A 72089-nucleotide genomic window follows, 5' to 3' on the forward strand; every position below is an offset into this window, starting at 1 on the left:
AGCTCCACAATCTTAGAAAAAATGGGGAGGAAGGATGAAAGCCAATCAATTCAGGGACCAGCTCTGGAAGGAACATAATTCTAATGGTACTGTCAGAACTGGAAAGATAAGCATCTCTAACTTTAAATGCAAGTACATTCAGCAGAGGCCCAAATGCAGTTTTACCATCGCACAGCTGTCATTTGAAGTTCAGTGTTCTTTGTAGCAGGGAACTTCCTACAGTTGCTAATTCTTTGGCCAAGAAATGAGGACAGGAGTTTCTCTTTGCAGTGATGTAGTTTTTTCTTTGATATTGGCTTCTGACAAGAGCCAGAATATGCTGCCTTTCAGTCTTACATCCCCGAGGTGTAAGAGCAGTCAGGGAAGCAAAACTCAAAGATTACTTAGGTTCTTCAGTGCTATTAGAGACGATTAAACTTACATTTTCAGGTTCCAAAGTGGTTAAGTGCCATATGGGAAGAAAGGAACTATAAATCTAAAGAATGATCAGGTCTACAGATAACATAACATTGGGTGGGATAGTTAATACCTTAGCAGATGTAAAATTCAAAACAATGTTGATAGGTTTGAGGAGCCGGCTGAGAATATTAGAACAAACACAGACAAATGAAAAGTTATTCACTTAAGAAACATACGGTATAGCAGATGCAGAAGATGATAAAGACCTGGCTTGGTAATAGTATGAATGAAAAGGGTCTTGTAATTGTAGATGATCAAGCATTAAACTGAATCTTCAGTAGGATGTGGCTGCAAAAAGGGCAAACACAGCTTTAGGCTGCATCATTAGAAGCATCATTTCCAAGCCACAGAATGGAGGGGTCCCACTCTATTTTACACTGGTCAGACTAAGAGCATTCAGATTTGTAAATCAAAGGGTTCTGACAGACTGGAATATGGACAAAGAAGGGCAACGAGGACTGGAAATTCAGTTTTTCTAAAAGAAACTGATGGAACTGAGAATAATTGGCCTTGAGAAATAAAAACAGAAGGTGGGGTGGGGGTAGGGGAGAGACATACAACTGTGCTTACCTGAGGGATATCGCATGAAGAAAGCTCAGACCTCTGTCCTGCCAAAGTGCAAGACGTGGAATAATTGTCTTATTCTACAGGTTGAATGTTAAGAAAAGCTTCCCAACAGTAACCTCTGCTGGAAGCTACCTAAGATAGAACTCCTGTGAGTGTTTGGAGAATAATTTGTTATCCTCTTCTTTACTAACTTTTACCTGGAGTTTACTTAACATGATTTCATGATTTATGTGATTTCATTTTGGTTTTATTATGATTGAATTTTGTTTACTCATCATTACTATTATAATTACCTATTTTGTAACTTTTGATTGGGCATTGGCTGTTTTTCAGCTAGCTAGATAATTGGTGGGTTTCCCTTCATTTGGATATATTTCGTTTGGGTTCCTGCTTTGAGTAGGGAGTCAGTTGCTTTGGAAAGAAAGATCTAAAAGAGGGAGAGCAGGGACCTTCAAAAACTAGCACCGTAACCATGCCCCACGCCTCTCTGATAAAATATGTCATTTCTATTTAAGTGCTGGCAATTTGGACACATAAAGTGTAACTTAGTCTATGCAGGCTGACACTGTTCCCTTTTTGGTCATTTGGCAGGGCAGAAAAAGGCATCCCTCTTCCAGTTCTTGCCAACCAGACAATATGCAGTAGTCCACAGCTTTTTATCATGTGTTATGAGCACAGATCAGGGATGCATGCAAAGCTGTTTACATATGCAGCTACGTGTCAGTTCCCAAAGTGATGCCTCTATTTTGAGGAGCCTGTATTTGAAGCCACAAGCCACAATTCAGAGGCATTTGCGTTATGTTCCACTGGAATACATGATGTATTGCCCAGCTGCTTTCACCAGTGCTACTTTCTTTCTATAGTGGACCCACCTGTCAAAAAGGACTTTCTGCTTGATCTTTTCTGTTAACTGTCCTTCTCTCACTAATTTCTAGTGCTCTCACAGTAGAATGCCAGGGTAAAGGGGAGGGAAAGTTGGGTGGGATGGGAGGAGTGTAGATTTTATAAAATTGTGAGAAAATAATGTCATGCTCGATTTACTGTTCACAAGAGCTCAGTGATGTGTTCCATTGGCATTCTCTGCAACATGCATCACAAATAAATCTGATCATTGCTCTGTTTGGAAGCATGAAGCCAGGTAGCATTAGCAAAATTGCTCACACTGGATCTCATAATTGCTCTCTTTGTACAGCAATGGCAAAATCTGTCCATGCAGAGCTGATGTAATTCCTATTGTTGGCGTAGCTTCTTGACTCAAAAACCAATCTTAGCAGATGGAGATGATTGCTTTCTCTGCCCACTCCTCAGCCCAGATCTTTTGTCTTTCCAATGAAGAATGAAAGATGACTTTTTATTGAACAGGGTGTTCTATATAAAGAAGCTTGCTTGACAAATTCTCTGTTAATCTTAAAACTATCCAGAAGGATCAGCTCCCTTGATGCTCAATCCAGCCTCTAGCATGGGAAGTTTTATCTATTCACTGGTTTGGAACAGAAAGACCTCTGTAAAGCAGCATCATTTTGATCAGTTACCTGTGGCTCAAGACTCTACAAATGCACTTAGAATTATTATTACTCCTCCATCTTCCAGGATAACAATTGTTAGTTTGTTGCTATCTGCTTTGGGAAGTCTGTTATCTGGAATGTTGGGATATGAATCAGTAAATTCAAGATGCAGAGTATTATTTAGAAAGAAAACAACTTCCAGCATCCTTCCCACAAAGTAATTGAGAGCTATGGGGAGGAAGACAGAGGGAGCCCAGCTGAATATTCATTAGATTTAAATCCTGCCTTTCTTTTAAGAGGGGAAAATGGCATTCAAAGCATTATTCCCCGTAATAAGATCCCTGTAAGGGAGCTTGAGTTAGGCTGAGCTGAGAAGGAATGACTGCTCCCAGCCAACCTAGTGAATCTGCTCAGGACAGACTAAAATCTCGAGTCTTTCCATCCTAGTTCTACTCTTGTCACTATTTCACACTAGCTCTCTAATATTTAAAGAACAGTGTTCTACAGAAAGCAGGCGAAGATGAACTGGTGTGCTTTTTTCTTGAACTGTTGCCAATTGGTGGTGTGTGTGTGGAGGGGTGTGTGGCTTCCCTGGGTGGCAACTGCCACCTGCAATGGATCTTTCCCATCATCTCATAATGTGCCCCATTTGGGTTTGAGGAGGGGGGAGGAATTTATATGCTCATCCATATGAAAAGTTCACCACCAAACCCTCGGTGTAAGGCCCAATTTCCGGCCTTAGATACATAGGAACTTCTGCTACCAATATGTAACAATTGTACTCTCAAAATATAGCAGTGCAGTTGGAGGTTTTGGAGGGCTCACAAAAGAGAGGCTTGGGATTACGTGTTGGCCTAGGCTTATGGTTCATGAGTGTAAAATGAATGTGTGAAGTAACTACCGGTATTTCCATGGCCCAGTTAGCCACACTTGGCTGATCTCAAAAAACTAAGTAGACTGGGATCTGATTGCTTCTTCAAGAGGAAACCACAAGGAGAGCGTATGCCTATAGGGTAGACTAGCAATAAACAAACAAACAAACAATCTCAGAAGAGAGCAATGGCACATCCATTCTGTATTGTTGCCAAAAGAATTAAAAGAATGCAACTGTATACAAAGTCACCAGGAATGAAACTCAATTTGAGGGAGACTTGACTTTGCCCCAAAACAGAAACACGGGTTTGAGAGAGGTAGGACACAGAGCGGAGCTGGGTGTTTTGGCTTCAAAAGGTACACCAGAGAGTTGGGGAACCATCAGGAATGGGTGGATTTTTAGCAAAGAGGAAGAGATTATAGTGGGAAAAAAATGGAAAAATAGAAGTGCCCTTCTACTCCTGCAGCACATTGTTAAATTTCACTACAAATCAATGATAACATACACATGGATAAAGTTCTCTGATGTGGAGATAATTTATAGGAACAAGCCTCACATTCACTGAAATGAACTCACATAGTAGGTGAGTCCATTCAGTTAAACTATTAACTAGGTTCAATAGGTTCAGTCCCAAATAAGCTGCTCATCATGAGAACAGGTTTATGTGAGGGAAAAGGTTGTGTCTGAAAGTCCTGGAGATGTATCAGTAATGAACATTATCAGAGAAGTGTGCATTGAAGCCATTTATCCCACCAAGGAAGTTTGACTCACCCTGACAACAAATCTGCATGTTTTAGATATGCTAGAGCTTGAATATGCAAATTTAAAGAATGTATTAATTATCATTAGACATTCCTTCACAAAACACTAGAACTAATTAGAGAAATAATTTGGGAAAATTGAACTACATGACAGAAAAAAAATATTCATCAAGTTTCAATTCTCTAATTCTGTCAGCCTGTCAAAAGTAGGAGTCTGTTATTAATACTGGAAAGTAGTTTCTCTCTCTCTCCCCCCTCCCCCTGTAGTATAGTTTAAATCCTCTTAAATAGTTACTTTCAAATTAACCAAACCTTGTAGGGCATTCTTTTTGTCTTCACTAGTTATAGAGGTTATTCCAAATATCAGAAATAAAACTCTCCTAAAAAGTTTCACTGGATGCCATTCCAGAATTAGTAATTAGGGATATAGACAAAGTACTTCTTTGAAACTTTGCACAGTCCTATTCATGAAGCCCATCATGGCGGCCATTTTTCCCAGAATGTCCTTAACGTGCTTTCAAAATGCCAAAGGTCCCCACTGGGTGGATTCCTGCTTTAAAGTGGGCTGCACAGGAATTTTGCATGAACAAATAATGCCTTGGACCCACAGTCACCCTTCAAGAAATGGAAAGCCGTCTCCCACCCACATACGATTTCAGATTCAGCCAACCAAGTACTTCTGGGAAGGAGGGAACAAGGGAAAAGATAGTCTTTACTTCCCTTCCTCCTGCTGCTCTTCTATATTGCCAAAAGGGTCTCTCCCTGCAGGCATAGAAGGGAGTGTGGAAGAAAAACCTTTCCATAACACTTGAATGGACTTTTGTCAAACTTTTACTTTCTGCAATCTACAGCGATTCATATTATGAATCGTTGGCTCATTAATAAGATGCTGTGTCTGCTTGCTTTTAATTATGTTTATGCTGAAAACTTCAATATAGATAAATAAAAAAGAATGTGGTGACTTAATTTCCGGTCGAAGTGATTCCTCTAACTGGAAGTCTAATGTAAATGGGGCAAAGGGGAAAATCAACCAAATTATACATTGATTTCATAAACATTCTCAGTGCTTAGAAATAGAAAATAATCAGATCGATTGAATGTACTGAACACGTAAATAAGGGGAGCTCATGTTTAAATGTGTCCCTTTCCCTTGCATGAAAAAGAATCCAACTGCAGAAAGGTAAGAGTTTGGGTTCAGATTCCCCTCCTTGCCATGCTGGTTTCGTATACGGTTGGCAGAGCAGTCTCCAGTAAGGTGGCAAAAACAAGAGAAAATACATCCCAATATTAAGTCACACATCAGGATAGTTTTGACACAAAACTGGTTTGCAAAAATTATGCAAATGCATTCCAATTCATGAGACGTAAACTAAACTCAAACTCTGAAAGGAAAAACAGCCTGTTGTTCAATAAGTGAAATGTATCCATTCTTCTTCCAGAACAGCGTAACATCTTAAGCAGATACCCATTCATATTAATGCTCGATCTGAGAAACTTCATTGTGATACATATGGATGAATATATGGAACTGCAAATGCACAGAAACAACACATGGAATTAAGCAGACAACCCCATCAATACCTCCTTGCTGTAGTTCTGTCACAGGACTGAAACTCATTCTTAGTTTTTGAAGCCTTCCTTTTCCTGTTTCTTAATTTTTAATTTCCTTAATGATTTGAGACTGAGATATCAGATGTCAAGATCACAGAATCTCCATTTGGGTTCCATCATTTCCATTCAACTCGGCAATCACCATACTGCCAAGCATGATAGTTGGCCAGTAGTGTTTAGTTTGATGAAAACATTAACCATGATATCGTGGGAGTATTTCTGACATGAAAAAAAAAAATCTTAATGGCAAGAGGTGTTCAAAAATGGAAAAGATGGCTCAGAAGGTGATGGTCTCTTCTTCGCTGGAGGTGTTTAAACAGGGACTGGTGGGAACCTGTCAGGGATACTGTAGTAATGGACTCCTGTCCTAGGCAGGGGCTAATCTCCAGGATCCCTTCCATCCTATGATTCTCTGAACACTGCTTTTATTTTTCAAGGGATTTATCAAACATCATAGACAGCTGGAATTTCCATGCTGGAACACTAGTAATATTGCAGTTCTTTCTTGCACTGGATGCAAGCTTGTGATAGCATGTGTTACCCTGTTTTCAGCATGAGAAAGGCAGGTATGTTGTGTTTAGACAATATGATTTATGAAGCTTGTGAGAGATTATAAGTTTAGATCTTAGTTCTTTTCCAATACCATAAAAGTGCCATTGAGGTCACAGAACAGAAGAGAAATGGGTTGCTGCCTGCATGGGAAGGTTGCAGAAGAATGGTGAAGCAGAGAAAGGGAATGAAAATGGCCTCCTCTCCAAAAGAGGAATCCTCTGCTGAATCAAAATGGTTCATTACTATTTGCAGAGGGGACATTTAGAACGTCCAAGCATTTTGTTCAGAAGTGAGAGATTTTAAAATGGGAAGGCAGCCAATGCAGGTATCCACCCATTTCTCTTCTGTCCTATGAGCTCAATGGCACTTTTCTGGTATCGGAAAAGAACTAAGATCCAAACTTATAATCACTCACAAGCTTCATAAATCTTTTTTTTTTTAAAGCAAGGCAGAACCTATTTAAACTATCCCTCCCCCCCCCTTTTTTTTTTTGGTCCTACATATTTTTATACTAGTTTAAGTTTCCAAGTTGCCTTCAGGGAATGACCTGCAGAGCACATAAAAGACATCCATTTGAAGAATCAACAAGGCATGAATGACACGTAGTGAAGTCCCAATTCCTTACCAGGCTGGTTGGGACTGTCTCGGTTTCTCCCAGCTGACTTCCCACCAGCCAGGAAGAGCAGAGGTCCGGGCAACAGGTTGTGGCCCAGACTTTTCCAAGGATCTTGTCTGTATCTCAGGAGAAATCACTTGAAGTTCACTCAAATAACAAGTAGTTTGGATTATTTTCTATTCAATTCATTGCTTTTTAAAGCATTTTCTTGCCACTTATCACAATGAAATTAGTGCCACCAGATTTATATGAAATTGTTAACAAGCTGTTTTTTGTTCCTGAAATAAATTAAAAAACACTGCACAAACAGGAAAGTAAATTATTATTAAACCTCTCCTGAAAAGGTTTAATCTAACTTGAAGCAGCATGGTTATTACAACCCCCAAAAGGCTCTGCCCATGTTACCTCTATTAGGGGAGGATGAACTGTAGCAAAATCAATATCCCAAAGACATCAATGTGCACATTTTTCTTTTTAAGTAACAACTTTATTGTAACTTGATGTCCTGAAATGCAAAAATATTTTCAGCAACAAGGTACAAAAAGTATTACACTGAAGTATTTCACTGTTAACATCAGGCAGATATAAAAGGCTGGATGGTTTGATGCAAGTGTTTTAACATGATAGGTAATGTGGATAATTAAGCACAGGCTTGAATTCTTCCAATCTTTAGATTCTAAAACAAGACTCAAAAATATACCTTAATTGGGACATAACAAAATCCAGGATTAACTAGACTACAGAGTATGATAAACGCAAACCACAGCAAACACTGACAAAAATAATGTGCATCCACTTCAGAAATAGTCCATTTGCTGCAAGCAAAAAAGCAAGAAAATCAATGCAACTGTATTATGCACTGAAACTAATGAGAGTCCATAGGAAGGATTCCAATCAATTCAGTCAATAAAAATTAAATTTGGGCTAAACATCAATTGTTTTAAGAAATCATTTATAACCTTAAAACAAAGCATCCCAAAATGGTTATTCTAGTATTTTTCTGTAGGAATTTGACAAGCAAAATTTCCTAGCTTTGAGCTTGAAGGAACCCCTTCATAATGGAGCCATCATGCCGTCAATGCCTTGTTAATTACTTTCGAATGACCATTACTCATTGCATTACCATACTTAAATCAAGGAATTACAAAACAAAAGGAGCAAAGCATACCTTAAATATGTCTCATCTTAATAATCCTTTTTCTACGATATCCAGGGCGGTTTTCAACCTGCAATTGGCTATGAGAGACAAATGCGCCTTTGAAAAATATTTGGCATCTTTAGTTTTTGAGATGAACAAATTTGATGAGCTGACCAGATTTAATGTTCATGACTTCTTTATCAGTCTTTCTGTCTAGATTCTCCCACAACTTTCCAATTTTTTTCACTTCATCATGCATTTTAAAAAGGCACCAGGCATTATATGTCAGCATGCAGTAAATGGACTGCCAAAATCTGGATGGGTTACTGAGGCTTCCTTCATTGAAAAACATCATCAACATAAGTAATTTAAATGGTAACTATCATTTTTAGCAGAAAACAGTCCCATTTTTCAGAAAACAAATCTTACTAAAAAAAACAAAACCCCACACATCGTTAGCACAACACATGCAGGGTGCTCTCTTTGGGGTCAGGGAAAGAGGTCTGATGCTGAGGGAAGATGGAGAGGAGCAGAGTCGGCAAGCCAAACATAGCATTTTGATATTTGAGCTGAAAATCTGGGGAAGTGGGCTTCCCTATCGTCACCAACTTTCAAGATTTCAGCCAGTAGGTACAGAAACATGGGAAATACAAACAGGTTGTTCTTGCCAGCTATTTTGGAAGAATAAGAACACTGAACGTGGTTCCTTAAGAAAAGAAAGATGGATTCACGTATCCATAGAAAACAACATTAATTTTACTCTTTACTGACTACTTTGCTATAGCCAACAAATAAAATATTAGATCAATTCTCATGACTGGCTATTAAGGTCATCTATGGCAACATCTTGTACATTTTGATAAGATGCCTTAGACAAGTAGTTTATTCTTACCACACAGTGCTTGATATTTTTGGTACCAAGTGTGCTATTAAGATTTGAAAAATCTTTAAATAAAATGTTTAAGATGTTCCACTTGACTGCTGTGTCAAGGACTATCAGAAGAAGCTGAAATGGACAATCACTCTAGTAAACATTCAAGTCACTTTTATATTATAGCTGCAACATTTGAAATGCAAAGTTGCTTATAAGAATATGTTGTTACTGTGCAGCAAAATTTTCTTGTATCACTGCAGGACATTACATTCTTTTACTTTCACTGGTAAGAACACCTACATGGTCTTAATTTAGATAAACGAACTTCCTAGAAATATTAAAAACTATAATGTATCTCTGGATAGAACACTGCCGTACCACTTTGGTTCACTGAATAATGTTTAGGACCATTGAAACTACCAGAAGTGCATCTAAAATTGTCCTTTTAACTGTGCCTCAAGGATGCATGTTCAAATTCTGCACTGACCTTTCCTGGTAAAGAAAGACTTGAGCCAGAATGTGGATTTGTTTCAAGTTTTAGCACTGGCTTGGAAGCACTCTTTCTGCTCCCAACTGTTCTTTACATGTATTCCAAATAATAATCTTTCAGAATAAATGTACCTTAGATCTTTGAATTAATGCTTCCCTGCTGAAAACAGAGAATATATCTTTTGAAAAGCTAAAGAAACCTTCATGAACTGAGCATGTGAGTCAAATGGGCCACCTAAAACCTTTTATGTAAAAGTACAAGAAATTCCCTTTACTTATGGTTCAATGCAACTTCCCCCTCACAACAGGTATATCACATCACCATTATTAAGGTAAATTCAACATAACAAAACATTTCTAATGTGCATTGTTGCAGATAAATCCCTCCAATTGTAAACAATGCTAACACACACACTGAAAGTGTTGGCATTAAAGCTAAAGTTTGAATGATAATAGTAACAATAATTATAGTAATAAAAAAAAACCCTTCTCCATTACAAGCAGTTTACAAGGTTGTTTATAAGATCTTTTTCACATTATGCAGAATTTCAATACCATCAGCAAGGCTAATACAATAATGAAGGCTAAAAATAGCAAGTCAGTGCTTATAAATACTGACATTTCACACTTCTATTCTTCCTGCTAAGTGTGTGTCTGTGCAACTTCCACTAGTGAGAATAGGCTTGTGCGTACACACACTAAGGGAACAGAGTTAAGTCTACCCAAAGTGTGAAAACAGAATGGGTTCTAACATGAACACATGAGATATTAACTTAAAATCAACATCTCTAAGACATGCGCTCCTTGTTTGCAGTAACAAAACTAAATCCCATGTGGCTGTGGGCATCTTAATGTATTTCAAAAGTTAGGCCACAAGTACTGTACCATATTTATCAAAACCAAAATATATATGTACCACACAACATACAAAAGTTACACATTAAAAGTGCATACTGAGATTCCATTTTGGCCCATTTCTGAAATTTACATTTGGTCACTCTTAAGCATCCTTGACCTTCCGTGTATTCTATTTGAGAAATAACCATTTCTTCCTCAGCAAATATCCCTTATTTCCTCTCCGTACCAACTCTCACTCTGGTTCAGCACAAGGTAAAAGAACAATGGATCATAAAGCAACATGGGCCAAAAAAATTACTGTATTTTTTTTCCATTGATGGGCACACTCACATAGTAAGCATTTATAAATACTAGTAAAATACATTTCTGGGCCAAGACATTGCATATTTCCCTCAGTCACCTGGACCAATGAAAAATAAATTATATTCAGAGTAGTATATTGCCACCGCATGCCTGACAGCACTCTCTGAAGATAGGCAGATGCATCCTAAATACAATATTTGGACTGGAGTGCTTGTTTGCCCCCAGTTCAAGTGCTTTTAACAGGAGGCTAGTTGAAATCCAGTTACCATAAGACCAACCAATAATCTTCATTGGGGGATTAAAAAAAAAAGGAAAGGAGAAAAGGAAGATCCTTTTGAAAACGGTCTTCATTTATCAGCATTACTGCCTTATGGAGCTAGTGCAATCCTACAAAGCCGAGTCAAAAATGACGAGGCACCATTTAAAAAACAAAAACAAGGAAAATCACAAATGAACTAGAATCGTTGACGTTAAGGCCTTTCAGTGAACTGGAGAGTTATCAGTCTGATTTAAAGCTGATTATTAAAACATATATTATCCATTCTTAAAAGTTTTCTGGTTCTGTTCTGCAGAGAAGGGTAGCATATTCTGGCAGATGGTTTGCAAAACCCCTTCTGGGTATGGACTAGGAGTTATAAGTTCCCTAGAGTTCATGGAAGATTTCATGACTGTTTTAGTCGTTTGCGTGGAATGCCAAACTGCGGACACTGTGCAGAGGCGAGGGCTCGAAAGGCCTCAGCGACTAAGTGGGGGTGGGAGTGGATCATCGATTTCCACCCTGCTGTTTCCGTTATGTCTGTTGCTTGGCTGTAAAGAAAAGAGATGTACAAAAATTGGGTTGAGAAGATTTGCAAGGTACTATATGCATATCTCACAGCCAATTTGGTGTAGGGGTTAAGGCATCAGGCTAGAAACCAGGAGACCGTGAGTTCTAGTGCTGCCTTAGGCATGAAGCAAGCTGGGTGACCTTGGGCCAGTCACTCTCTCTTAGCCCTAGGAAGGAGGGCTAAGGAGGCAAGGGCAAACCACTTCTAAAAAACCTTGCCAAGCAAACTTCAGGGACTTGTCCAGGCAGTCTCCAAGAATCAGACATGATTGAATGGATTAAAAAAAAAAGCATGTCTACTCAAAAGTCAAGCTGTATTAAGCTGACTAGGACCTACTTCCAAGTGGAGATTCAAGTAATTGATTAGGAAGATATGGGACCAAAACTGACTGATAGCATATCTTCTGGTTTTAGTCAGTGATTATCAAAGCCAACCTGTGTAATCATGGCTTGCAGAAAGCTACCTTTCAGTAGCTGGAGGACTGGGAAACTTGCTTGACATTTCAGCAAATCCCTCCAATTGTTCTGAGTGGGTATTGTATTTCATTTAATACTGTGTTTTATATGTGAGCTATGGTGGATATCCCATTAATTTCAAGGTCATATTATCAGTTTATCTTTAGTTGGCTTCCTTATCAAGTTTACAAAATAAATACACAAATATGAAATAGATACATAATCCACCTGGCAAAAGACTAAAATACAATAAACATAAAATAGAGAGAGATTTGTAATGGAAAGATGGAGGACACGTTTCAATAGTTATATGCTTGGCTTTAACATTGAGTTTCACTCTTTATTCCACTTTTTTATCTCTCAAGATCAAGACAACACACAGATAGATTACAGACAATGCTTAAGTGAGATCAATGTACATACCTGTTGTTCCAGTTTTTTCCATCTTTACAACCAAGTTGCCTAAGAACACTGCACCTGTGGCATGAGAAAATAAGCAAATATTATTTTTCTGAAGTGTTCACATTAAAGAAGAAAGATTTTTCAAGGAAACAAATTACATACCTGTTAATGAAATCTATTGCTTGTGCTTTCAACTGTTCTGCACTGTGCAAATCTGCGAGAATCAGAATGTCTGCAACATTTTCTACTGAGAGGTTACTACACAGAGCTTCTTCACACATGATCTTCAGCCGTTCAAGTGCATACTGACCAGAGGGAAAAATTATTTGCATATATTCTATGCTGTTTCACTCAGAAAAGCAGACATCTTTTGTGGGAGATAGGTGGTGATGAAATTTGAAATATAAATCTCTAATACACATAAATCCTAGTAGGAACTATGAAATCCTTGATCCCTCACGAAGAATTATCAATTACTTTGAATAATAGAGCATGTACTGCCTCACCCTCAATGACTTTGCATGAGGGACAACATCTCCTAGTGGCTACATATCTGGCAAAGAAAATCTTATAGACTTAAGTATACTGACCCATCATTAGTTAGTAAAACGATTTCATTCACCAAGTTTAAAACACCAATAAAAAATATTAATCCAAACCTATGAATTTCATTTCTCTAGTCTGCTACTGTGATAGCCTGGAAAAGGGATTTATGGCAATAAGAGGTCTGAAAAGCTTTTCCTTCTTTCTAAATAGACAACAACATGTCTGGGTGGTTATTCATCCCAGTTATCCAGAACACTGCTCACAATAATGGGTAACAGCTGTTTCACTAATAGTATAAAACATGTTTATATAATATCTGTATCTTACTTCACTCAATGTATTGGTAGTATTCATAATTATGGGAAAACATCAAAATGAGCACTTTCTACATTTTGTTCAAACAAACAGTAAAGCTCTTATATAGCTTTTCTTTACTTACTTTATCTGCTGCTGCCAACAAGCTGTCAGCCATCTTCTCAAGATTTGGAGCCTTCCCTGTATAAATGAATCTCATCATCTCTTTAAAAACGTCAGGATCTACATCATTAATTTCTACGCAATTCTGTTACATAGATCAGAAAAATCTTGTTATGATTTTGAATTAAAGCATTATAAACCACCCAACCTAACATAATACAGCTACAAAACACATCAGGCTCCCATTTTACCTGCTGCTGAAACTTTAACTAAACCTATTTTCTGTCCCTTCAATCTCAACTAAACTCTGAAGTACCATTTGGTCAATGAGATTTTTTTTACCTAACCAATTGACTGGTCTCTGTAACCCTAATCTGCTTAAAAGGTAAGGTCCTTTGAGACATTAATGCATGGCAAATGAAAGCAACACTTCACTTACCTTTTTGCTTTCCTCCATTTCATGTTCAAACATGGCATTAAAAACAGGAGAACGAGCTGTAGGAAGAAACTTGAGTGTTAATAGCACATCAAGACTGTAACAAAAACTATGAAACAATTAATACAGAAGTAAAAGATACCTGCAAGGATAGATTTATGAGCTTTGAACTCTTGCCCTCCTATATAAAAGCTGCAATCTGTGAATCTTGTGGTTTCCCAGAGATTCCCTAGATCTTCAGCTAGTCGGCATTCAGGTACCTTTAAAGTGTTTGTACTGGACAGTCCTGATATATTCACTGAGTCTTGGACCACGCTTACCTAATCAAAACAGTAAGGTAATACATTGATAATTATAATGTTAAGGCTCTCATAGGGCAATAATAAATAAATTAGGCAACTGGTATTCTTCATTTCATTCCAAACTACTGACAATTCAAGTATTTCTGATATCCCCACCTCATGATATTTAGCAAAAAAAAAAAAAAAAATAGACCAACAAACCGATTTGACTAATACAGTTCAATACATTAAGTGAAAGCAAGAGATGAGCATTCCTAATGGGTTGTTCTTTGAAATCCACTCCTAATGAAACCTAACGGCAATATGTAGTACTGTACAACTGTTGTATCTTGTACCAGGTTCAAAACCAGAGTGGAATTGCACATACTTAGACTTCAGATAGAAAAAATGTCTAGAATAGATATTTTTATAAGATACACCAGAAAGGGTTCTGCAACTGAAGAGTAGGAAATCTATAGTTGCTGAACTACATCATCCAGCAGCTCCAATCAACATAGAAGGATGCTGGGCTTGCATTCCTGTCCCAGCTAATATCTTGTTATACTATATGCAGATGAAGCAAAATATTTTAAGTTAATGCAAGACAAAAATAGAATATAGCTGGTTCAACCAAGTCAAAAGGAAATGGTTTCGATAAGAACAGAACATGAGAAGAGAGGAAATTTAAAAGCTACTTCACAGGAGCAATACCTAGACTGCATCTTATGTAGAAAACTTCTGGTGATTGTAGCTAAAATCTTGAAAATTTGGAGAATGTTACTAGCAAGATGGACAAACAGTCTAAACTAATAAGGGTGGCTACCAAATAACCCAGCATTACTGTTTAGGAATAGTTTACAGAGTGAAAACAATGGATTGAATTTCTGTTCCTATGGTGACCTTGTCATTTTTCCCAATTTCAGTGTTGAAAACAAGATATAAAGCTACCATGTTATATCTGTTATGTTTTAAAGCATGGATGGGCAACATTTTTTGCTCCCAAATGTCATGTTGGGTCAGGAGTCAGAAATACGCATGTGCATTCAGATTTCCATCAAATGCACACATATACAGACATCTGTCCACACACAAAGCCTCTCTGCTTTCAGCAATCTGCGTGCATCTGAGGCTGCTGGGGAGGAAGGGTTCATGCTCTTCTTCCAAGGTGCTTGCCATCCCCCTCCCCACAATTTGCAACAGATGCCAGATTTTCAAGAAGACCCGACAACATAGGATCATCTCAATACAGAAGATGAGAAGCTATAGCCTATCCCTACAGGTAGTCCTCACTTAATGACAGTAATTAGGACTAGCAATTCTGTCGCTAAGTGATGCAATCATAAAGTGTGAGTCACATGACTGCGCCGACTTACAACAGCAGTTGTGGCAGTTCTGGTTGCCATCGTTAAGTGAATCCTGTGGGGTTGTTAAGCGCAATGTCACATGATTGCCATTTGCAACCTCCTGCCAGCTTCCCCACTGACTTTACTTGTCAGAAGCCGGCAGTGAAGGTTCCAAATGGCAATCACATGACTGCAGGATGCTCCAATGGTCATAATTGTGAGCTGGTTGCCAAGCACCCGAATTGCAATCACGTGACCATGGTGACACTGCAACAGCCACAACTATGAGGACCGGTCATAAGTCTCCTTGTTCAGCACCGTAGTAACTTCGAACAGTTGCTGAATGAGTGGTCATTAAGCAAAGACTACCTGTATTTTAAAGCTAAATATATTCAGGTTATAAACAATAACTGAAGCTCCAAAGGGAGTTAAGAAAACAAAGGGCAAGACTGAATTTTCCTGAATCAATGCATCAAACCCACTGCAATGCAATAGACTTTATCTGTTGCACACACTCCTTGCCTTCATCCATATTAATCATTCGTTTCTAACGAGTTTAGTTTGCAGCACAAGCTGTTTGATTCAGGAATAGTTTATAATATGAGAGTCCTTTCAGACTCAGACTTGTTTCACCCACTTATCAATGCAATAATTGTATTCATAACAAATTCATCACACAGCTAATTTAGCCTGTCTATCTAACTAAAATAAGATGCAGTACATTTGCACCATTTAGTCTCAAGGGCCACATTTCAATTATTCTTCATGCACAATATAATGGCACATAATTAAGTTGTAAACTTGCCAAGAAATTTTTGCACATATTTCTTGTAAATACAAAGATCAAAGCAAACTTATTAGAGTTACAGTATCTATCATCCTCCTAAGCCACTAATCAGTCCATGGCAGCAGTGATAACCGACCAAAGTATATTTAACACTCACTGTACTGGGATCGTAACCTTCTTCACTAGATTCCATTTTGAAACATCATAAGCAGTCTTTCTGGATTTTACTAAAACAGTTTAGATTACTGACATAATTAACAGTGATTTACTTATTTAATCTAAGATCTATTTCAGCACAGAATCTATATTGATTGGTTTTTTAAATAAATCTAAATAACTTGCACTCTTCCAAGCATTTATGAACGGTTAGGGCTGTTGAGAAAAATTGCCCTAATTTTGTAATTGTTAACAGATTTAAATCTGAAGAATGTCGTAAGAATTTACTCCTAAAGATCTAATGTCATGAAGGGCATCACCAATATATGTAATATTACAATTGTTTTGAGGAAAGCAATTTTGTCCATCTGACTGCACAATCACTAATTCTAGCATGTCAAATTCGTGATTTAGAAACTTCTTTCTTCTTAAAACATATCCTATAACTGTTGCTATCTGTTTTATTTTATTTTATTAATTAATTTCTAAAGCTGCCAATCTCAACAAGTTACTCTTTTCTTATTAGGTAAGCTAATCAGGAAAGGTTCAGGATCACAATGATCATCACACAGTATTCACTATGGAAATCAACTATTAATTCTGTCTTTCAAGACTTTGCATCCAAAATTCTGGTCAGGTAAGTTAATCTCTGCTCTCTCCAAGGAGCCGAACCACTAAAAGATTTTCCAAAATGAAGAAAAGCTTACAGCATAAGGTCACTGAGTCATGCGTCTACACACCAGAAACATTTCTGTTTAGGTGAATTCCAATTTAAAAGCTAGGCTTATCTTAAATTTGTCAATAAGTGAAGATCAGGCAAAATATAGTACACAAATAACAGATCATATGCTTTGTAGCTATTGTTGTTTATTCGTTTAGTCACTTCCGACTCTTCGTTACCTCACGGACCAGCCCACGTCAGAGCTTCCTGTCGGTCATCAACACCCCCAGCTCCCCCAGGGACGAGTCCGTCACCTCTAGAATATCATCCATCCACCTTGCCCTTGGTTGGCCCCTCTTCCTTTTGCCCTCCACCCTCCCTAGCATCAGCATCTTCTCCAGGGTGTCCTGTCTTCTCATTATGTGGCCAAAGTATTTCCGTTTTGCCTTTAATATCATTCCCTCAAGTGAGCAGTCTGGCTTTATTTCCTGGAGGATGGACTGGTTTGATCTTCTTGCAGTCCAAGGCACTCTCAGAATTTTCCTCCAACACCACAGTTCAAAAGCATCTATCTTCCTTCTCTCAGCCTTCCTTATGGTCCAGCTCTTGCAGCCATATGTTACTACGGGGAACACCATTGCTTTAACTATGCGGACCATTGTTGTCAGTGTGATGTCTCTGCTCTTAATTATTTTATCGAGATTTGTCATTGCTCTTCTCCCAAGGATTAAGTGTCTTCTGATTTCCTGACTGCAGTCAGCATCTGCAGTAATCTTTGCATCTAGGAATACAAAGTCTTTCACTGCTTCTACATTTTCTCCCTCTATTTGCCAGTTATCCATCAAGCTGGTTGCCATAATCTTGGTTTTTTTGAGGTTTAGCTGCAAGCCAGCTTTTGCACTTTCTTCTTTCACCTTCATCATAAGGCTCCTCAGTTCCTCTTCGCTTTCAGCCATCAAAGTGGTATCATCTGCATATCTGAGATTGTTAATGTTTCTTCCAGAGATTTTAACTCCAGCCTTGGATTCCTCAAGCCCAGCATGTCGCATGATGTGTTCTGCGTACAAGTTGAATAGGTAGGGTGAGAGTATACAGCCCTGCCATACTCCTTGCCCAATCTTAAACCAGTCCGTTGTTCCGTGGTCTGTTCTTACTGTTGCTACTTGGTTGTTATACAGATTCTTCAGGAGGCAGACAAGATGACTTGGTATCCCCATACCACTAAGAACTTGCCACAATTTGTTATGATCCACACAGTCAAAGGCTTTAGAATAGTTAATAAAACAGAAATAGATGTTTTTCTGAAACTCCCTGGCTTTTTCCATTATCCAGCAGATATTGGCAATTTGGTCCCTAGTTCCTCTGCCTTTTCTAAACCCAGCTTGTACATCTGGCAATTCTTGCTCCATGAATTGCTGAAGTCTACCTTGCAGGATATTGAGCATTACCTTCCTGGCATGTGAAATGAGTGCCACTGTTCGATAGTTTGAACATTCTTTAGTGTTTCCCTTTTTTGGTATGGGGATATAAGTTGATTTTTTCCAGTCTGATGGCCATTCTTGTGTTTTCCAAATTTGCTGGCATATAGCATGCATTACCTTGACAGCATCATCTTGCAAGATTTTGAACAGTTTAGCTGGGTTGCCGTCATCTCCTGCTGCCTTGTTATTAGCAATGCTTCTTAAGGCCCATTCAACCTCACTCTTCAGGATGTCTGGCTCTAGCTCACTGACCACACCGTCAAAGCTATCCCTGATATTGTTATCCTTCCTATACAGGTCTTCCGTATATTCTTGCCACCTTTTCTTGATCTCTTCTGCTTCTGTTAGGTCCTTGCCATCTTTGTTTTTGATCATACTCATTTTTGCCTGGAATTTACCTCTGATGTTTCTAATTTTCTGGAAGAGGTCTCTTGTCCTTCCTATTCTATTGTCTTCTTCCACTTCCACGCATTGCTTGTTTAAAAATGATTCCTTATCTCTTCTGGCTAACCTCTGGAATTTTGCATTTAATTGGGCATATCTCCCCCTATCACTGTTGCCTTTTGCTTTTCTTCTTTCTTGGGCTACTTCTAGTGTCTCAGCAGACAGCCATTTTGCCTTCTTGGGTTTCTCTCTCTTTGGGATGTATTTTGTTGCCGCCTCTTGGACAATGTTGCGGACTTCTGTCCATAGTTCTTCTGGGACCCTATCTACTAAGTCCAGTCCCTTAAATCGATTTTTCACCTCCACTGCATATTCCTTAGGAATATTAGTGAGCTCATATCTAGCTGATGTGTGGGTCTTCCCTAATCTCTTTAGTCTGATCCTAAATTGTGCAAGAAGAAGTTCGTGATCTGAACTACAGTCAGCTCCAGGTCTTGTTTTTACCGACTGTATAGATGTCCGCCATCTTTGGCTGCAAAGGATGTAGTCAATCTGATTTCGGTGTTGTCCATCTGGGGAAGTCCATGTATAAAGCCATCTCTTAGGTTGTTGGAAGGGAGTGTTTGTTATGCAGAGTGAGTTGTCTTGGCAAAATTCTATCAGCCTATGTCCTGCTTCATTTTGTTCACCCAGGCCATGCTTACCTGTAATTCCAGGTGTCATTTGACTGCCCACCTTAGCATTCCAGTCTCCCGTGATGAAAATAACATCTCTTTTAGGTGCGTTGTCCAGTAGGTGCTGCAGATCCTCATAGAACTGCTCTACTTCAGCTTCTTCAGCATCTGTGGTTGGGGCGTATATTTGGATCACTGTGATGTTAGATGGCTTGCCCTGAATTCGAATTGAGATCATTCTATCGTTTTTTGGATTGTATCCAAGCACTGCTTTAGCCACTTTACTATTAATTATGAAGGCTACTCCATTTCTTCTGGGGTCCTCTTGTCCACAGTAGTAGATCTGGTGGTCGTTTGATGTGAAGTGGCCCATTCCAGTCCATTTCAGTTCACTGACGCCCAGAATGTCTACCTTTAATCTTGACATCTCACCAATAACCACATCCAATTTGCCCTGGCTCATAGATCTTACATTCCAGGTTCCAACGGTGTGTTGATCCATAGAACATCGGATTCGCCGTTCACCACCAGCACTGTCGGCCGCTAGCCGTCCTTTCGGCTTTGAGCTAGCTGCGTCATCACGTCTGGGGCTAGTTGAGCTCATCCTCTGTTCCTCCCCAGTAGCATTTTGACCATCTTCTGACCTGGGGGTCTCATCTTCCGATGGTATACCGACATATCTCTGGTTGCACTGATCCATTTAGTTTTCACGGCAAGAATACTGGGGTGGGTTGCCATTTGTAGCTATTAAGATACACAAATCTTTGTACAGCTTTTGCCAGCCAATGTAAAGAGTACTGGCCTAATTCAAGAAAAAGTTGTCTGACTGGACTTCATTTAAAAACATATTTTTGTTGAACCAGTTGGATCCTGTGGTAGATCCCAATGCAATGTAGAATAAAGTGAAGCATTAGAACCATGCAAATACTCTTTAACTATCTGTAACCAATAAATATATTCAAGTAAGTTCCAAGGCAATGGAATTTTTCACAACCTTAGAAACCTTCAAAGAGAAGGGTATTTTCTTCCAACTCCTGCTCCATCCATCCATCCATCCATATCACAGGAGTATTCCTCAGGCTTTTTTTTCATTTTGTGCTAAATAGCAATGAGTGTAATGGCTAACTTATTTATAGAAAATGGATCTTGCATCAAATATGTGAGAATACCATTAAGTTCAAACCTTTGATCAGGGTGTTTCTTTAACACAAAAGGGATAAACTTAACATTTACAGCATTCCTCATTTCTGATTCATAGCCATGGAAACCAATATTCTGTTTTAAAAAGCACAGATTGATTACCTACCTCACAAAATAGTGTAAGCTTATCATCTGGTAAAAGACCATTAGTTTCCTCAAGTAAAAAGTCTCTTCGAATGAATTTTTTAAAACCCCAGTCCTTGCCTTGAACAAATCGATACGCTCTTTGGCTTTCTAGTAGTAAATAAATAAAACAGGAGTATGTTCAATTAAAACAGACATTTTAAAATAATTACAGATGAGAAATGAAATCCAAGATTCCTACTGAATTTAAGTCATTATATTATTAATAGCAATTTATGTATCTATGAATACTGTTTTGGCTATTTGAAAAACTGCCCAGTTGCTGTGCATTGAACATAGTTTAATATAAATTACTAGTCATTTCATACGGTTACCAACAACACAGAAGCAAATTATAGGAGTCACTGAGGTAAAATGTTTTTGGTTATAGAGAGCCAGGGGTGGCTTTTAAAAATAATTTTAAATTATTTGGTAATTTAGCTACAGTAGCAGTAAAGTTATTTATCATCCACCAATAATCAAGCACAGTAGAGACATAAATAAAAAGATCAACTAACACTATCACATATTATAAAGTATATAAAGTAAGAACCCTCTAGACTCAAATGCCATGGTATACAATAAAATCAACATCTGATAGCAACAACTAATATGTGTGTGTGTGTGTGTGTGTGTGTGTGTATAAGTTAATGGCTTCACAGAGGTCTGAGAAAAAGAAACTCTTTAGTGCTTTTTTTAACTTTTAAAAGATCTGACTCCAGACATACTTCTGGTGGGAGCCAATTCTGAAGAAGTGAAGCCCAGTGATAAAAAGGCTCTCAACTGTGAAATGGCTACTTTAATACATAGGAGAATTAACTGAACCCAGCCCAGTAACTGGATCCAACTCATGAGCCACCAGCAGATCTTTCAAATAGCTGAGTATGTCCATCACAGGGCACAATGTGTTGACACCACTGATTTGTACTGGTATCTTTAAGAGGGTAACAGAAAGGTCCATAATAGTACAAATAACAGCATTCTGCATACAAATCAAAGGACAGAATGAGTCTCAGGTAACTCAGACAGTAGGCTGCTACAATAATCCAAGCCAGACACATCTAGCAGCCAACTGCTTAGCTGTCTCAGTAGTGAGGAACTGACAGATCCTACAAATATTCATTAAATGGAAATTACAGATTTTAGCAACTTTTTCTATGAAAAATTTTACAGATGGTATCATCATCATACTTTCCCAATCATATTTGCAAAGTGAATATTTTAAAAAATGGAACACAGAATTTAAATAAATTCCCTGTACTTTCATCTAGACAAACATCAGCTTAAAAACTAGAAGCAGCTATTGCAACATAGATGATATAATGCAAAAAGAAAAAAAGAGAAAGAGAGAGAAAGAGAGAAAGAACAAATACATGCAATACTAAGTGTAAAAATTCTATAAAAACCTAGACTGTACAACCTTTTCTGAAAAGTTTAATTTGCCATAAATACGAAGCATTTCTAAGGGAATAAAAGAGTGATGAAGCTTAGTGAAGATTCTAATTCATCCCTTTGACAGGTTTTGGAAGGGCCCAAATGAAAGTCTCTGAAAGTCAACATCAGAGTAATTTTAAAAATGTACTTACCCATTGCCTTTGTTTCTTCTCTTTTTGCATTTAACAGAGAAAATTTAAATTTTGCTCTCACTTCACTTTTTGGACAACTAACTAAAAGTAAATACAATGAAAGATAATCTTTGCTTTCATCATCTAAACCTTTTGGGTTTACCCTCAGGCACCTGAAAAAAAAATATGAGAGGCAAATCTCAGAAGTATGGATTACATATCAACGTTCAATAAAACTGTGATTTGTTAGAAATATTTATGTCAGGATTTATAGGCTAATGTGTTTTTAATCTGATAGAATAAGGTCTCTTACAAGGAATCCTAAACATCTCACTCTTTTAGATTGTTAATTTGCAGAAATGTTTTTGAATAATATGGCCTCAAGCCAAAGTTTCAAACTTCCAATACTCCACTATTGTGGATTACTGTTACACACCATCTGCTATCCACTTACCTTCAAGTCTAATCTTGCTCTCCTCCCTCAATGGCAAGATTTCAGTATTTTATAAAGTAGAATAGCTCCTCTAGAAAAAAAATACAGTATATCTGTCCCTAAACTATCAAATTTTGTTGTTATTGTAAACTTCCCATCTCCCTCAAAAGAGGGACTCTGGGTAGTTTACAAAAATTATACTCTAAGGTGATTTCTATAATCTATTCAATGCAGCCTGCCTGTCAAGTATGTTCAAAACAAATGAATAATAATGATGATGATGATGATGATGATGATGATGATGATGATGATGATGATGATGTGGCTTTTATCCAGCTCTGGATCTTTTTGTAATAAAAATCAGAGATAAGCACATTTTTCTCTTTAAACAGTAATGATCTGCTCTATTTGCATCCCATGTCGAGAAACTCAGTAGAGTAATCCCAAGCTTTCAGAAAGCATGCTTCTATCATACACACAGGCACAAAAGGAGTGGATTATAATCAAAATATAAAGTATAACATTACACAAACACCAAAACATTCTTGCATCATACTAATTCAAACCCTTAAAATGGAACATATATGAATTCCTGGTTTGCACATAAAGTTAAGCAAGCCACAGACAGCTACAGTAAGTTAACATGGTTTCTCTGGTTCAGACTTACTGTATAAGCGTGAATAACAGCCTATTTTTGTTCATTCAGCAATTTGTGTTTAAACAAATCATAGTTTAGCATGATATATGAGCCCTATCAGAGTTTCGGTAGTCAAACAATGAGAAGCTAGTTTTGTATAAATCTATAAACTACACCAGTGGTTCCCATGCTGCAAACACAAAAGATGTACTGTATATTTATCGGTCAAACGCGCACCAATTACCACAGTTTACAAGCCTTTTGGATGAAATATCAAAATGTTGACAATTTGGTGATCTCAAAGGTTTTAGCCATCAAGGACATTACAGTTTTTTTTTAAATTAATCGTTTAATTTTGGGTTGGGGGAAGGGTGTCACACATAGTATGATAGGGAAAGGTGTACATTTCCAACCCATAATTTGGTGGTCTCCAAATGTTTTCAGTGATGACACAATGTTCCTTATAAGAGAAAAAGCTGGAAACCACCACAATATATTTCAATGTTTCTCTATTATATGAAAAATTATATTTCAGCCTTTAGCTGTGCTGACTATAACTGTCACTAGTAGTAGTTGGCAGTTTTTTCTGTCAACTGTTCTAACATTTGAAGAAAGATATTGTACCCTAACTTGACTCATTACATGTTCATAGAATCTCATATATTTAAGGAAAAAAAGAAGTTAATACATGTATCTTACCATTTCATTTTATCATTTGGCCCTGAAGAAAAAGTTGAACTCTTTAAAACTTCACCCATTTCTTCTCGGCAGAAACTGAAGTTATTAATGGTCCACATATAAGAAAACTTTACAACTTTAACCTGCATAAGAAAAGCAGACAGTTTTATGAATTTACAAAGTTCACCTTCTTCAAACTTAATTTAAAAATAAAAATTACCGAAGAAGTCAACTGCTCAACTTAAACCACTTAAAGGTTTAACAATATCTTATAGAATTAAGGAATAACTCAGCATGTATTTTAAAAACTGTGTCAACACATTTTAGAATTATTTTCCATTAATTCAACCTTGCTTAATCATATTTTGGACTAAGTTTCCCTACCCCAACTCCTGTCCATGTTGTGGAGGAATTTATGGGTACTGGAGTCCAACAAATCTATAGCCTCTCAGACTTGGAAAAGCTGTTTTTGTGATTAGTCAGCTTTCTAACATTTGACTAACTCAATTGCTAACAATCCTAATTCTATGCGTTACGGATTGCTCAGGGAATAGTGTCTCATTGATGACCATGTCAGGCAATAGAACTACTACTGCATAAAACCTGAGCAATGATAAACTTCTTCTCATTTTGAGATCATTAATCTTGTTCTTCCTAGTTTTACAGAAAAAGATTACAGTATTTTATCCCTTCTTTCTCCCAAATGGAAACAGTAATATGCTTCTCATTTAAAGAACATATAGCATAAGAAACTTAGTAGCTGTGGTTCTCAGGGTTCAAAAACCTTAAGAAGGGTACACGTTTTTTAAATTTTAGATACTTGTTCATGGGATATTTCAGAACATCCCTTCTGCATTTTTACATTGATATTAGGATTGTATGTACTTTGAAAATGATTCAAAAGAGGTATGTCAGAATGCCTTAAGAACAGCATCCCTTTAAAGCAGCCATGACATTTTTGAGACTAGCATGGAAGCCTGAAACAAGACATGGTTGCTTTAAAGAGCTGCTGTGATCCTCTACATTCTGAAGTACTACTTTCTTGAATCATTTTTGAAGCATGCACAGCCCTACTGTTCACTTTTACTAGAACTTTCTGGGCTTCTGGGTTAAGCATTAGGCCTGGTTAGTTTTTTGATGTGATACTACCAGAGGATACCAGAGTTGTAGACTAGACCGGTAACTAAAAATAAATAAATAAATCTAGAGATAGACAATTGCATACACCTTCCATATTGCTGCTAGGAAAGCTACATGGACATGTCATCAGAAGGAGCTGAAGCTGAATCAAAGGGATGAAAAAAAAAAAAAGGACTGTCACTGCATTTCACCAAACACAGAGATACAATTGAACTGTGCAATACTAACTGTTAAGATCTGGTTCATTATTGAAAGGCTAAGTGACCAATTACCACCGGCTACTCTTTGTCACTGTCAGGTGCAGGTTGAACACTTCAAAGACTTTAGGCTGTTCATCTATTTTTTTGACAACTCGCCAAAATCTGGTATTTAATCTTCTGCCTATTGTAAAACTGTCACTGCTTTTTGCTCTTTGTTTTTTTATACTGGATTTATGTTTACATAATGTTGTTATTATCCAACTTTTACTTTACTTTACCTTTTTTATTTTATTTATCAAATTTGTCACCACCCATCTCCTCCCACCAGAGGGACTCTGGGCAGTTTTTGTCTCCCCGTTCTTTTTTCTGAAAACCACAATCATAAAGATTTCTTTGAATGGCTTCTCAGGGCATAGCCATTATCATTACTTTTGGGGAATATAATATGTCTCTTTCTCAAGGCTATTTATTTTTACTTAGGTTTATATCCTACCTTTCTTCCCAGACTTTGAGGCAGTTTACTTGGGATCTCCAATATATGCCCACCATGACAACCCCATGCGATAGGGCTGAGCTGAGAGAGTAAGTTGCCCAAAGGATAGACTTGAACCTGGCTAATGTATGATAATTATGCTAACAACATATTCTGAACCCAAACAAGACATTACCTGCGTGTAACACCAGCTTTCAGCCACAGGCCCACTGGACATCTCTCCAGATGGTGAAGGAGTGGGGACCCTTGACATCCCCACTTTATGGCACTCTTTTTCAGTATAAAGGCAGCAATTTAGCTGTCAGTATCCTTCCTTTAAACATCAGGACAGAAGCAAAGAATTACCACTATTTCACAGTATTATTAATCTACATTTTCTATCTAAAACCCAAAGAAGATGATAAAGAAGTGAACAAAATACTGAGATAAAGAACTATATTTTTCTTCTCCTTTCCCCAAGGATTTTTATTTTTATAAAAAACTGAAAAAGGGGGAAGGCGGAGTATGAAATTTATCCTAAAAGTCTTTTAATGATACATAAAAGTATTAAAAGGTGAAGGAAACTGGTCTACATTTAGAAATATATTGCATAAAAAAATAGATTAACATGCTAAAGGGCAGAAAAGCTTGACTCAATACAGGGAAAATAGCAGTTTTTATAAGCCCATAAACTTGGTAAAAGATTAAAAAATAAAAACTAAGAAGGAGTAAAAACTACTGACAATAATAGTGCTTCACATTAAGAAAATAAGAACATATAGACAATGGTTCATGCAGTAAAATGTATTCTGAGTCTTATTTTTTCCACTAAGATTTAGAGAATGCTTTTGATAGGTTTCATACAGTAAGATCAAATTCTAGAAGACATAATTTCCTTTGTTTTACATATTTACTATATGTTGATGTTTTTTGTTTTTTCATTACTTGTTGGTTTCTCCTAAGCAAAAAAGAGGTGCTATATTATTATATTTTGAATCCTGATAATTTAATTTAGTGTCACCTTTTATGTACCTATATTTTAAAAAAATTCCTCTTTAAAATAAACTTTAAATAAGTCAGTGAAAAATGCCAATAGCAACTATTGGAAAAGCTTTTTTTCCCCAAGTCAGATATCAAACAGCAATTGCTGCTGCTTACCTATGTACTTAATTGATAGTGGATACCTTACCTTTATTTATTTCATTTATTCATATGCCTCCCAAACTTCCAGGTGGTTTACAAACATAAAATTCATTAGAATGCCATAAAATCCCATGAAACACAGACATTATCAGACCTGAGTCAACAGGATAAAATCTTAAACAAAAACAGAACCCAGCTTTGCTACTACAATTCAAAATGGTGCCTAACAGGCTGGTTTCAACCACCTTGCAGAAGGCTGAAAGCAAAGGGGCCTGATGCATCCCAGGGGGGTTCCAACTTGGTAGACAGAACACTATCAAGAGAGATTTGCTAAATCAGTAGACCTGTACTACACTAGAGGACATCCTGAATTCATTCTTCTCAAAGGGAAGGACTTAAATACTTAAGACCTATAGGGATCAAAGATAATGAAGGACTGTCTTATGATTCTTACTAACCAAAACCAAACACACAGTCGTTGCATTTAGTAAGGAGGAAAAGGGCTGTGTCATGATCAAAAGAGGAAACTTTCCATTTCTCCCAACCCAGGCAGACAAGTGCAATTAATTTCAAGCCTGTAAATGAGGGGGGCAGCTGTGCAAAGAAATTTCTCAATGCATTAAAGCAGCCATATCCTTTGCAAGGCTCATTTAGCTAGTCTGAAAGCTTGGGGGCAGATTTCTGGTGGGATCACCAGCAAAGAGGTTGTACGCGCACACACCGCTGGAGACAGTTGGGCACTTTTGTGCATTTTTTTTTGATGCAGTTTTAACACTTCACACTTCACACAGGGGTGCTTCATCTGGCTTAACATGCTTTGTGAAGCACCCTTCTGAATGCTTTGAACAGCCCTAATATTAATTTGCATATTCGTATTTAGCCTTGTGAGAGAAGAAAGGTTCATTCAAAGTCTACTAAAGACTTCTGATAGAGGCCAAAGATGTTTGTCCCCCACAGTCCCCCACACTCTTTCAGGAAACACAGTGAGTCTCAAGAGCAAATCTTCAGAGACCGCACAGGATAGGGAAGCTGGAAAAAGTCACCTTCTTCCTTTCCACATGGGAAATGTTTTTCCTAGCAAGAGGAAACCCTTGATCCAAACAGGGATTTGGCTACACACAGCTTTGTCTAGAAAGTTCCAGTGATTCCATTCAAAAACACTGAGACATCCATAAAAAGCAGACAAAAACAATGTTGTTGCTTGCCTTTTGAAACGTTTGGCATGACATTTTTCCAAAGATGTTTACCCTGGCTTAATAACAACTAGATAATTAGAACAATGCTAAGTTACTGTCTGTCATAAATCACGTTAGAAAGGATAATACAACTATGTCCAACATTACGGATTACATAAAAAAAAAACCTTGACAAATGCACGTATACTAACATTGACTGCTTTACAGCAGAAAAGCAGGTATTCAGTTAATATTAGACATGATAAACAAATATTTTCCTCCAACATGGCTTTCTAGATTAAAATTCCACGTCTGTGGAAACTCTAAACTCTAAAAAGTCATTTAAATACTAGACAGCTTTAAAGGAAAAGTTATTGAAGCATTAAAACTACAAACTTTTTTCCCTAGGAGAATCCATCAGAATTAATCATTTTTGCCTTAAAATGTCTGATAGCTGTATTAAGCTCTAAAATATGACTATAATGTGTTTTACCTTAGCAGGTATCAGAAAATTGAGACAGACTAAAATTGGAGCTGTTTCTCTTAAGATAAGGATAAGCAAGAAGTTTAAGTATGGCAGTAAGTAAATAGGTTAATACAGATTGTGAATATGTGATCCCAGTATCCTGCAGGACAAAATACTGATAAAAGAGAGGGTGGGGCTGATTTGAAAATAAAGATTTTAAGGAACAGTAATTATAAAATAAATTTGATTATTAAATATTAAAAGAAAATCAAGCAGCTGCACATACGAACAACATTCAAGGGGTTTTATCACTATATCATATATGTTAAAATTAAAACAATCAGCGAAAGGTAAAGAGAAGCTACTGCTCCTTCAAGGTTCATGTAAAGCCAGAAGCAAAAAACCTTCATTATTTGTTAACAACAAATGGAGAGAGAATTGCAGCGTATCTCTCCACCAATGGCTAAATCTCTTGTACATTGTTCTTTTCCTCTTTCTTTTAGAATTTACCTAAAAACATTCATTAAACGTTCATGAAAATATTCATTAAAAATATCTGTGAAAATTTTTCATAGAAGTTCCTTGCAAACATGGAGCTGCTGCATACCTAAGTCTACTAACAGAATGAAAATAGTGGCACAATCCCTGGAGTAGATTTACAATGAAAAGTTCAATTTTAGATGAATCAGTACAGCTCATAACTAAAAGACAGAAATGGTAGGAATAGTCTAAGAAAAACTTGAGTATCAAATGTTAGAAGTATTTGTAGTTAATACCAAGCCTGTTTCCTACGGCCTATAGTAGTTGTCAGCCAAGTCCATTCATCTTTCAAGGAGAAGGGAAAAGAGTCAAGGACATCTGATTCCTGCTCAAATAAATCACAAGGACAGGTGTGTCCTAATTTAAGATTAGAAGACAATGACCACTTACTAGTCATAGTGCAAGGATAACCCTGATGGAAGCGCTGTTCAATATTTCAACTCTGCTATACCAATTGAGTAAGAGCTAGACTGAGATAACATTCTTTTCTGGATTGTTGAACAGATAAAGACTACTGATGGTTAAGTTGCTCTAATAATGGTTACTTATAATTCTGTCCTAAGACAGCTGTAAAGGATAAAATGTAAAGCTGTCAACTGGCAAACATTTAGTTATGATGAAAATATGTTCCTTGAAATGTCTATGAAATACAGATATTTATCAGACAAAACACTGTTTGTAGTCTGAGATACTTGTACAACCATAGCATAATAACATATTGCTGCTTTAATCTGTTTTAAAATAATTGCTGCTTTAAAAATCTGGGCAATAAAATCGTTTGAATTTGGAAGGAGGCAGAGCAAAGAGAGAATGAAAGATAAAAGAATTAGTGATTATAAGCGTTATCAATTAATTAAGTATACTTACATCAACACCTGTTAGATTCATTATTCTGCTACAGTTAGATTTAAGTTAAACTTGCATTTCCTAACATCCCTATCCCTGGGGCTGATTTTGAAGTTCAGGAGGGTGGTAAGAGCTAAGGGGGAATGGGGGGCATTGAAAAGCATATAATCGTATTTGGTAGTAAGGTTAAACAAGTAATCTTTCCTAATTTACAGTCTCTCATTTCACAGCTGTAAATAGGGATGCATTTGATTTATACATCAGAACTTATAAAGAATTTGATTAAGATTGTGAACATTGTAAAAACATGGTAAGATTTACTAAAATACCAAACCATTTTAACCATAAAATGAGAAAACTCGGATAACGGTATATTTACCCTCTACTTGTCTCCAAGTAAGTTTTTGTAATCAGATTTTCTATTTTTTTATGGTACAGGTAGTCCTCAGGTTACAACAGCAATTGGGACCGGGATTGCCATCACTAAGCAATGTGGTCATAAAGCAAGACATCACATCGCTTAGCAATGGCAATCCCAGCACGCCTAGTTGCTGTTATAACCACAGGATGGTATGGGCTGTCAAGCAGGAAGAGGCAGGAGTCCCAGGTAAGGAGTGCAGGGGATGGGGGGGGGGGGGTGCTGTGGGCGGGCACTGGGGAGTGCAGGCAGACTGGCAAGGGGAGCAGGTGGGCAACAAGTAGGCAAGGGGGCAGGCGGGCAGTAAGCAGGCCTTGGGAAGTGCAGGCCTGCAGAAGTCTGCAAGCAGACCAGCAAGAGCAGCGGGCAGACTGGGAAGGACAGTGAGTGGGCCCTGGGAACTGCAGGCAGTCTGGCAAAGGCAGCATGTGGGCCAGCAAAGGTAATGTGTAGGCGCTGGGAAATGTGGGCCAGCAGGGGGTGCTATGGAGTACAAGATCCCTGGGATCTCATACTCCGTAATGGGTCTCCTCAGAAGACAAAGTGGCAGGAGCGACTTATGGGAGCAACTTGAGACCTTCCCTGCTGGCTTCCCCATTGACTTTGCTTTGGAAGGTCACAAGTGGTGATCATGTGACTGTGGGGATGCTGTGACGGCTGCAACTTGGTAGACCATTTGCAAGTCCCCCTCATTTAGTGCCATTGTAATTTTGAATGGTCACTGAATGAGTGGTCATAAGTTGAGGCCTACCTTACTTACCTTGATAACAACAACAACAACAATAAACTTCATTAGTAACAGTCTAGTGATATCACTAGTGCATGGGGATTTGAACCCCGATCTTCACAGTCTTATTCCACTGTTCCAATTACCAGAGCATAAAGTCGGACACTCCTGTTAAAAGAAATAGCTACTGGGGAGAATTAAGAGTCATATGTCCTGTATGTGCATAATATTTCATCATCATTTGTAAGATCTACTTCATATATTGTAATGCAGTTGAGAAACGTACGAAGTTATTAGCACAGCCCCACAGAATTGGAACTGATAAGGACTAATGTATCAGAGATGTTCAAATTTAACTTGGCAAGCAAATCCTCAGGAATTAAGTATGTAGGTAATACCTAACTGTCTCCATCTGCCAGCTTCTCAGTCTGCTCTGGAGGAAGCAGATAGAAGGAGCGGAAAGAGAAGACAAAGGGACGTTCCCTTTCTGTTACATTAGACATCTGATCTCTAACATTGTTATTAAATTAAATCTTTTTTTAAAAAAGCAGCTCACATGCAATTATGGTGAACTTTAAACAGAAAAAGAAATTTGAAAGTGAATCTAAATAGTATATGTTTCATGACAGGAATTATGTTCTATTCAAAACAATTTTATAATCCCCAGACTATTAGCAACTTAAGAAGTTTCTTCTGAAGACATGCCAACTATATATGGAAGAAATGTGCCCATTTTTCTTACATAAAGAAAACAGACCAACAATATCAGAAAGACCTTAATTTCTAGAGTTTATAAAGTCCATTACAATGATAATAATAAATAGTGTGGAGAATTTGTAGGATTGAAACAGATGGAACAAAAGAGCAATTGACTGATTATGTGCCCTCAAGTCATCGTCAACTCTTAAGTGACCACATAGACTTTCTCCAGGACAATGTGTCCCCAATCTGGCCACGTGGATCTCTAACAGTGCATCCAGCACCACTGCAGTCAAGCCCATCCACCTTGCTGCTGGTCATCCTCAACTTCTGTTTCCTTCCAGCTTTCCCAGGATTATAGACCGATCAAGGGAGCTAGGTGTCCAAAATATGACAATTCAAACGTGAAATAAGAACTCTCAATTGAATTGTTCTATGATCCATTTGCTTATTTTTTGGCTATCCATGGTATTCTTAAGAACCTTTCTTAAAGTCCAATTTTCACTTCCACAGAGTGTCACAGAGAAAACCACTTCCTGCATGATTCTGATCTTTGTAGATATAGATAAGTCATGGCACCAAAATTTCTTTTCTAAGGTCTCTATTGTTACCTCACCACGTGTAGTGGCAACACAGAAGATCATTGTATTTTGAGGAGTTTAAGTGACATATTTTGATTTTTCTCCTTCATACGAAGAAGCTTAGGGTTTATTTTGAGTTACACTAATGTTTAGCTGGCTTGTTGTTTATTTCTGTTTGAAATGTGGGGGAGAAGAGAAAACCCCAAGATTGCTTTTGTTAAGCACTAGCTCATCTGTATAGTTTCCCAGGCTCTTGGATTAAGCAGGTGCCCCAGACCCTGGGAACTATCCAGTCAAGGTCAGATCCTGCAGCCTCTGTACCATGGAAACAGGGTCACAGGGTTTTAGGGCCAGACTTCGATAAAAACCTGATGATTGCCTCTTCAGTTGGGAAGCTTCTGCACAGAGCTGAGTGCTGGGTGCCATTGAAATTGAGCCGCCCTGGGGTATCTCCGCTGTCTTTATTAAGCGGCTCCTGACAGCCTATGGGAGATTGGGTATCAACTTGCTTGGTATGTTATGATTTTTCTTTCTTTATGCTGTACTTTTTATGCTTCTGTTTAATCTGACTAAACTGTGTTTCTGTTTAAATTTGTTTGCTTAAATTTATAATAAAGCTTAAAATCTCTTTATTCACTGGTATGCTTATTGTCTCTGGATCTAAAAGAACCAATTGTCTGGACACCTGATCACTGCTTGGACATTTGGGAGAACACCATGTGGTAATATGTAGTGTATTTCTTGACTGCTGGTTCCTTTACTGTTGATAGTCACCAAAAAAGACAGAAGTTACCTATCACTTCAGTATCTTCATTGTCAATTCTAAAGCTGGTTGCTGCTGATTCCTCTTTTGTTGCTTGCCATATTTCTGTAGATATTTCATTAATTCCTGTAGCCTTCAGACTTGGTGAAAGCCTGGGTGCTGATCTAACCTTTTATTAGAAATTTATATTAGATTTATATTAGAGGTTCTTTTAAGTATTTTTAATTTTAAGCATCTTCTAAGGTATCTTGGATGTTGACAACTCTACCATATAGAGTTTCAGTATATTCCTTCCATTTTTCTTTGATCTTTGAATCAGTTACTATCTGTCCTTTAGTATCCTTTAGCATATCAGTCTAAGGTTGGAACCTCCTTTTGAGTTCAGAGATTTTTTTTAACACAGTCTTTGTTTTTCCATTTCTATTTCCATCTTCAATGTCTTTACAGATTGGAACAGATGGAACAAAAGGGCAATTACCCATCAGTTTGAGACATGCTATATGGTTCCACAGTAAAAAACACTTTACAATTTTAATGAACCCTTCTTTTCAAGTAATTTATCCAATACAAACCAATTACACCAGATATAAAACTAAATTTATATGTGTTTCCATCCAGTTTATATAACTGTAACATCAATAACAAAGTAATTCCCAGTAACCGTATCTTCTTCAGAAAACCAACAGTTAAGATGGTACCACAATGTCCTACAATTATTTTGTGATAGAAATGATACCTAGGCAATTTCAGCTCCTCCAGGCGATACACCTAAAAAGGCACTGATTAGAAACATTTCCTTATTTCTACAGTGATCCTAAATCTGATTCCTTCAAGAAGTATTGGACTGAAGCTCCCTTCATTTCTAGATAGGATGATTATAAGGTCCCTGAACACCCTCTTGGAGATATTCCAATTTATCTACTGTCTTTATATGAATTGAGAAATAGTAATTTAACATTTTGATTTCAGCCAAAACGTTTACTTACATACTTTTCCCACCTCTTCCTATTTCCCTAGAATACAGACTGGCAATTTTGTTAACTTGACATTTGTCTCTGTATATTTGCCTCTGTAAGATAAATAGTTTTATTTATTTTAATTGTGGTTTCTATACCAGGATCCCTGGACAACAAATCACAATCTGAAACCAGCCAGCTTTCAAATGTTTGCATTTCTCATTATTTCCAGATCTGCAATTCTGGTTTAGTAATACTTCTGGAAGTCTACTCCAATTTTTCATTCAGCTACCAAACTCCAAAGTAACGACAAGTGAAACAAAACTGTACACGGCTTGGCAAGTCTAACTGGTGCTTTTTTCAGATCTTCCTTTCCTGTGCACTTCCTTGTTAACCAGCCCTCCTCAATCTGCAGCAGATATGCAAGGAAAGCAAATTTAAAGGAACTACTTGATATTTTGCAAATATCTTGTAATTCATGTTTAAAACAAAACTCATTTTTACATTTTCATGGAAAACCACTCTAAGGTAGCATATCACACTGCCCTCTGCTCTTCTATATTTAAACATTTTTTTTTTCACATTTATTTATTCATTTGTTAGAATTATATCCCATTTTTCATTCAGGAGCTCAAGGTGATACATACAGTGCTCCCTCCCATTCCCCACACAGTCCTATGAGCAGATTGGGCTAAGCGAGTGACTGGTCTAACATCACCCAGTGAAATTCCATGGCTTGAGGGTAGACTTAAACTTAGGTTCTCTGATGCAAGTCGAACACCACAACCACTACACCAGACTCTTTAATTTCTCCTATTAGGAAAGCCATACTTGGGATAATGATGATGGACCCTAAGAATATTAACACCATGTGACACTGAATTATCATATTTATTTGAGTAATTTGTACACTCTTACAGTCTTAGACTCCAGGCTTCCTACGATTTTAAAACAATTAAAATGACATAACAGATATAAGTTATTTCTGCTGCTGTCCCCTCATTAAAAATCTTTTTCTCCAAGTGTTTTATGGAAGAAAACTGTTTTTACCACTTTCTTAAAGGACAGGAGAGTGGGGGCTAACCTGACTTCAGGGGGCAAACTGTAACACAGCAAGGAGATTGTCACTGAGAAAGCCTACCTTCCATCCCCATCCACTTTGATCTTTCAAGGAGTAGGTGCCTGTAAAATCTTCTCCTGGCTACACTGCACAAATTGTAGGGTGAACAAACTGTCCCCCAAGAAGACAGTCCTGAAAGTAGCAAGGGCCCAAGCTAGAAAGGGATTTATAGGTAATCACCGGCACCTTGAATTGGCCCAGAAGCCTATTGGTAACCAGTGCACCTGTCCAAAATAAGGGATAGTCTGCTGAACCAGCTAGCACTGGTCAGCAAACAGAAAACTGCATTCTGTACAAACTGCAGCTTCTAAGTCCCACATAAATGAACTACAGTAGTCTGAGAGAATGACAAGGCCACGGGTCACTGTCTTTTGAACCTCCTGGTCTATGAAAGAGCACAACTGGTGGATCAGGCTAAGCTGGCCAAAGGCTTTCTGGCCATGGTTTCCACCTGTTGCTTTAGCAGAAGCCAGGAAAACCCACAGACTGTACACCTGCTGTTCCAGGGAAGTGCAACCCCATGTAGAGCAACAGATGGAATATCCATGGAAACAGAAGGTTTCTGTACCAACAGTAACTCTCTGTTGCTCATATCCAATGAGTCTGTTTCACCCTATCCAGGACTCAGAGCCTTGAAGCACTGGATAAGGACTTCTACCACATCTCCTGCTCACTCTAGGATAGAGATATAAAGTTGGTTATCATCAGTATATTGATAGTATCTAATCCCAATAGATGAATGACCTCCCCAGTAGTGTCATGTAGATATTGAATAATATGGGATAGGGGGCTGAACCTTGGGGAACTGTGAGAACTTTCATTCTCTGGCATGTTAAATTCTGAGAACACTATTCTAAATTCACCGTTATTTGAATATATATTTTTAACTAAAGAAATTGTTAGTAGATATTTTAAGTTACTTTCTAGAAATTATTTGTAGCTTGAATGTTGGTGTTTCAGGAGAATATATAGAGTTTTTACTATTTTTTGTTCTAGCAAATGGGATTCAAATTATGCATTTTCAAATTAAAAAGAAAAGCAAGAATATGAAAGAGAAGAGATTCTCTTGAATTCTTACTATACTCTGTAAGCATGGAGATATACTTAAATAGAATAAATAATAACAAAATAATTGCATTATTTTGAAATTTTGTTGTATACTGGTCAGCCCATAATTACCATTCATTACCTGAAGCTGAAATTTATCATGCAATTTTTTCCTTCTATTGTTCTTCCTTCTAGTTCCATTTTACAGGTAGTCCTCGTTTAGCTACCATAACTGGGACCAGCAGCTCTGTTGTTAAGCAAAGTGGTCACTAAGTGGGAAATCACATGGTTGTGACTCTACTTTCCTTTTCCCCACTCCCCCACCCTTTGGAATGCTCACCCAGTGCTGGGACAATTAACAAAAAGGAAATTAATGTTTGTATTTTCAGTCATTGGAGAGGAAGGGATTACAAAAGAGTAAGTAGGCACACAATATGGAATACACTGGCTGTTTGCGTAGCACGCTCGTGGCTTTCCAGCCCTGAGTGTGCTTGGGGCTGCCACCACTACTATATTCTTTTCAAGTTGTATTCCCTATTGTGTGCCTGCTTACTCTCTTGTAATCCCTTCCTCTCCAATCTCTCTGCTCTGCAAGGGGGAGAAAAAAGAAAAACAAAAGGTCAGGCACAGGACAACGCATACTGTCTGTAATGGTGATCATGTGACTGAGGGATGCTGCAAAAGTAATAAATGCAGGCATTGGTCATTATTTTTCCAGCACTGTTGTAACTTCAAATGGTCGCTGAACAAGGCAGTTGCTAAGAAAGGTCTACCTGTACTTTGTCACTATCCCACTTCGTAAAATAATAGGATAAGGGATAATGAAATGCTTATGATTATCTGAAGTGAAATGTGACAGTTATTGCCCATATTAAAACAGGTAGGTTTGCATGTGATGAAACTGAAATAATTAATGGTAATTTGACTAAATATAACTCATATTTGAGAAATTATCAAACTGATTCTTCATTTTTACAGAAATCCTCTTTTAACCTAATGTATTTGGTAAAGCATACTGATTCAATTTAAGGTTAACTATATGGTTATTATGTAAGGATACTATTTTTATAGATATGCACAAATTCCAACAGAGAAATGTATATTAACATTTTTAAGCAAAGCCTTCAAACTGCTGTTTAAAAAAAACTGATGAGTGAAATCTTATACCATGTCACTGCTCTTCCACTGGAGGATAATAATAATAATTTATTGAACTTGTATGCTGCCCAATTCTCAATGACTCTGGGTGGCTCACAACAATCAAAAAAATAAATTACAACAAAATCAATAAAATATAAAAGAGCTCCGTCTCCTGCACCATCTGTCCCCACCCAAATGGAGGGAAGGAAGGGAAGGGAAAAGAAGTTTCTCCTTTTTCTACTGAAAGGAGCCATTCTATGGGTGAGACAGGTTAACTGGATAGCTTACCTTACTAGCACTCCCTTAAAACATATCTTTGTGGCTTGGCAGCTTTTCCAAACACTGCGAAGAATGTATTTGTCACATTTTGCATTTCATGTTAAGCCCTAATGCTAGCCAAGACCATCTTAAAGCAACTGAAGTTAAAGTGATTCAAATGGGTTTTAATATACGGAGCTAGTATTCTGCCCAGATGCCCACAATTCTGGAATACATAAATTTAACATTTTGGAAATGAAGACAGGTATGTTGTTGTTTATTCATTTAGTCACTTCTGACTCTTCGTGACTTCATGGACCAGCCCACGCCAGAGCTTCCTGTCAGTCGTCAACACCCCCAGCTCCCCCAGGGACAAGTCTGTCACCTCTAGAATATCATCCATCCACCTTGCCCTTGGTGGGCCCCTCTTCCTTTTGCCCTCCACTCTCCCTAGCATCAGCATCTTCTCCAGGGTGTCCTGTCTTCTCATTATGTGGCCAAAGTATTTCAGTTTTGCCTTTAATATCATTCCCTCAAGTGAGCAGTCTGGCTTTATTTCCTGGAGGATGGACTGGTCTGATCTTCTTGCAGTCCAAGGCACTCTCAGAATCTTTCTCCAACACCACAGTTCAAAAGCATCTATCTTCCTTCTCTCAGCCTTCCTTATGGTCCAGCTCTTGCAGCCATATGTTACTATGGGGAACACCATTGCTTTAACTATGCAGACCTTTGTTGTCAGTGTGATGTCTCTGCTCTTCACTATTTTATTGAGATTTGTCATTGCTCTTCTCCCAAGGATTAAGCGTCTTCTGATTTCCTGACTGCAGTCAGCATCTGCAGTAATCTTCGCACCTAGAAATACAAAGTCTTTCACTGCTTCTACATTTTCTCCCTCTATTTGCCAGTTATCAATCAAGCTGGTTGCCATAATCTTGGTTTTTTTGAGGTTTAGCTGCAAGCCAGCTTTTGCACTTTCTTCTTTCACCTTCATCATAAGGCTCCTCGGTTCCTCTTCGCTTTCAGCCATCAAAGTGGTATCATCTGCATATCTGAGATTGTTAATGTTTCTTCCAGCGATTTTAACTCCAGCCTTGGATTCTTCAAGCCCAGCATGTTGCATGATGTGTTCTGTGTACAAGTTGAATAGGTAGGGTGAGAGTATACAGCCCTGCCTTACTCCTTGCCCAATCTTAAACCAGTCCGTTGTTCCGTGGTCTGTTCTTACTGTTGCTACTTGGTCGTTATACAGATTCTACAGGAGGCAGACAAGATGACTTGGTATCCCCATACCACTAAGAACTTGCCACAATTTGTTCTGGTCCACACAGTTAAAGGCTTTAGAATAGTCAATAAAAGAGAAATAGATGTTTTTCTGAAACTCCCTGGGTTTTTCCATTGTCCAGCGGATATTGGCAATTTGGTCCCTAGTTCCTCTGCCTTTTCTAAACCCAGCTTGTACATCTGGCAATTCTCACTCCATGAATTGCTGAAGTCTACCTTGCAGGATATTGAGCATTACCTTACTGTCATGTGAGATGAGTGCCACCGTTCGATAGTTTGAACATTCTTTAGTGTTTCCTTTTTTTGGTATGGGGATATAAGGTGATTTTTTCCAATCTGATGGCCATTCTTGTGTTTTCCAAATTTGCTGGCATATAGCATGCATTACCTTGACAGCATCATCTTGCAAGATTTTGAACAGTTCAGCTGGGATGCCATCGTCTCCTGCTGCCTTGTTATTAGCAATGCTTCTTAAGGCCCATTCAACCTCACTCTTCAGGATGTCTGGCTCTAGCTCACTGACCACATCGTCAAAGCTATCCCCGATATTGTTATCCTTCCTATACAGGTCTTCTGTATATTCTTGCCACCTTTTCTTGATCTCTTCTTCTTTTGTTAGGTCCTTGCCATCTTTGTTTTTGATCATACCCATTTTTGCCAGGAATTTACCTCCGATGTTTCTAATTTTCTGGAAGAGGTCTCTTGTCCTTCCTATTCTATTGTCTTCTTCCACTTCCGCACATTGCTTGTTTAAAAATAATTCCTTATCTCTTCTGGCTAACCTCTGGAATTTTGCATTTAATTGGGCATATCTCCCCCTATCACTGTTGCCTTTTGCTTTTCTTCTTTCTTGGGCTACTTCTAGTGTCTCAGCAGACAGCCATTTTTCCTTCTTGGTTTTCTCTTTCTTTGGGATGTATTTTGTTGCTGCCTCCTGAACAATGTTGTGAACTTCTGTCCATAGTTCTTCTGGGACCCTATCTACTAAGTCCAGTCCCTTAAATCGATTCTTCACCTCCAGTGCATATTCCTTAGGAATATTAGTGAGCTCATATCTAGCTGATCTGTGGGTCTTCCCTAATTTCTTTAGTCTCATCCTAAATTGTGCAATAAGAAGTTCGTGATCTGAACTACAGTCAGCTCCAGGTCTTGTTTTTACCGACTGTATAGATGTCCGCCACCTTTGGCTGCAAAGGATGTAGTCAATCTGATTTCGGTGTTGTCCATCTGGGGAAGTCCATGTATAAAGCCATCTCTTAGGTTGTTGGAAGAGAGTGTTTGTTATGCAGAGTGAGTTGTCTTGGCAAAATTCTATCAGCCTATGTCCTGCTTCGTTTTGTTCTCCCAGGCCATGCTTACCTGTAATTCCAGGTGTCATTTGACTGCCCACCTTAGCATTCCAGTCTCCTGTGATGAAAATAACGTCTCTTTTAGGCGTATTGTCCAGTAGGTGCCACAGATCCTCATAGAACTGCTGTACTTCAGCTTCTTTAGCATCTGTGGTTGGGGCGTATATTTGGATCACTGTGATGTTAGATGGCTTGCCCTGAATTCAAATTGAGATCATTCTATCGTTTTTTGGATTGTATCCAAGCACTGCTTTAGCCACTTTACTATTAATTATGAAGGCTACTCCATTTCTTCTGTGGTCCTCTTGTCCACAGTGGTAGATCTGGTGGTCATTTGATGTGAACTGCCTCATTCCAGTCCATTTCAGTTCACTGACACCCAAAATGTCTATCTTTAATCTTGACATCTCACCAATAACCACATCCAATTTGCCCAGGCTCATAGATCTTACATTCCAGGTTCCAATGGTGTGCTGATCCTTAGAACATCGGATTCGCCGTTCACCACCAGCACCATCGGCTGCTAGCCATCCTTTCGGCTTTGAGGTAGCTGCGCCATCACATCTGGGGCTAGTTGAACTCATCCTCTGTTCCTCCCTAGTAGCATTCTGACCATCTTCCGACCTGGGGGTCTCATCTTCCGATGGTATACCGACATATCTCTGGTTGTACTGATCCATTTAGTTTTCACGGCAAGAATACTGGGGTGGGTTGCCATTACCTTCTCCAGGGATCGCATTTAGTCTGACCTCTCTGTCATGACCTTCCCGTCTTGGGTGGCCCTTCACGGTTTAGCTCATGGCATCATTGAGGTGCTCAAGTTCCAGCACCACGACAAGGTAACGATCCTTTACTGTAGACAGGTATACATTTCTCTTATTATCTTTTGAAAGGAAGTGGAATGGAGACATTTTCACAATAATTTATATTCTTGGGTGGTCTCTAAACACAGTTTAGAAAAGCTATGTCCAATAAACCTTAACCTAATGAGCTAAATTCCACAGATGGAGGTAAAGGAACAAGGAACAAGTGTTTATGCCTCTAAATTAAGATGACAACATACAGTGATTAAGTATTAGAGACAAAAGCAATTGCCACACCCAGGATACAGCTGACAACGGATCACAGGTTTATGACATTTCATCCTAAATATTGGAAATTAATCTTCATTTTGCTCCCTTTTATATTTAGAAATTTGATACAATTATCAGAACATATCAGTTTAACAGCAAGTTCTTTTATGTAAAGCATATATTAACTGAAAGTCTGTAAAATGCAACTTTGTTCACCTCCCACTTTGTATATGTCTTTAAAAAACAGCTTTTAAAAAAATCAGCAAAACTTCCAGACTAGTCTTATATCTTATTCAGAAACTCCAGGTGGACTACAGCAGGGTTATATCACAGTCATTATGTTGTTATATATAGAAATAATGGAACTCAGAGAATTTTTTAAGGAATTATACTCTAAACATAAAATTGACAATGAAAACCTGAAAACATGCATTAAAGAATTTACCAAAGAACACAGACAAATACTAAGTAACTTAGACAAACAACAAGAGATCAAAGAAGCCATAAAAAAAATCAAAACTGGAAAGGCTCAGATGGGCTGATGGCCCCATATTACAAAAAGTTAGAAGAGGAATTAGCGGAACCACTATTGAAGACAATGAATGAAATTCAAACAACAAAAACAATACCAAAGACATAAGACCTATGCACAAAGTAGGAAATGAGCCAAAGAAACCTCAATCATATTGACCAATTTCTTTATTCAGTGTTGACTATAAGATATTAACTACTATATTGGCTGAATGCATAAGAAAGGACATTCCTGAAATGATACACAGAGACCAAACAGATTATAACCCGAAGAGAGATATGATGAACAATGGTAGATTTATTATCAACACACCAGAATATATCAATGTCAAGAAAAAGAAGGCAATAGCAATACTGATAGATGTGGAAAAAGCCTTCAACAATTTGCAATCAATATTTCTATTGGAGGTTCTAGATAAAATGAATCCCGAAGAACAATGCAAAACCAGGGTGAAAAGCATATATCAACAGTGAACACTCTTTGGAGCTTCTCTCTGCAAGCTTCTCAATATGTAAAGGAACAAGGTAAGGTGCCTACTTTCTCCTTTACCATTTGTAATCGCTTTGGAAGTTCTAGCAAATAAGATCCAAATAAGATAAACAAATAACTGGGATCAAAATTCAAGAAGATGAAATGCTGTGCAGAAGATAAAGCATTATCCATTATGCAACCTCAATGCTCCATACGACAGTTGATGCAAATAATTAAAGACTTTGGCTGCCTTTCTGGATATAAAATTAATGAAAACTAAAATAACAGTAAGGCATTTAACCTCCGATGAAGATTGATTCAGTGAAATACCTAGGATTCCACTTGACAGGATATAATATATACAGGTAGTTCTCACTTACCAACTGCAATTGGGACTGGCAACACCATCACTAAGCAACACAGTCATAAAGTGAAACATCATGTGACCACATCAACTTACAACGTCAGTTCTGGCTGCAGTCATTAAGCAAATCACTGCGAGTGATGTCACGTGACTGTGACTTGTGACTCCCTGCCTGCTTCCCCACTGACTTTGCTTGTCAGAAGCTGGCTGTGAAGGTCAGAAATGGCAATCACGTGGGCCTGCAACCATCATAAATGCGTGCCAGTTTCCAAGAGCCCAAATCACGATCACATGACCATGGGGACGCTGCGATAGCCACAACCTCAAGAAATCCCCTTTTTCAACACCATTGTAACTTTGAACGGTCACTGAACAAGCCGTTGGTAAGGGAGGACTACCTGTATTTCAAAATAATTATAATAAATTATGGAAAAAAATAAAACAAGGTCTCAAAAGATGGAAACGTTTAAAACATTCCTGATTAGGACTTATCATGAGAACAAAAATGAATACACCACCTGTGAAGAATTTCTATTCCAAATGGCACTGATCCTAATTTCAGATAAAAATCTGCAGGATTGGCAAAGAACAATTGACAGATTTATATGGAGCAGGGGGAAAAACTAGAGTAAGATTCAAAATTTTGCAACATTCAAAAGAAAGGCAGACTAGTATTTCCCAATCTTAGACTATATTGCAGAGCAAGCTGCCTATCTCTGAATCGCAGAGCATCAATAATAGAAGGAGCAGGCCTAGCCAATGGACCTTAAAGATATTTATGATACAGAAAGAAAAGTAGCTGAAATTACATATTATGAGACAAAGTTTGTTAAACATTTGGAATCTTCTAAAAGCAATCCAGCAATCTCACCATTAGCATTACCATCAAATACTTTTCACTCCAAGGAAAATTATAGTATAAAAAAGCCTTAATTACAAATGCCAATATAATGTATCCAGATTCAGAAGATAGATTAAAGACACAAGAGGAACCGCTCAATGAAGGAATGACTCTATCACAGTTAATGTACAGGTAGTCCTTGGCTTATGTCCATTTTTTCAGCGACCATTTGAACTCACAATGGCGCTGAAGGACGTGAATGACAGTGATGGGTCTCAGTCACTTCCAAAGAATCTGTCCAGCCAGAGTCCAACTCTTAGTGAAGTTGAAGGACTTTGTCTAGCAGATACTGAGACTATTCCTCACAGCAGCCCTGTAAGAGCAGCTCCAGCTCTGCCAGGCAACTATCTGCAGATGCAGTAAGGGTGGAGAAGTAAGTGCCTTTCACTGCCATTATCACTACAAGGTCAGTCCTAATGAAAGCTCTTACCTATGCTTGGTCTACTTCATTTTTTGTCTTCCTCCAGCAGTGCTCAAGGCATCTCTTGTACCACTACATATCTCAGAGCTCCTCAGTAAACCATGCTCTACAAGATCCGCATATACAGAGAGTTTGCATAGGCCAATTCGGTCCAGCACCCCTGTCACACGCTCATTCCAAACCATGACGAAGGCACCCACCGAACTACATGCCAGACCTTTGGAAAAAACCCCAAGCTCCCTCTGAAACTGCCCTGAGACAACTGGGCCAAAAGGGAGTGATCCATCTATGGCAAGGGATTGACGTTAACACCCCCCAGATCCAGATCATGACACCACTACCCCGAGACAATCACCAGATCCAAAGTGTGACCCCCTTGTGAGTCAAACCATGAAGAAATTGGACCAGATCCATGGTTGCCATAAGCTCCCAGGCTACCTCAGACCCTGTGTCCAGAGAAGACAGGTTAAAGTCCCCCAGAACCATAAGCCTGAGGAACTCTACCGCCAACCTGGACACAGAGTCCAGCAGCCCAGGCAATGATGCTGCTACACTGCAGAGAGGAAGGTAAGTGAGCAGCAGTCCCCATTGATCCATATGGCCGAATCTCACAAAGAGGGTCTCACATCCAGTTATGTTTGGGGCAGGGCTCTTGAGGTCACCAGAGACTCATGAATAAGCCTGTCAAACCCAAACATTTAGTATGGGATTCACTGAAATGTGTGGGGAATATAATTTTTCAACAGTCATCTCTCCTTAAGTAGCATACAGTAGTTCAATGGTTCCTCCCTAACCTTCAGAAGAGATTTTGGGAAGAAGCTGCCAGGAGGGCATTATCTTCTACCAGGCCCTCTTCTCAGGAATTCCTCTACATTATCTGGTCTCAGAGTTGTCAAACTTGGGTTGCTAGATGTTCAGAGACATCTACTAACATCTGAAAACACTATCCTCAATTCATAATTTACCAAATTTTCAGAAGTCAGCCAATCATTTAGTTATCAGACTATATATAACTACACATCTTTTCAAGTCATTTGTTTTGTTCAGATTTTAAATCTATTCCACTTTGTGCTTCAATAGCATGTCAGAATCTGCAGTTCAACAATATTCAATTCTTAAAACATTTTTTCAGTAACTGATGCATATTTATGGCAAACCTTTAGGAAAAAAGAGGCATAATTTCTCATGTTGTGGGGGGGATGGATAAATCTAGTTTAGTATCTTACTATTGCAACTCCAAAATGAGAGTTTTGGAGTTGCAGTTTAAGAGTCCTTGTATTGAATTTTGATATTATATGGATATTATCTCTTATTGGTTCTTTTTCAGGTAACATACTAACCAAATGTATATGCAGATTATATTCTATCATTTACTTAGAGGACTAGTTGATTGTGAACAATTAAAACATTATTTAACAAGGTCAACTTTCAGGGACCTCTTCTTACACCACTCCCACCACCAACAAAGTTCTTCAGCAGAGCTCCAGACTTCCTATTAATGCTTAAGCTACAGAAATAGTGGGGACCAGCCTGTCAGTCACACAGTAAATCTAATCTTTCCCAGCTCCAAGCCTGTGATTTGTCTGGCCACTCCACCGCAGAGGTGGCCAGGAAAACTTGGCCACACTGAGAAAATAAGCAAGCCAAACACATTATAAAGGTGAACTGATGCCGTATCCTGAAAAAATCTCAGGATCACACATTCTCCCTTCCTGTTCATATCCTTCATCTCCCTCCCTTTCTTTTGATTTTGAATACAGAGCCCACCTTTAGGGCTCCTGCTCTTCTACCTTGATGCAATTTACATGTAATGGAAAGGTATAGCTAGAATACCCAGGAAATGAAAAAAGGAATTAGCACACAGGGAAGAGGAAGTAAATGAGTATACAGTCAGGTATAATATTCAAATTTACACTTGCCCTTCTAGTTACACGACCTTGAACTTCTTGCTTATATCTGATCTTGGGGGTTTTTGTTGCTTTTTGTGTTTTTATGTGGGTTTTAGTGTGGCTGTTATTACTATGATCTGAATTGGTTTAAATCTTATGATGTTTTAATTTTTGTTTTATATATAGTGATAATCATTGTGATTGTGGTGGGGGAGAAGCATGAGATAAATAAATAAAATATATGAGTTGATCTGATATTGGAATGCAACCATTTTTATTCAGTTTGTTATGGCAATAATTTTAATCTACCTATCAATAATGTATACTATGTTATCAGCACAGGAAATAATTCTATGCTGAATTTAGGATCCAGAAGATAAAACAGTGCAAGCTATTGAATGATCCTAGTATGCCAACTTAACAGTGAATCATGAAGTGGCCTTATGAGACCACTTGCCAAAGGGAAAACAAATGTAGTTCTAACTTCAGAGGGAAGGAAAAATAGACTTAATCTTAACTTAGGGCCCTTCCATATTTGAACTATATCTGCACCAATTTAAGAAGGCTGTATCCTATTTAAAAATTTGTTTTAATATAACACATAAATGCAAACAAAACAAAATATAAAAATAAATAAAACAAAGAAAAAATTAGATGAAATACAACAATTAGAAAATTGAAAAAAAATACAATTACATATCTATAAGAACTGTTTTAAGTCTTTTTCTTAGAACAACTTAAATCTTGACCACATGGTATCATACTATACAATCTTTTCTTTATGCTGATAAGCCAGTGCTGAAGCTGAGAGTCAACACTGTATCTTTCCAGGAACACATACCCATCTTTTTGGCAAAAATCTAAGTATAAATCAAATCAAATCAAGTTTATTACAGCCCTAAGGCCAGATACAATCAAAATATCTAGTAGTAACAATCTTACTTACATACATACATACATACATACATATATATATCAGAAAAACCATAAGTATGATAGGGTCTAAAATTAATTAAGAATAAAAATACTAAAATAAATTGAAATAAAACACTATTTTAAGAAATTCTACACCTAAGTAATGGTGTGGCATATCGTGCAGATGGTAACACAAAACTGGGCAACTTGTGAGGATATTTTCAAGTCCTTGTCCAAAAGAAGTAGCATTAAATAGAAATCACACTCCCTGCCTGGAAATTTGTTCAATATCGGATACATAAGGGTCTGTCTAGAGTCCTTATATAGGGAACAGTATGGCTTAGGGCTTCTATTGAGCAGCATCACACAGACATAACTGAAGGTGCATAGGAGTACCCATAAAATGTCCAAAAAGGACTACTGAGGGCAGAGAGTCCAGCCTGGCTAAGGTGAAAGCCTTACGAAATTTCAAAATTGTAATGGATGATAAATAGGAGGCTAGAATGAACCCTTCTGGAAGAAAATGACCAATATTGGAGTGTTAACACCTTACTTAATTGGTTTCTCTTCAAATCAGGTAAATCTAAATATTATAAATCCAAAATTCTTCATAAATAGGCAAATTCCAAATGTTTGAAATGTAATTTAGCAACTTTAATGTAATTAAAGTAATTAATGTAATTTAGCAATATCTTTTAAATCATAACTTCCTTCAGAACACTTGGTTCACCATTAGATGCATATGCAGCTAGTAACAAACCAACACTTCTGCATTCTCAAGACTTTACATGAGCAATCAAACCAACTTTCTTCTGTAACAGTCATAACACAATTCAAATTGTAAACTTCATGGACTTGGGAAGTGGCTACTTTCCCATTTACAGGAACACTTTCTTCATGCCACTTCCAATAATCTGAACTCAGCACTCTTTAACAGATTTCATGGGCTACATTATTAGCAAACTCAAGCTTAATCCTTCTAGGAATTTTCATAATGCCTCTAAGTAAGGGCCAAGTTTAACTTACCCTGCTTATATGAGCACCAAACACATAAGTTTTGTCTTAGTTTAGTTCCCAGTCTTTGTGGGTTACTTGCAACTGTGGAGAAAAGTGCCTTGTAGCAAAATTAGTGTTATACCATCACTTTGGCTTTCAACAGGAACATATTTGCAGGAAGAATGACATCTTGATGATCAGACAATTTATCACTCTTACCAACAGTTCAGATTGCACAATGGCCAGACTAACACATATAAACATAGGGGTAGGAATAGCAATGGATTATTCTGCTTTTGATAATGGTTTTGAGGGGATTTCTGTTATTCCAGGAGCTGCCATAGTTCAAGTCACAGTACATTGACTGAACAATCATTTTTGCACTCTCCTACTAGTTGGCTGGATGGACCACTGATTGGCTCATAGTATTCCCTATCTACTGTCAACAGTCTGAAGTCAGCATGAATGCAGACAATCACAGGGCTGACTTCAAAAAGCTTTAGGGGGATTGAAGAGTGATAACAGAGCCATCTAGAAGGGGTTAATCTGTTTCCAAACATGTGTTGCTACAAAGTGCTAAACAGTAGGCTTTTTCAAACCACAAAAGAAAACTCCTATCAGCAAAAATGATATGCATTATCTTGGGGATATGTTCCCTTTCTTTCACAGATAGAAAACAGTCCCTATTCCTCCCTTTATGAACATACAAAGTGCAAGTGTGAGCAAAGTACATCTTCCTGATAGGTACTTCTTCAATACAATAAAGCCATTTCATTCATTCACTTAATACAAAGATTACTTTCCAGCCAAAAGGTAGAAGCTGCCTTTTAAACACATATTCACACGTGCATTTTTCTTCCCAATAAATTGATACTGCATTGGAAAATACTTTCATTGACAAGTCAAGTATTTCTTCTAAACTTGCACAGCAACCATTTCAAAACAACACATGGAGCTAGGTCACTGCATTTCTGGGGTTAAGCTTCCTAACTTAGTCAAATGTTACATCTTTCAGCAAGAATATATAAATTATAAAAACGTATCACACAACTGTAATTGTTAAAGAACACTTGGTTGAAGCTTTTTACTGAGAGTCCAATTTGAGGCTATATCTACAAGTTGCTTCAAATGATTCTGTGTAGTCATGCAGCAGTACACAGTAGAGAACAGTTCCTGTCCTTATGACTGAAAACCCTTGGGTGCTAACAGTAATTAGCAGGATAGAGCAAATACCTACGCCTCCATATACTCTGAACTCTTTAAGAAAAGCCAGCTTCAAAAGGTCTTTGCCTGCAGAGACAAGGCCAGTATCTGTTAGGAACAAGTTTCTTTCCTGTACTACATTTTTAAAAATTCCACATGAATCTGGATATGCTGAATTTTTACAGATTTTTAAATATTTAACTAAATACTTCTCAGCAATTGGTTTAGGCTACAGATGCTTATTAGTGTTTATGATATGCACCTTATTAACTCATTAATAGATAGTACAATATTATACAACTGTACAATAGTATACAATAGTCATCCAGCAAAGAAAAAATCAAGAAAAAATATTTGATAAGAATTCTGTGGAACTAGGGAGCTACTGCCAGTTTTTGCATATTCATAGAGCTATCTGAAAATGTACAACACCTAGTTTTAGAATTCACTAAGTTTGAAGATAATTTCCTCTGCCAAACACCAACCACTTTCCCTTTACACTGGAGTAGGAGGAAATACAATCCGACGCACTTGAGGTGCTTGAAAACTATTAATTAAAAGTTAATTATTGCCATAGGAGGATCAAGGCTTGCCTACCAAAGAAGATGAGACGTGTAATTTGTAGTAAACAGAGTGATTCAGTAACTACAATATGACTTCAGCAATAGCACCATACCATGGATTCATTTCCTGTGTAACTGCAGAAAAGGTTGAAACAGATTAATTTGAGCCATTACTGGTTCCAAATAAGCTGTTTTGAAGTTCCATTCAAATAATTTAACTTGTATCCTGGTAAGTGCATTTAGGGCTAGAGGGTAGTCATTGCAAAACCTATTATCGGAATATTTCAAACTGCTCAGCAATGTGGATCCGGAAGATTACAGACTAAAAGGGTCTATACCATTTTAATAGCTATTTTCATTGCTCCTGGAGTTACACAGCAAATATAATTATCAGTTTTAAAGCTATGAAAAAGAGTTCCTAGAAGATTGTTCTCACATATCTTGTCACATAGAAATCTGGTTTGTGAATGCTGACTAGTGCACATAGGAACAAACTATACCCAAAGTAAATATTGAAAATAAAATCCACCAGTGCTAGAACTGCTACTAAACACCATCTCTTACATTCCTTTCTTCTTAATAGGCCATATCTATCTACTGGTAGAGTGGCATCCTTACACAGAATGCATTTTCCTTTCCCTTTGCATTTCTCTGTCTCTGCTCCAGAGGGCTGGAGAAGCCTTTAGAAAACATTTGAGGGGATTCAGTGAGAAGAAGAAAAAGTCCTATATAGCATGAGGATACATTCACTTGATCAATACCTCTTTCATCCAAGCAGTTTTAAGAGACTTTTTAAACTAATATTGCTGATAAAGTGATGGATAGTGTCAGAAAAAAAATGAAATAATTCACATCGGTGTAAATCATTACCTGTAACTAGTACAGATTTGAAATAAAATCCATATAATAAACTACAACAGAAATACCTTGATAAGCCTTGGCAATATTATACTGAGAAGATAGAATAGTATATGTAACTTTTGAAATGGGAGGTTTTTTTTTTAATAATCTGAAAGAAGACAGGAGTAACTTCTCTCCTTTTAGAAAGCTAATCATTTGTGATACAGTAATGGTCTCCTCCTTTCTTCTTCCACCTGCTCTCCACTAGTGCTAGAAGTGATAGGGTTATACATCATACTAAACCATAAGGTGGTTTAGTTTTGGCTAAGCAAATTATGTAAACTGTGCCATTATGGTTTGTGAGCAATCAGTTGTGACAGTGCAATGTGTGAATGCAGTCAGTTATTGCATATTTAACAAAATATGCTTAAGCAAACCAGTTTAGTATAATGTAGGAACCTCTGCATCTGTCTGTGACTCCTTCTTGTTCAATTCTCATCACTGTCTAAGCAGAACATCCAGGATTATCGCACTACTAAATTTCCAGATCTGATCCTCATCAGTCTTACAGAGCTAATGAGGACTCAGATATTTGTGACAAGGGCAGTCATAGAAGATACCTGAGCCACAGATCTCCTTAGAGCCAGAGAAAAGAAACAGCTGAGAGAGACACTGTTGACTTTTAAACTGTGTGTAAGAGAGACTGCATTCATATGCCCTGCAGAAATTGGTTTGGATGATCTGGTGGTTATAAAGGCCTTCCTTCATGCTTTTTACATTATTTGGCTCCAACTACCCTCCTATGCTACAAGTTGCAGCTGGAGACTAGGACATGGGTTCTCCTATTATTATAAGAGCCCACCGCCACTCATCTTCATGATCATAATTCTGATTCTATTTATCGCTGGAAGTTATTAACTATTGAGATGTTCCTCTTGTCACACCTTCTCCACTGGACACCAGGGGCTCCTAGGATGGTATCCCAGCTTTAAGACTAATAAATACAGAGGAGCATGATAAAAGACTTTCTGGACCTTGTAAAAAATTATAACCATACCCTACTCTTTCAACAGCAAGGCTCCAATAGCAAATAGGGCCTACTTTATCCAATGTACTGATGCACCAAAAGCACACTTTTAGCTTAAAGAATCTTATGCTAATACATTTGTTAGCTGCTAAAGTGCCAGGCATTTTATGCTTCTGGAACATGATCAGGACTTGTCTATAATAAAAATCTGTGGAAGTTGTCTATGAAGCACCTACAACTAAATTATTTTGATTATACCTTTCTAAAGTGTACTGATCTAAAGAAAACATAGGTCCCACTGCAAAGGCCATTCTTTTCAGGAAAAGAAAGCAAAGGTCCAGAAGGATAGAAAGCATTTGCCCAACACGCAACATTCTGGAGAGGTTTCTGGTGTTCGTAGTCTCTTAAAGCCAATTAGAAATAGAATACCTTTCTCTAGAATATGTTATCTTGACTCATAAAGGAAGATAAATTTTTAAGAGGAAGGAAATGAAGAGGTATTTTCCTGCCACAGATATCAAGAAAAAACAGCACCAGAACATTGCCAGGTTCTTGCCCTTCAGTTTCTGGGGAATCTAGGAAGGTTGGCATGGCAAAAGCAAAAGAGCAGCACCAAAGATTTCTCCTTCATTCAACTCCTGGCTGCCCACCTCACTTCCCCTTCCCTCCCTCCCTCTTTTAAAGGAAGAGGAAACTACTGGCCTCACTACCACTCTGCAGATTCATGAAAAGCAGAAAAACCTGAATGAATGGAATGAGAGGAACCCCAGCTGGAGAACTCCACATGGCAATTCCCACCCAGCCACCCTCTGCTGGGTAAAAAAAGAGGAGAGCAGAGAAAGCACGGGTGATGATGATGGTTCTGAGGAAGGACAGGGTGTGATTACTGTTGTTGTTATTCGCACCACCACCACCATTATCCACAATATCAACCAGCTAATCTACTGCTAGCAATAACAGACATCACATACCCGAGTTTGGTGCTGGCGGGGAGTCTCGGCGGGTCTCATACCTACGGTGCTGAGGGAGGGGGCGCGCCACTACTCCGTGGCCCCCAGTGATGGCGTGAGGAGGACGGAGGGAGGAGGAGGAGGAGGAGGAGGGGGCTGTGGCGGAAGCGTGGCGTCCGGGCAGAGCTGTTGGCGGCGGAGCCGCATTGCTCTCTCCACCCCAGCCGCCGCCGCCGCCGCCACCTCCTCCTGCTGCTCAAGCACCTCTCAATGGGGAAGCGAGCGCAGTTCTGCTTGCCCACCCCCCGGCTTGCTGCTGCGGGGCCCCTCCTGGCTGCCCTGCCCGGGCAAGCAAAAGTATGGGGAGGGGGAACCCCTTGCAGAGGGCACCGTAGAAGCCCAAGCAGCTGCTTGTTGCTATTACTGAGACTCGCACCGCTTCCTCACTTCCGGGAGAGACGCAGCGTGCGTGCGTGCGCACGTCACGGCTCGAAGCAGCGCGAGCAAATCACCGTCGGAAGCCTCTTGGGCGTTCGCTGGGTGGGGCTATTCAAAATTGAGATGCTGTGCGCCGATCTCCGGGCGTTCGGAGCGGGGGCGGTCCCTGGGAAGAGAAGCCCTGTGCGTGGAAGGGAAGCGCTTCCTTTTTCGTGTTCCTTCGCCGGTGGTGGCAGCGGCGGCGGCAGCGAGGGCTATCGCAGTGACAGCGTCCGTTCCGCTCGGCAGAGTTGGTTGATTGATTGGCCGAGCCGCGGGGAACCTGCCTAAACCAGGACTTGCAGAGTGTCCTGTAGATGCAAAGTGAGCGAGTCTCCTGAGAGAAAGGGACGAAGCGTTTTCACCTTTGCAGAGAAGGTGCACATCACGGTGGCGTGGTTTGCAGGACCTCCCCTGCCCTGGGGCTAAAACCGATCTGGGGATTCCAACAGTCATTGCCAAGTGAAGCTCTGTCTGTAATTTTTCTTGTCTGTCCAACCAGAGCTTTCTGGCCTGGACTTGCCCAGCGAAATGTGAAAACACTCGCATTTTCGGAAGAACTCAAGCAGCCGTTGCCATATTTTCAGGCTTATCTTTAAGCATATGATTGCAGTAATACAGCCCCAGGACGTGGCTGGTGGGTGGAAGTGGATGACCCTGCGGGGCCTCTCCTGTCTCTCCTCTCCCTCTCCCTCTCCCCCTCACTCTCACAGACGCACACTGTCAGACTCGGAGGAAGATTGTACCCTCTGCTGTTAAAACGTTGAGAGTGCATTTCTGCAGGTGGACAGAGGCAGCTTTCATTTTTAGGGGCAGTACAGCAATTGAGCCAGTTTGGTGTAGTGGTTAAGGCACCAAGCTAGAAACCAGGCGACCATTAGTTCTAGTTCTACCTTAGGCACGAAGCCAGCTGGGGGACCTTGGGCCAGTCACTTTCAACCATAGGAAGCAGGCAAGGGCAAACCACTTCTGAAAAACCTTGCCAAGAAAACTGCGGGGACCAGCTTCAACTGGTACAGAATGTGGCAGCACGGGGAGTAAATGGCGCTGCATTGGTTGCCAGTGTGCTTCCGGGTGCAATTCAAGGTGCTGGTTGTCACCTTTAGAGCCCTTCGTGGTTAGCAATACAGGTTGCTTGAGGGATCATTTCTCCCCAGATGTTTCTACCTGTCTGATTCACTCAGGCAGGATGGGCATGCTTTGGGTCCCATCGGCTAAGGAATGCCGGTTGGTGGGGTGTAGAAGATGTGCCGTAGCACCCACCTTATGGAACATTCTCTCTCCAGAGATCAGAATGGCCCCAACCCTGCTGGCTTTTTGGCCGGGCCCGGGGCCCTAAGTGTGTGCAGGGACCCTTTTTGTGATTAATTTAGTCATTAATGATGGGTGCTTTATTCTTGGCTGCTATGTATTTTACTGTTTGTATTATTTTAATGGTTTTTATTTTTTAAATTTTGTTCGCCACCCAGAGTCACTTGGTGAGATGGGTGGCCTTACAAAATGAATAAAATAAAATAAAAATTGGCTCGGCTCAGTTCAGTTTGGGAATGTGAAGTAGGCCTGTCACATCTGGGCTGCAAAATTTCAGACGGCCACTTGATTGCTGCAAAATACAGAAAACTCTAGCTCTTTGCTGCCATCCAGATTTGGTAGGCCTAGTGCAAAGCATAAAATTTGAGGGCAGGCAGGGTTGATTCATATAATAGCAGAAAAAAACTCCAATGTTCTGTGTATACTGAGATTGTGCCTAGTGGTCTGAGTCTGGGCTAGTGGTTAAGGCAACAGGCTAGAAACCAGGACACAGAGTTCTATTCTGGCCTTAGGCATGAAAGCTGGCTGGGTGACCTTGGGCCAGTCACTCCCTCTCAGCCCAACTCACCTCACAGGGTTGTGGGGAAAAGAGAAGGAGTAAGGAGTATTTGGTATGTTCCCCGCCTTGAGTTATTTGTAAAAATAATAAAAGTGGGATAAAAATAAAATAAAAATAAATATTGACACAACAATTAAACTGTATGGAAGTTTTTCTTTAAATTCCTGTTAGTCTGATCCAACATAGTTGTGGTTTGGGGGGCCCTCCAGAAAACTCTGGTGTTCCCTTGCATTTCCACCTGATGTCATCATCCATTTTAAACAGTGGTGCCATGCTGCTTCTTGAACTGACTTCTCTGTGGCATCACACCATTATAATTGGAGCCTCAGTGGTCCCTCCATTTTTTAACCACTGGTGTTCTTCAGTTTTTACTGAATGGATCCAGATAACACGTAACAGAACATAGCCAAGCCATGTTGAGATCATGAGTGCAAAATAGGGTTGAGGTAATGGTATGTCCTTGGAACTTGCTTTTGTTTAAGCCAGCAGCCCAGAAAATAAACCCAGGAAGATATGTATGAGCATTAAGACCTCTGCAGCCATTCTTTGAACCACATTTTTTGGTTCCACTTGCATTTGTTGCACAGACCAACAAAGTAACCTGTTGCCCTTATTAAAAATTGACAGAAAAGTCTAAATGACAGTTTCTGAGTTCTCAGAGGCTCTCCTAATAAAAGCACATATTAGTGCTTCATTCACTGCTTGCCATCCATTTTTTACATAAGCATAGAATTATATAAGCATAAGCATGCCCTGCTGGATCAAACGCCTAGCCAATCTAGTCCATCAGTCTGTTCTCACAGTGGCCAATCAATTGCACAAGAAAGCCCACTAGTATTCCCAACAGATGGCCATCAAGGCTAATAGCCATGGATCCCCAGGACTTCCATGAATTCTTCCAGCCCTTTTTTGAAGCCAGCCACTCTGGTAGCCAGCACCACATCTCATTCGTCTCCAAAAGGACGTACTTCATGATACGTTTTTGAATACACGCTTAGTTGTCAGCCGTTCTAATGTTAGAGGGAAAAGAATAAAAGAGAATAATGTCGCTCTCTATTTCCTGCAGTTCAAGCTCTTTCTGGCCTTGACAAGCATTAGATGACTAATGTATTGAATTGAACTGCACGTTTAGCTCAACGAATTTACTACTGCTTGTCAAATTTGCACAGGATTTAAGCTTTGGTCTTAAGAGTTTGGGTAACGATTAAGAATGCTTGCAGCAGATGTATCTTTTCTGGGTGCACGTTATACCAAGCAGATAAGCTGCCTGTTTCCTCTCATACACTGGAGGCTACTCTGCCCTTTTTTTTTTCTTTTAAACCAATCCATTCATTTGTTTTGATGTCTGCCCTTAGCATGCAAATAGAAATGACAGAAACTTAAAAAGACATCTTCAGAAGAGTATTGAAAATTGGGAGAGGTTGTTAATGACAGCAAAGGCATTAGCCAATAGTTTTTCTCTGTAGTTGCTTTTTAATTACTTCAAATTGATTGACCATAATAGCAACTAACAGCCACTTCTGGGGAAAAATGCATTACCATTTTTTAACTTAATGCAATGGTGTTTGCAAACCAGCCCCATGTTATAAAAAAAGGGTGTTCATTGTCTTTGGGACTATGTTAGCTTAGGCTTTTGACAATCTCTCACATTTATTAATGAGCCAGATACACAGTTTTGTTCTCTGGTATACCTGTGCCTTTTTTACAGAGGCAGATATCCTTATTATGTTGACTTACCTTTCTGCAGCAATGCAGTGATGCAAGAAAAAAAAGCAAAATCATGATTATAGGTAAGTTCTGAATAATAAGAAATAAGAAAGAAGCCTAATTCCAATATGCAAAATACAGTTACTTGATATATGTCAAACTTTATTTGCCTGCAGTCCTGCATATACACTTGGGAGAATAAGAAGTCCTATTGAACATGGTAGGACTTACTTAGGAAAAACCATGCACAGGAATGTATAGATCAAACTGGATTATTTCTCTACTAGGGAAAACATTTTAAAAAATGAGAATTTTACTAGGCGAGAAGAAAAGGGGAGGTCCAATATCATAATCTTCCATGTAAAGTTTATCTGGTGTATTCCCATGGCTTATTTTACCTTTTCCTCAAAGAAGCAATGATGGAAAAGTTATACAACATCTTTTGATTGGTATTGCTCAGAGATTTCTCCCTGGAATTATTCTCAGCCTATCTTGCAAATTGAGAATGTCTGCTGCCACTGAACAACCTGCTCAAATATCTTTTTGCAGCAAGTTATTTAATAGTTCTTACGAAGTTTGATCTTTGGACGGCATAGGATGCTTACTTTGGATTTTCCGCTTGTGTAGGACAAGACATTGACTTTTCACTTCAACCACTAATTTTCAGCCAGCCAGTTGATGATTTTCAATGTACTGCTTGTTTTTACTTGATTTGAAGCACTATTTTAAGTTTCTTATCTTTGATACTGCCTTGATTTGTTTTGTTTTTGTTTTTTACCAGGGAGTTGATACTAAAATGCTGCAGATGTAAGATAAACTTTTAAGAAATGGGACTGGCTTTAATAGAACATTTACAAAAGGTATTTTAGAGCTAAGAAAATCTGTTAAGAAATAGACTGGGTAACGGGCCCACGTTTCCTTACAGGCAATCCCTTATTAAAACCACTAGTCACTGGAAACAGACAATGCAACAAATAAAACTGTTCCTGTGTCTATGCTGACAGTATTATTACATGATCAAATAATTGAATTCACTGTATCAGAGATTCATACACTGCTCAGCTTCCATTGCACCTTAGCTGAATGGGAATATACTAACCTGAGAATTTGGTAAGGTATACTTAGTTTTCAAGTAAAGCAACAAAGCCCTTTTCAAACTCTCAAAACAATATATAGTACAAGGTATATAGCAAAGAATTTGCACAATTTCTTGGCTTGGTTTGGTTGTTAGGCAATATATATGCAGAACTCTAACAGGGCTTTATCCTAGATGACTAACCATAACCCTAACCTAACCTTAAGGCTTTTTAGGGATTAGCCCTTGGTAGAGCCATTCCTCACCTGGAACCCTCCAGATATGGTGGGACTGTAATTCCCACAATTGCCAGCCACCAAGGTCACTAGTTATACTGGTTATGAATTCTGATCCAACATATCTGGAAAGTGCCAAAATGGGGGTGGGTGAATGGGGACCATAGTGTGATTCCAATATCCACAGAAAAATCCCAACCTGTGCTTTCAGTCCAAATTCAGAAGCATCAAGCTGATCTGAAAAAGCTAAGTAGAGTTGGACCTGCTTAGTACTTCAATGGACCACTGTGGTGAAGGGAACCAGATCTCACTGGCTGGCCAAGATTATCTCTAAGTCTTGAAATCAAAATTAAAGACCCCACATCAATTTGGTCCCCACAATATCAGTGCCTGATGGCAGGCAGAGATGAGAATGGGTTTCTCCCACTGGAAAGCCTTACTCAGAGGGAAGGAAGGGGCCAGAGCCTACTCAAGTGAGAAGTTGTCCATATGCTTACAGTCAAGTCTGGAGAGCTTATTGGGACTGTTTGTGCGAGTGTAGGAGGACAGGCCTATTTAATTCCTTTATTAGATATTTTATTTTGAGAATTACTATGAGTTCTTGGTTTGGACTGCTGAGGCTGCAAAGAGTCTGCTTTTGTTGTCAACCCTTGTCCCTGAATGCTCAAGGGACTGGGGAAAATAAACTTCAGAGGGTTTTCTACATCTTTGGAGAGTCCAGTGTTTGCTTTCTGTTACTCAGTAGTCAGCTCTCCACCTCTCTGTCTACAAGAGTCTCTGCCACAAACACCATGAGGAAGTCCAAGACGGGGAAGTATATATTTAAAAAATATTCTGAGAGAAGGCAGCGGCAAACCACTACTGCATCACTGTCAGGAAAACGATCTTGGTGTATCAGTGAAGTCAGCAGAAATAGTGCTTGACTCAAAAGAAGCATTTCCTTTCAATGGCAACTCAGATCTTTGCTTTTTGTCTTACTTATAATTGGGCTGCCTATATCCCAAAGATTTCAGGAGCTTCTGTTTGTGGTGGTACAGAAAGAGGACAGTAGAAGCGGGACAGGAATGCCCCTGGCATTTCTTTGAATGTTTGCATCAGCACTCCTGAGTTGTCATAATCTATGTGCCCTTCACTTGTCTCTCCTTTAGTCTACAGTTCTTTATACATTTAATCCTCCCTATAGGTACAATTCCTTCCCAGGATCTTGAGCTGCCTTTCAGCCATCTCAAAGCTCATTACCCCATTGTTGTTTATTTCTTCAGTCGCTTCCGACTCTTCGTGACTTCATGGACCAGCCCACGCCAGAGCTTCCTGTCGGTCGTCAACACCCCCAGCTCCCCCAGGGACGAGTCCGTCACCTCTAGAATATCATCCATCCACCTTGCCCTTGGTCGGCGCCTCTTCCTTTTGCCTTCCACTCTCCCTAGCATCAGCAACTTCTCCAGGGTGTCCTGTCTTCTCATTATGTGGCCAAAGTATTTCAGTTTTGCCTTGAATATCATTCCCTCAAGTGAGCAGTCTGGCTTTATTTCCTGGAGGATGGACTGGTTTGATCTTCTTGCAGTCCAAGGCACTCTCAGAATTTTCCTCCAACACCACAGTTCAAAAGCATCGATCTTCCTTCTCTCAGCCTTCCTTATGGTCCAGCTCTTGCAGCCATATGTTACTATGAGGAATACCATTGCTTTAACTATGTGGACCTTTGTTGTCAGTGTGATGTCTCTGCTCTTAACTATTTTATTGAGATTTGTCATTGCTCTCCTCCCAAGGATTAAGCGTCTTCTGATTTCCTGACTGCAGTCAGCATCTGCAGTAATCTTCGCACCTAGAAATACAAAGTCTTTCACTGCCTCTATGTTTTCTCCCTCTATTTGCCAGTTATCAATCAAGCTGGTTGCCATAATCTTGGTTTTTTTGAGGTTTAGCTGCAAGCCAGCTTTTGCACTTTCTTCTTTCACCTTCATCATAAGGCTCCTCGGTTCCTCTTCGCTTTCAGCCATCAAAGTGGTATCATCTGCATATCTGAGATTGTTAATGTTTCTTCCAGCGATTTTAACTCCAGCCTTGGATTCCTCAAGCCCAGCATGTTGCATGATGTGTTCTGCATACAAGTTGAATAGGTAGGGTGAGAGTATACAGCCCTGCCGTACTCCTTTCCCAATCTTAAACCAGTCCGTTGTTCCGTGGTCTGTTCTTACTGTTGCTACTTGGCCGTTATACAGATTCTTCAGGAGGCAGACAAGATGAATGTCCACTAAGAACTTGCCCATACCACTAAGAACTTGCCACAATTTGTTATGGTCCACACAGTCAAAGGCTTTAGAATAGTCAATAAAACAGAAATAGATGTTTTTCTGAAACTCCCTGGCTTTTTCCATTATCCAGCGGATACTGGCAATTTGGTCCCTAGTTCCTCTGCCTTTTCTAAACCCAGCTTGTACATCTGGCAATTCTAGCTACATGAATTGTTGGAGTCTACCTTGCAGGATCTTGAGCATTACCTTACTGGCATGTGAAATGAGTGCCACTGTTCGGTAGTTTGAACATTCTTTAGTGTTTCCCTTTTTTGGTATGGGGATATAAGGTGATTTTTTTTCCCAATCTGATGGCCATTCTTGTGTTTTCCAAATTTGCTGGCATATAGCATGCATTACCTTGACAGCATCATCTTGCAAGATTTTGAACAGTTCAGCTGGGATGCCGTCGTCTCCTGCTGCCTTGTTATTAGCAATGCTTCTTAAGGCCCACTCAACCTCACTCTTCAGGATGTCTGGCTCTAACTCACTGACCACACTGTCAAAGCTATCCCCGATATTGTTATCCTTCCTATACAGGTCTTCTGTATATTCTTGCCACCTTTTCTTGATCTCTTCTTCTTTTGTTAGGTCCTTGCCATCTTTGTTTTTGATCATACCCATTTTTGCCTGCAATTTACCTCTGATGTTTCTAATTTTCTGGAAGAGGTCTCTTGTCCTTCCTATTCTATTATCTTCTTCCATTTCCGCGCATTGCTTGTTTAAAAATAATTCCTTGTCTCTGTTGAGGTTTTCCTACTAACGATTAAGACTGCTATTGTACCTAATCATTTTGGCCGGGTGAAGAGGTTGTATTTGATTGTCTCCTTTCACGTGCTTCATGCAAATCGCCTGGGGGGAGGATCCTGCCCAGACTTGTTTCTTACTTCCTTTTTTCTCTCTCTGCCGATATGTAGCAAGCCAGGCTTGCTCTCAATGAGAGCTAAGTCCTTTAAATATGTTTTGCTTTTGTTTTGCTTTCTGTAAATAAATTATTTTTATAGATATGCCTGGTGTGTGTGACTTTTCTGATCTCTCCTGGGCTAAAGGCTTTCCCAGCATTCTGCCAACAGTCTCTTCTGGCTAACGTCTGGAATTTTGCATTTTATTGGGCATATCTCCCCCTATCACTGTTGCCTTTTGCTTTCCTTCTTTCTTGGGCTATTTCTAGTGTCTCAGCAGACAGCCATTTTTCCTTCTTGGTTTTCTCTTTCTTTGGGATGTATTTTGTTGCTGCCTCCTGAAGTTGCAAACTTCTGTCCATAGTTCTTCCGGGACCCTATCTACTAAATCCAGTCCCTTAAATCGATTCTTCACCTCCACTGCATATTCCTTCGGAATATTAGTGAGCTCATATCTAACTGAGCTGTGGGTCTTCCCTAATCTCTTTACTGTAGTCTGATCCTAAACTGTGCAATAAGAAGTTTGTGATCTGAACTACAGTAGCTCCAGGTCTTGTTTTTACCAACTGTATAGATGTCTGCCACCTTTGGCTGCAAAGGATGTAGTCAATCTGATTTTGGTGTGATATATTTTGTTAGTTTGTAGTGTATTATTGTATTTCTTTGTTTTACTTTGCTTTTCTCCTTTTAAATTTTGCTGGTCATTGACCGAATAAATATGATTTGATTTGATTTCAGTGTCGTCCATCTGGTGAAGTCCATGTATAAAGCCATCTCTTAGGTTGTTGGAAGAGAGTGTTTGTTATGCAGAGTGAGTTGTCTTGGCAAAATTCTATCAGCCTATGTCCTGCTTCGTTTTGTTCTCCCAGGCCATGCTTACCTGTAATTCCAGGTGTCATTTGACTGTCTGCCTTAGCATTCCAGTCTCCTGTGATGAAAATAACATCTCTTTTAGGCGTATTGTCCAGTAGGTGCTTCAGATCCTCATAGATCTGTTCTACTTCAGCTTCTTCAGCATCTGTGGTTGGGTCGTATATTTGGATCACTGTGGTGTTAGATGGCTTGCCCTGAATTCGAACTGAGATCATTCTATCATATCCGAGCACTGCTTTAGCCACTTTACTATTAATTATGAAGGCTACTCCATTTCTTCTGTGGTCCTCTTGTCCACAGTAGTAGATCTGGTGGTCATCTGATGTGAAGTGGCCCATTCCAGTCCATTTCAGTTCAGTGACACCCAAAATGTCTATCTTTAATCTTGACATCTCACCAATAAACACATCCAGTTTGCCCTGGCTCATAGATCTTACGTTCCAGGTTCCAGTGGTGTGTTGATCCTTAGAACATCGGATTCGCCGTTTACCACCAGCACCGTCGACTGCTAGCCATCCTTTTGGCTTTGAGCTAGCTGCGTCATCACATCTGAGGCTAGTTGAACTCTTCCTCTGGTCCTCCCCAGTAGCATTTTGACCATCTTCCAACCTGGGAGTCTCATCTTCCGATAGTATACTGACATATCTCTGGTTGTACTGACCCATTTAGTTTTCACGGCAAGAATACTGTGGTGCGTTGCCATATTTAGCCTGACCTCTCTGTCATGACCTTCCCGTCTTGGCTGGCCCTTCACAGTTTAGCTCATGGCATCATTGAGGTGCTCAAGTTCCAGCACCATGACAAGGTAACAATCCTTTGCTGAAGTCATTACCCCGTAGCAAATGCTAAAAGAAAGAAGAAAACCCAAATCCATGTAGTTAAGAAGTTGCTAGTGGTGGAATTGTTGCCTCATAAAATATAGGGCTGAGGAACAACAAATGTGAAACACATTATATGCTGTTTAGGGGCCATAACTATAGTACAAAGAAATGCTTATCCTAGGATATCCAGCATTGATGATCCTCTGTAGAGGTGATTTAGGATTTTTTAGTCCCTCACAAGGAACAAACCGGTTCTTCTAAGTTTGGAGCTGCCAATTGTACAGGTTTGTCTCTAAACAACACATTCTAGATTGTGGTACAATGTGTTGAGTCCTCCACAAGGCTATTCTTCACCTGTATATCATAAAGCACCCTTCTGTGCCAGATAGAAAGGCAAGTTTTTATACGTTTCCTGAAACACAGGATTAAGCGAGGAGTGGGAGGGAGTTCCAGAGAACAGGGGTGACAATGGAAAAAGCCCACCTCTGAGGATCCATCAGATGACAGTTCTTCAAGGACAGTGCCTGGAGATAGTTGACCCTAGCAGATCTGATTGGATGGGTAGATAAATGCCAGAGGAGGTGGTCTCTCAGACAATCAAGATCAGAGCCATGTAGAGCCATACAGGTGACTATCAGCACCTTAAATCATATACAGGAGCTCACTAGCAACCAGTGGAGCTCCCAAAGCAAAGGGATTACTCAATTGTATCAGGGCATACCCATCACTGCCCAAGACACTACTGTACATTCTGTAGCAGCTGTAGCATCTGGATTTGTTAAGGGAAGCTCAATGTAGTGTGCATAACAATAATCCAATTGGGAGGTGATTAGGGCATGAGTGACCATAAGTAGGGCCTCCCAATCCAATAATGTTTGCAATTGGTGTACCAGATTTAACTGTGCAAAAATCTTCCAAGCTACAGCTACCACTTGCTCTTCAAATGGGAGCTGTGAGTCTAGGAGAACTCCAGTTGTGAATCATCCCTGAGTGGGGAAGTATAATCCCATTCAAAGACAAAGATGATGTTTCCCTGGCATTGTTAAGCCCACAAACCCAGAGCCACTTTGTCTTGGAGGGATTTAATCTGAATCTGTTCCTCCCAATCCAGACCCAATAGCCTTCAGGCACTGGGTCAGTACATCCACTGCTTTTTCATTTGTTCAGCCTAGAACTGAGATGTATAGCTAGATATTATCAATACAGATGATACTGGACTCTGTGCCGATGAATGACCTATCCCAACAGTTTCATATACACATTGAAAAGAAGTGGGGGAGGAGGGATCCCTAAGGCACACCACCACTAACTGGAGCTGCCTCTTCATGAAGGAAAAGAACCTCAGTAAAGTGATGCCCCCCTTCAATACTCCAGATGTGGTCTAAAAGGATTCCATGGTCAATGATATCAAAAGCCACTGAGAGATCGCAGAGGACCAAGATTATTGCACTCCTTGACCCTAGTCCTTCCAAAAGTAATCAGCAAGTGTGACTAATGCAGATTGCTGTATCCTGGCCTGAACCCTGACTATCAAGAGTCCAAATAATCCACTTCTTCTACAGTCTGTCTGCAGTTGTAGAGCCACAACTTTCTCTACAAACTTTCCAAAAATGGAAGGTTAGAGACAGGTCTAAAATTGTCTAACTCTGTCAGAATGAGTGAATGCTTCTCAAGCAGTGGGCATATCACATTATCTTTTAGAGGAGACAGAAATACCTGCTTGCTCAAAGAAGCATTGACAGTCATTCAGATCCAACTTGTGTCACCTCATAGAAGGCCTTGACCAGTCATGAAGAACTGGGATCCAAATGAGAAGTGGTGGAACTTACACTGCAGAGGGCACTATCTACTTCCTCAGGGCTCCCAGACACAAAATAATCCCAGAAACAAAGATGAAGGCAAAGTACCAGTTATCTCCATGGATACTGTCCAGTTGGAGTCCAACTCTTCCCATATCTAAGTGGTTTTATCCACTAAATGCTGTGAAGATTCCTTATAGCAATCCTTCAGAAGATCCAGGGAGCATCTTTCCCTAAAAGGAAGCAGGATGTCTTAAAAGGGGGCTGCTGGGCTGTTTTCAGCCAATGCAATAAAGAAGACAAAATATTTATTTTTTGTCACCTGAATTGCCACTGTGAAGGCTCAAATGTGAGCTTATATGAATATCCAGTCAGATTCAAGATGGGTCTTCCTCTAGCAGTTCTTAAGCATCTCCTCTTATGCCTCTACTTCCTGAGATCCAATTGTACTGTTTTGGATACAGACCAAAATGGTTGCTTCAGATGAGAATTGTTTCAGGTGTTCCATTTTGTTTTAGGCAATATGATGGGAAATTGTTTGCCTCTTGCTACTGGATGTTATGCACTTAAATGCATGTCTCCTCAACTCCAAGAAAGCACTTGAGCTGTTTTGTGACAAATCTCTTAAGTACAGGGAGATTTTGCCCTTGATTCTTTTCTTAGAAAAGTCCTTGGAGAAGCTCTGAAGACTGTAAAGCCTTTGAACAAACGAGTTATACAGGGATGAGCCCATAGCTTGTGTCACCAGGGAGATGCACAATGGATGATCTTCACATGGCCCACCTTGCTGTCTCATTCAGTCCCTGAGCAGCATCACTGACTTTTGCTCCCATGGAGGAAGACTTCAGGTTGCTCACCTCTTCTTTTTCGTCTCTGAGTGACACTGTGTGACGCTCATACTGAAGAGGACTCCATGTGAGGTTATCCAATTCCTCTACTATCTGAGTGTCAGTAGCATTCTACCATCATCCCACCCTCCCTCAACCCTCTGCAGTGGCTCACCTACATTTACATGTTGCCAATAATGGTGTTGCTGGGCCTAGTCCCCGACCCAGCTGGGTCACACAGTATGTATGGCTCTGAGGTGACATGCCCTCATAGCACATCCAAAGTTCTGGGTTGGTGGTTGGCTCTTTTATTTATTTATTTATTTATTTATTTATTTATTTATTTATCAATCTATCATATTTTTATCACTGCCCATCTCCCTCATATGGGGGACTCTGGGCGGTTCACAATAAAACAGTTTAAAATTTGATAAAATCAAAATAATATCAATCAATCAATAAATATAAAATGTAATGAGATCCAAGTAATGGCAGATCTAATACCATCCAGAGGGGAGCAAGACCAGCCTTGGCAGGACTAGGGAGCCAACCAACCCCAAGCATGGCTCTTCTCCCCACTCCAGGCATGGTGACAAAGCCAGGTCTTCAATCATTTCCTGAACTCCAAAAGAGAAGAGGCTAGCCTCACTTCTGGGGGCAGGGTGTTCCAAAGGGTGGGAGCTGCTGCAGAGAAGGCCCGCCTCCTGGACCCTGCCAGATGGAGTTCTCGTGCAGACAGGGTCCATAGCATGCCCTCTCTACATGAGCGGGTGGGACGGGTTGATGTAACAGGGATGAGATGGTCACTTAGGTAACCTGGACCCATGCCATGTAGGGCTTTAAAGGTCATAACCAACACCTTGAATTGGACCCGGAAGCAAATTGTCACCCAGAGCAGCTCAAGCAGCAACGGAGTAATATGTGCTGATCTTGGAGCACCCAAGATCGCCTGTGCAGCTGTATTTTGGACCAGCTGTAGCTTCTGGATACTCTTCAAGGGTAGCCCCATGTACAGCACATTACTGTAGTCTTTTATGGGAGATGACCAGGGCATGAGTGACTGTTCAGAGGGCCTCTCGCTCCAGGAAGGGGCGTAACTGGTGCACAAACACGAAGTTGTGCAAAGGCCCTTCTGGCCTTGACTGCCACCTGCTCTTTGAGCAGGAGTCATGAGTCCAAGAGGACTCCCAAGTTACGCACCGGGTCTGTCTGGGGCAGTGCAACCCCATCCAAGACTAAAGATGGCAAGTTCCTTGGAGCAGAGGGGCCGTTAACCCACAGCCACTCCGTCTTACCAGGGTTCAGCTGAAGCCTGTTGTCCCCCATCCAGGCCCCCACAGCCGCCAGGCACCTGGAAAGGGCAGTCACAGCATCACTTACTTCCCCCAGGATGGAGATGTATAACTGAGTATCATCAGCATATTGATGATACCTCATCCTGTGGAGACGGATGATCTCCCCCAGCGGTTTCATGTAGATGATCTCCCCCAGCGGTTTCATGTAGAAAGGAGAGGAGAGAGTACCGACCCCTGCGGCACCCCACAAAGGAGGGGTTGTGAGCCCAATCTCTCCTCCCCTATTAACACCAACTGGGACCAGCCCTGGAGGAAGGAGGTGAACCAGCGTAAGACTATGCCGCCCACCCCCAACTCCCTGAGCTGACCCCAAAGGATAACATGGTCGATAGTATCGAAAGCCGCTGAGAGGTCAAGGAGAGCAAGGATGGATGCACTGCCTTCATCCCACTCCCGCCAGAGATCATCCATAAGTGCGACCAATGCAGTTTCTGTCCCATATCCGGGCCTGAAACCTGACTGAAAGGGGTCTAGATAATCCTCTTTTAGAGTGTTTGCTTTTGAGGGCATGTGAAAAGCAAAGATTTAGCTGGTAGGTGAGCTTGCTGAAGTGCTTTGGTGAATAATCTGTGCAATCTGTGCATTGCTTTGTTTTGAGCCCTTTTGTAGTGGAGACTTTAGGATATATTAAAAGGCTCAGTACTGGTTGGCCTAAGTTTAGGTGTACCAGGTGCATGCCTGAACATGGTTTGAGACCTGTTTGCTGCAGTGCTTTCCCTCTGTTTCTTTAGCCTTTCAAAGGCAAAAAGAAAAGTTGTTTTGCTGAGCAAGGATTGCACATGACTTATTATTCTTTTTTGTTCTGTTAAATCAATGTATGTTCTATTTAGGCTATAAATGTGGAGACTAGATAGGGAGAAAGCTATTTGTTTCCCACCGTGGGGCTCCTCTCCTCTCCTCTCCTTGTTTTTGGCAGCCAAAAAGGGGGAAAAAATCATGGTAAATCAGCAGTGCCAGTGAACAAGGGTAGAGGGAGAAGTTCAAATTCCTGATCAACTGCAAAGTTAGGTTTAGACACAGAATGAAAACACAGATTTAGAAAATATGTATTTCAAAACGTTTTTAAAAAGTATCCTCTTAATGGACTGATTGAAATTAATTTAATATTTTTTCCTAGGTTGCCCTCCTGCCCTGAATGGTGATTTCAGTTACAATGCCTACCTTTCCAGTTACTGCTGGATTGAGTTCAAGGAAGGCTATCAGAATTAGGCTGCAAAACTCAGACAACCACTAGGTGGAAGCCAAGAGCCAGAGTTTTCTGTATCTCATTGGTTCTGGCTCCTTTCGTCATCATGCTAATCCGGTCCAAAGCAGCGCTTCAGAATCAACAGTCTTTCCATTTAAGAACCGCATGGCCTGTGCGCATCTTTTAAGGAGTCGTTTGTGGTATGAAACCACGTAAACCGCATCTATGGAATAAGATCACAACTTTCTGTGAAAGAAAGTAGTATTACCTGCCTGGTTAATTCCTGGATGGGACAGACCAAGAAATTTCTAGGTTGTAGGCGAAACTGAGAGGTTGAAAAATAACATGGAGAAAGCTAATAGCAAATCATTTCTATACAGCTGCCAAGATAGTTGCCAGGAGTCTTTTTCAACTGAGGTATGTTTACCTTTTTTTCCCCTGGTATCATGACAATCCTCTGCAAATTAAATCAGTATTTGTTGTATGAAAACACAATGATCTGCAAATGAAGCCCATGTTTGTGATATGAAATTGCAAGTCTTTGTCAGGTAAACCAGCATTTGTGTTTAGAGATCACAAAACTCATTTAGCTAAGCACAGTTTATAAAACAAAATCACAGGAGTTTGCCGTTTAAGCATTGTTTGTCATATGAAATTAATACAAATGCCCACATGTTCATGATCTGGGATCCCAACTCTCTGTGAGCGATACCATTCTTTGTAATATGAAATCAGAGTATCTCCCACTTAAACCAGTGTTTGTGGTATGAAATTGGGACTGTGACTTAAAGCAGCATTTGTGGTGTGGTGTCACAATTTTGTGCAGCAAAACTGTGCCTGCTGTATGAAACCACAAATCATTTTGAGATAAATTGTGTTGAATGGTATGAAATCACAGGCCTCTGCCACTTGAACCAGTGCTGGTAGAATATCACAATTCCCTGCACCCTAAGATCATGTATCCAGTATGAAATCACAAATCCTTCTGAAGTTCAATAATATCTGTTGAATGAAATCCTAAGCTTCTGCAAGCAAAACCTGTGTTTCTATTACATCAGAAGTCTCTGCACACTAAACAAGTGTGTTAAGAAATCACAGATTTCTGTGAGCTAAAGAGAGTTTCTGTTCACTTTGAAATATGTTAGTAGTTTAAGTTCTTTCTATAGCCAACAACGAACCAATCAAGAGATCCAATCCTTAATCATGACTTTTGGCACCTTGGAGCCACTAGCACATGTATTTAGATGCTTCCTGGCTGTGCCTCCTCTCTTTCAGGCAACAACCAACAAAGTGCAAGGCATCTTTCTTCAAAGTACATCTGAGAAGTACCACCCCATTCCATCTTCTTCCCCCATTTCCCAATCTTGGAATTTTTTTTTCCCCAGCCAGCTGGGCTGTGGTAAAATCAGATGCATCTCAGAAATGCAGATGTATGTTAACCCTTTCTGGAGATACACAACCCAAAAAGAAGATACACAAAACATCTGGGCTTAAACAATATGAGGCTCATTATTCAGTCTGATAAACAGGGCTCAGACCTCAACAAAGCCATCCTCAAATCCCTGTGTGAGCTCCTCTAGTGACCGAGCATAGATATTAAAGGTAGAGGGAGGTTCACATGGCCCCACTAAATCTCACCCGATTAAATGCCCCGGGATTCGCCAACAGTACTGCAGTGCTATTTTCTGGAACTCATGGGGAAGGAGAGCAGAATACCCAATCATCATAAGACTCTGATGAACTTAGAAGTGGAAGAGTCAAGGATGTGTCTCAGAAATATCCATTCCTTTTAGTGAGAAAGAAGCCATGATAACAATGAATATCAACTATTCCAGAATCTAGGAAGATAGCCTTATTTCTCTATCAGCTTCAGGGCTTAACCCCGGCATCACTTTTCCCCACCATTAAGTGGCAATGGACATTATTCTGCCTGATCCTCAGCCTTCAGTGTGCCTGAGGGCACCAAATAAGGTAAGGATCTGGTTTGGTCTCTGACTTTTTCCTTCTGGCTTTGCTGGCTTCAGCTGAGAACATGCATCCCAACCTCTCCTTCACATTTTCTGTTTCCTAATGCCCTGCAAAAGATTACATATTTATCTATTTGCAGGGCACCAAAAAGTCAAGATGGCAGCCACCACCATGCGATCAAAGCTCCACCTATTTTTTACACATGTCACATGTGTGATGTACAAAAATGCACAGCAACAGCCACCATCTTGCTTTTTTTGATTCCTCTGCAGATGCCCCTGCCTACCTGAATATGTATATAATATAATACTTGCATATGACAATAAATTAAAAGGATGTCTTGCAGATCAAAACAAGCACTCAGTTTTGTACCAAACATTTAGGCAACTCTGTTAAGTTCTTTGTGATATTATGTTAATGCAGTTGGTAATAGTATCCTCTCTGTATAAAGATGATGGAGTGAATATGGTAGCATTCTCCACATTCTGAAATGGGATCACACAGAAGAAGGACAGGACCTGTTTTCTTTCATACAATAGAGGCCATGGAATAATGCACTTAATTAGAGGAAGACAGATTTTGAATGAATATTAGGGGAAAAAACAGCCTAAGAGCAGTTTGATGGTGAAATCAATGACAGGCTCACCTTCAGTGTTTAGGTCCAGACCAGACAGCCATCTGTCACAACTATTTTAATTTGAGTTCCTGCACTGAGCTTGTTGGATTTCATAGCCTAAATGGCCCCTTCTAACTCTGATTCTTTTATTTTATGAAGAATATAACAGGTTAGTTTTTAAATAGTTTATTTCATAGACAGAAACTGCCATTTGTCACTGTTCATTAATAGCACTGAAGCTTTTTTGAATGGATAAACACGTTATTTGAAAGCCTATTACACATAGGCAAAATGGTCACCTGGTTTAATTTATCAGTCGCTGCTTGAAGTCATTCAAAGAACGTCCTCTTGATTCAAAGCATTTCATCCTTTCTGTAACATCAAAGCCAGTAGCAGCTGGAGAAGCACAAACACCTTTCCTTGTCCAGCTTTAGGCCACATGTAAGAGAACATTCAAGAAGCTGCTTATAAATGGGCAGTAGTCATGGCATCCGGATGCACAAATGCTGACACATCATACAATTTGACAATTGTTAATTCACCCAATGCTTTTGGTGCCATGCTTTCACATGAAACAGTTTGGCCCAAATGGCCTCACTTTCTTGTACCGTATAGTGAAAAATATTATGTCATGTGGGGATTAAACATGATGGCAAATTTGCCATTCTACTTGACTGGCTAGATGATGGATTAGTTTAGTCATATTATCCTATGAGGATTACATTAATGATAAGAGAAGTCTCTTATATCAGTCTACCCAGGCTGCTTTTGATCATTTATTGACTTGATTACAAATACATTCAAGTTGTCATTGCTCTTCTGCTCCATTCTGTGTTCACACAGCCAATGGACGGGCCACATTTGCAGTCCCAGAGCACTTCCACATTGTACCACTGAAATCCGATACAAAATGGCTGATTTTTGTTGCTGTTCTTATTGTTAAAATAAGGATCAAAATGGATGCTGTAAACTTAAGGCTTAATACATCCATTTTAATGTTTCATCCATGTTCCAGTAGAAAAAAAAAAGTATTTTCCCTCCTGTGATATCACCTTAGCAATGGCTACATCCCTGATCAGTGGCTCTACCAAGCTCAACAGGCTGCCTCTCCTTGTGTAATCACATAAATTACAGCAACATCTCACAATATGTAATAGTGTGTGTGCAATTTTAATGTGAAATACATTAGAACTGTATCTAGTAAATGCTTTTTTAATTTCTTTTCACAATGAAGATAGAAAATAAACACTAGATAGAATTTTTTTTAAAAAAATTAAGCATCTGGTCTTTCTGTTTTTAAGTGTAAACGAGGGTCTTTCTGCTTCAGTTTGGTAAATTATGAGATTTTCTATATATTGTGGGAATGGGGGTGGTGGGGAAAGAATGAATTCCATGATCTTAAGGTTTTGACTAATTTACCTGCTTTTGAGAATTTACACCTCTGTGTCATGGTCCCTGTTCCTGAACGTGTTCCCATGCCATGCTGGTGCTGACATGGGTTGCTGTACGGGAGGGGGCTGCTCC

General features: G+C 39.4%; 1 protein-coding gene across 1 annotated transcript; it reads right to left on the reverse strand.

The window, feature by feature from the left end:
• Nucleotides 1-7410: 7410 nt before the first annotated feature.
• On the reverse strand, nt 7411-52818 carry SPOPL (speckle type BTB/POZ protein like). The gene is made up of 11 exons (XM_063318400.1): nt 52581-52818; nt 26102-26239; nt 24115-24236; nt 22367-22518; nt 20764-20891; nt 13833-14010; nt 13694-13749; nt 13277-13399; nt 12454-12596; nt 12313-12366; nt 7411-11414 (listed from the first exon to the last, which is right to left on the reverse strand). Exons 2-11 carry the CDS (start codon nt 26177-26179, stop codon nt 11270-11272), a joined length of 1179 nt encoding a protein of 392 aa, XP_063174470.1. The 5' UTR covers nt 26180-26239; nt 52581-52818; the 3' UTR covers nt 7411-11269.
• Nucleotides 52819-72089: the final 19271 nt, after the last annotated feature.

This window comes from Candoia aspera, chromosome 1, assembly GCF_035149785.1.
Source record: "Candoia aspera isolate rCanAsp1 chromosome 1, rCanAsp1.hap2, whole genome shotgun sequence".
Taxonomy (NCBI): Eukaryota; Metazoa; Chordata; class Lepidosauria; order Squamata; family Boidae; genus Candoia; species Candoia aspera.

What these genes read in the sequence shown, in the direction of transcription:
- SPOPL (XM_063318400.1), bottom strand. Translation starts at nt 26,179, where the DNA reads ATGTCAAGGGTCCCCACTCCTTCACCATCTGGAGAGATGTCCAGTGGG. An exon ending in AGCTTACACTATTTTGTGAG is followed by an intron (nt 14,011 to 20,763) that starts GTAGGTAATCAA and finishes TGTTTTGATTAG; the next exon opens with GTAAGCGTGGTCCAAGACTC. An exon ending in GCAATAGATTTCATTAACAG is followed by an intron (nt 12,367 to 12,453) that starts GTATGTAATTTG and finishes CTCATGCCACAG; the next exon opens with GTGCAGTGTTCTTAGGCAAC.